The 72,089-nt window shown below is 42.4% G+C and overlaps 3 protein-coding genes and 2 long non-coding RNA genes across 6 annotated transcripts in view; 1 reads left to right on the plus strand and 4 right to left on the minus strand.

The window, feature by feature from the left end:
* The first annotated feature begins 20,367 nt into the window (after positions 1–20,367).
* LOC306923444 lies at positions 20,368–24,331 on the plus strand. The gene is made up of 5 exons (XR_013790068.1): positions 20,368–20,440; positions 21,393–21,530; positions 22,662–22,814; positions 23,452–23,571; positions 23,947–24,331. It is a non-coding gene; the product is annotated as an uncharacterized lncRNA (long non-coding RNA).
* Positions 24,332–26,749: 2,418 nt separating this feature from the next.
* On the minus strand, positions 26,750–36,849 carry LOC306923609. The gene is made up of 6 exons (XR_013790085.1): positions 36,393–36,849; positions 32,299–32,369; positions 29,561–29,695; positions 28,809–28,958; positions 28,001–28,120; positions 26,750–27,441 (listed from the first exon to the last, which is right to left on the minus strand). It is a non-coding gene; the product is annotated as an uncharacterized lncRNA (long non-coding RNA).
* Positions 36,850–39,183: 2,334 nt separating this feature from the next.
* mapda (N6-Methyl-AMP deaminase) lies at positions 39,184–54,422 on the minus strand. The gene is made up of 10 exons (XM_079501521.1): positions 54,283–54,422; positions 52,037–52,164; positions 51,187–51,247; positions 50,281–50,368; positions 49,835–49,916; positions 49,515–49,641; positions 47,083–47,163; positions 46,466–46,604; positions 45,754–45,854; positions 39,184–40,137 (listed from the first exon to the last, which is right to left on the minus strand). The coding sequence occupies exons 1-10, from the start codon at positions 54,325–54,327 to the stop codon at positions 39,943–39,945; spliced, it is 1,047 nt and encodes a 348-aa protein (XP_079357647.1). The 5' UTR covers positions 54,328–54,422; the 3' UTR covers positions 39,184–39,942.
* Positions 54,423–59,685: 5,263 nt separating this feature from the next.
* LOC306923881 (cysteine--tRNA ligase, mitochondrial-like) lies at positions 59,686–61,398 on the minus strand (the record flags this gene model as incomplete). The annotated part of the gene is made up of 1 exon (XM_079502225.1): positions 59,686–61,398. One exon carries the CDS (start codon positions 61,396–61,398, stop codon positions 59,686–59,688), a length of 1,713 nt encoding a protein of 570 aa, XP_079358351.1.
* A 1,309-nt stretch (positions 61,399–62,707) lies between these two features.
* LOC306923432 (tetraspanin-18B-like) overlaps positions 62,708–72,089 on the minus strand; it is a 71,622-nt gene continuing 62,240 nt past the window's right edge. For both annotated transcript variants that reach the window (XM_079501527.1, XM_079501528.1), the window contains exons 5-9: positions 70,214–70,288; positions 69,725–69,823; positions 69,397–69,546; positions 67,880–67,963; positions 62,708–65,667 (exon numbers count right to left, since the gene is read on the minus strand). In XM_079501527.1, coding sequence (XP_079357653.1) covers positions 65,620–65,667; positions 67,880–67,963; positions 69,397–69,546; positions 69,725–69,823; positions 70,214–70,288 — 456 coding nt within the window. In that variant the 3' untranslated portion in view covers positions 62,708–65,619. The remainder of the gene's footprint in view (positions 65,668–67,879; positions 67,964–69,396; positions 69,547–69,724; positions 69,824–70,213; positions 70,289–72,089) is intronic.

Raw genomic sequence — 72,089 nt, forward strand, 5'->3', positions numbered from 1 at the left:
TTTTAGCAGCGCCGAAATAATGGCTGCAGCTGTGTAGTTCATTTGTTGTCTCATCCCCCGTTACTGCAATGAATGTCACTGAGACAAATTCCTATCAACCTTGTTGACATGGCAATAAAATAAAAAATAATCTTGAAAAAATAAAAATAATCTTAATATAAAATAATCATAATTACTATGTAATATTACTATAAAAGGCAATATATTTATTGTATTGTACTTTGTTGTTCAGTTGAGTAACATTGCTAATCTCTCTTTGTCTCTCAGTCATTATCATTGGCCAACCTAATAATCATCTGAAGTTAAATGAATTGGAAAAGACACCAGGCCCAATGAACACATGCTACTGTAGCTCAAAACACAGCCTGCATGCGAGTGTGTGCGTGCGAGTGTGTCTGTGTGTGCGTGTGCGTGTGTGTGCAAATAACTGCAATGTTTTCCTTGACCGGGTGCATGTCGACTTTATAAGAATCTTTGTCCATTCAGCCGTTCAGTGAGTGTGCGCGCACACACACACACACACACACACACACACACACACACACACACACACACACACACACACACACACACACACACACACACACACACACACACACACACACACACACACACACACACACATACACACTCTCTCTCTCTCACTCTCTCTCTCTCTCTCTCTCTCTCTCTCTCTCTCTCTCTCTCTCTCTCTCTCTCTCTCTCACCTCCCAGCAGGAGGTAGAAGCATGCCTTTTAGCTAATATGCTTCCACTATGTCTCTCCATTTCTATCACTTGCTGTCTGACTGACTCTAGCTTTGTGTGTGTGTGTGTGTGTGTGTGTGTGTGTGTGTGTGTGTGTGTGTGTGTGTGTGTGTGTGTGTGTGTGTGTGTGTGTGTGTGTCCATTTGTCTTCCTTTTGCCTTTGCTGTCTATACCTCACATTTACATTTAAATGTTTGCACAGCCAAGATACTCCTTGGGCTAAATTCGGCCATAGCCCCACCCAAATGTGCTGACCTCATCACATTTGTGATGATGGCTATGGGCATTTTTAGGAGTGTTTTTTGTGAAAAACTAATGCTTGCAATGGATTCAGAATCTTGAAAACCCCCTAGTTCGACATGTCACATGCTACTTGAAGTATAACGAAATTTGGAATTCTTTGCCTTATAGCATATTGGTTTATAATGGTACCCCAACTTTCAGTAGCTGTCACAAAGTTTTCCAATGGAGTTGGGTTGGAACAATTTTTTCTGTGATAGTTTTTTTTTGCAGATTTGCCACAACTTAAGCTAACTTTACCTAACTACCTCATCAGAATCAGATTGATACCCCAGGTGAATGCCATTAGATACGTAATCCCTTGACACTTTCCTACTACCAAAGCAAAAGCAGTATACTCTTCTCCCAATTCACCTGAGAGAGAGACAGAGACAGAGAGAGAGAGAGAGAGAGAGAGAGAGAGAGAGAGAGAGAGAGAGAGAGAGAGAGAGAGAGAGAATTTCAATCTAACAAAGTGAAGGTCTGTCACAAGCAACAGGGGGTAAAAGTGACTCAACCCCTCTTCCTTGTTTCCTCTTTCTTTATGATTGATACGTTGATATGATACGTTACCAGTCGGCTACATTTAAGAGCCAAGCCTGATAGGCAAGCAGCGCAACACAGGCAGCACCCTATAGCCTTCAGACAGACCAGACCAGACCAGACCAGACCAGACCAGACAGACAGACAGACAGACAGACAGACAGACAGACAGACAGACAGACAGACAGACAGACAGACAGACAGACAGACAGACGTCTGTGGGACATGACACCTTGACCTGACTCTCCTGCTAATCGAAAACTAATTCTAACTCTCTCCATCACCCTCCTCTTCATCCGTCTCTCCCCACTTCGCAACATCACGGACATCATTAAACACGCACGCACGCACGCACGCACGCACGCACGCACGCACGCACGCACGCTCTAATTGGCTTCTTCCTCTCCCTCAATCTTTCATCTCCCTCAGCTTTTAGTGACATAAATATATATCCTGTCTCTCTCCACCTCTTTCTGTCTGTCCCGCTCTGTCTAACCCTGAGGTCCTTATTTTGGGGCATGTTATTGTCAAAAATATTTCAAAAAACAAAAATATAGCAAAAACAGCTGGTATTTTCACTATTCCTCTTACAATGAAGTATAGAGAGCTTAAGTCGACACATGTGCCCCTTCTCTCTCCATCACGGCCTCTCCCGAGGTGTTTGTGTGTCTTTCTCCTCTCTCTCTCTCTCCCCTTCCAGTCCTCCCCCTCCTTTCCACCCGCCCTGTCATCTCCAGTCTTCCTCCCTCCGTCTGTGGAGTGGACTGGACTCTCCATTAGTGAAGGTGTCCCCCTCAGGTCGATACTTAGCGGGGTATCGATTGGCAACGCCCACTTCTCTGCAAACATCCAATCAGAGACCTTATGACATCCAGCTGACCTCTGACCCTGCCTATTGCCACAGAGACGGGATGGTGGTCTCTGTGAAAGTACAGGGATGTGAGACTGAAAGAGATCATATTGAGCTAGAGAGAGTGTGTGTATTTGTGATTGCGTTTGTGAAAACAATGATGATGTAGCGTTTTATTGTCGATAAAAGTTCTTCATTTGCCCAGGGTGCAGTGAAAGGTTTTGCTTGACGCAAGACGGACATTAATTCATGCATTTATTTTCGGAGAGGCGATCTGTTGTGGTTGGAGGCAGGGAGGACGGATAAACGCTGTAGTCAGATCGCTGTCTACTAGTGAATAAACATGTGATCTGTTGTGGTTGGAGGCAGGGAGGACGGATAAACGCTGTAGTCAGATCGCTGTCTACTAGTGAACAAACATGTGAAGCAAACCAAACCATGGAGACATCACAGGGACAAAACGGCATCAACACAATCTAAACTAATGCAGAAATGCCCTCAGGCCGGCGATACAGAGCGTCAAAACTCACTAAAAGGGGCTCAGCTAGCTTTGTGCCCACCTCCATCCGACTCTTGAACTAGGCGTTGAACGCCTAGGCCATCACATGCGAACTTGAGCCGCGAGAGAGGCACCGCGAGCGAGCTAAAGCGAGTGAGTCGCCGTGCCGAACGTTGTGAAGTCTGCTTGAGCCAATTAACTCACCGCCGTCCGAGTTACAATGCAGACACAGAATCGTAAATCATGTCGTGGGGAGCGTGTTTTCCCCCAAAGTGCTATTAATGCCGTGCCTCCATCGAAACTGTTGCCATCATCAACACAGAATAACACCTATACTGGTATAGGTCAGTATCTCACCCCCATAGTACCACACCTACAGAATACCAATCAATAGTCCATTTACTATAGTGGAAGAAATGCAAATGCCACTCCTTTCCTTCCATCCATGCCAGGAGGCAGCGTTCAGGAGAATAGCTTTTTTCCGATGTCTCCTGAACTTGGAACGCACAATTTTGCGTTGAACAAATTTGTTTTTCGAAATCCATGTCGTTACACCGCATCTCCAGTAGATAAAGAGTGCTGGGGTTGTGCCCCGAAAATAGCTGATCTACAAGCTCTCACCGCGTCGCAGCGCGACGTGTTGTGAGCTTGTAGATCTGCTATTTTCGCTGTTTTTGTTCAAAAGTGCCCTCTTACGAGATTTCAGCCCCTGCCTCTCTAACACTCTCTGCACGTCCTTCAACAACCTCAGGGGGAGGATGTCAACCCGCTGTGTGGAGAGGAGCTCGCCTACCCCGCTGTCCCCCAATAATGTTAACATGATAGGAGCATTCAGAGACCAGCTGGTCAACACCTTCAGGCTGATACTAATTAGCTAATTAGCATCATTCACATGCTCCTTCTGGGGAAATAACCATATAATGAAATGCTTTACAGTTTACAACAAACATACAGTATAGTTGTCGTTGATAGAATTGGAGGATATATCCAGGAATTGATTTCCTTCACTTAGTGCCGGTGTGCTTGATTTGGTGAAATAGTTGCAAGATTAGCTGGACACACTCACACAGTAGACTAGGCCCCTGGCATGGAGGTATGGAGGTATAATAAGACCGACAAAATAGATGATGGGAGAGAGAGAGAGCGAGAGAGAGCGAGAGAGAGAGAGAGAGAGCGAGAGAGAGAGAGAGAGAGAGAGAGAGAGAGAGAGAGATAGCGAGAGAGAGAGAGGGAGACAGAGAGCGAGAGAGAGAGAGAGAGAGAGAGAGAGCGAGAGAGCGAGAGAGCAAGAGAGAGCGAGAGAGAGAGAGCGAGAGAGAGAGAGAGAGAGAGAGCGAGAGAGAGAGAGAGGGAGAGAGAGAGAGAGCGCGAGAGAGAGAGAGAGAGAGAGAGAGAGCGAGAGAGAGAGATGCAACAGGAGAGAGATTGTTTTGCTCTCCATGTGTCATTGTGTCCTTTTTCATCCCTCTGTCTGTCTCTGTCAGTAAATGGTCTTTGGTCCTAACAGCCTTTGTCAAAACACTCAGCGAATGAGGGATGGGGGGGGGGGGGGGGGGTCTAGAGTCTAATTACTGCTCCAACAAACAACCCTCCGTCTCCTCAGCCCTGTAATTACACTTGGCTCAATGCCAGCTGCTTGTCACGTCACCTGCCTCTTCTCTCCTCTCCGCTCATCTTTATGACCTGACCTTTTCGCACTGTAAAAAGTACCGAAACATTGACTTTCTCTTTTTTCCTCTCTTTTCCTCCAGAGAGACTCTCGTCAACAATCAAAATGTCCACATGAGGGCTGATATTATCTACACGACATGGTTCTCAAAGTAGGGTCCTTTAAATTTTACAAATATACATTTTCTCTTTATGGGGGTCTCTGGGACACACTATTTTCAAATAGAGGTCAAAATGCCAAATGCATGTCAATTTGGCTTGACTTGAAAATGTTAATAATTCATGCCAGCATTTTTCCCTGTTCAGCTCTTATTTTGAAGAGCCAAAAATCTAGACCGGATGTTACGATCTTATGTTGGGGTGTATGACGATGCAACCTCATTCCATGTTTAAAATGATGCATCGTCGGTTCTGGGCCGTGGAATAAACCTTGTTTTGACCAAAAATGCCATCTGGGACAAGGAATAGGAGATACAGGCGATTGAAAGAAACAGATAGAATTGGTGTTTATCGGCACGGCGAGCAAGATGGCGCGATCCAGTGTTATTGCTAGCAACCTGATGCTAACGTGAGTATCATTATGACTTGATCAATCAAAAGCACTATAAAAGACCAATTGCCGTAGAGCTATTGCCATTAATTGCTGTAGATCTACGCCAACGGTGGACTAAGTGTTAACAACACTAGTGAGAAAACTGACAAGACAAGACAAAACAGACACAGCCTAAATTAAACACACTGAGTCTACAACAGCACGCGTTCTGAACGTTGAGGGTAGTCTGCTTGGTGCACGCATACCTTTGACTGATAAAATAAATGAATAATACTGATGGCCACCTTACTTCAATTTTGAGTAGCAGCGGTGTGACGTGAGACAACGCATGCACTAGTTTAAAACACTTTTAAAAAAATACTCCTTTTTGAGTGAAGGACGCCACTATTAGTCCAGAAGTGAGAAATAGAGGAGGCTCGGTAGGCCTTCTGTATGTTGTAATCATAAACACATGGTCGGCATGCCGATAACAACCCACCGGCATGCCGCACAGTGTGGACACTCTGTCAGAGATCTAGAGGACTATTGCACACATAAAGTAAGTAAGTAGCCTTGCCGAGCCATGAGGCCCATAGGGCAGGAGCCCATCTCCTGTTTCTGTAGCGTGAGGCAGCTTGTACAATTACACCCCCTGGACATGATGCTATAGTATGTCGCAGGGACTTACCCCCAATCCAACCCTTTGATGCTGAGTGTCAAGCAGGGAGGCACTGGGTCCCATTTTTAGATGGGCCGAGGATTGAACCCCGACCTCCCAGTCTCAGGGCGGACACTCTAACCACAAGGCCACTGAGCTGATTTTTTTCTAAAGCCTGGAGTTATATTCAGAATACTGAAGTGTCATCAACTCAACAAGCCCTTAATAGCGTCGTCATTCTAAGGTTCAACATGTGGTGTTGTTATGGCCAGCACACGTTTACAGCACAGTACTGTACACCCAAAGGACCACAGATAACAGATACGTCGGACCGTCGTACACACATGACTTCTGTAAATAAAACATATATATACGGTACACTCAACTCAGTACACAAAAAATAATGCCCCCCTTCTATCTCCAATCATCTTACCAAGGGTTTACAGTATAGAAGGCCTATGGTCCCTCAGTGCTTGTTCAGACCATACATATACAGTAATTATACCAGCTTGGCTTTACAACTGTAATTACATTCAGGGAGCTAAGACAAGGTGACACACAAATATATACGGTAGGGTACATACATATGCACGCACACTCGTCACGGCAACATCATGGGACTTTCTGAAACCAGTCAGAGTGTAACTAACTGTAAGAGGTAAGCCTATACGGTCATAATTATTACATGATCGACTAATCGCAATTATTTGAGCTAATAGCAATTATTTTAGCAGAAGTGTCATAATTGCTTCCATGTTGGAATGCATTTTCAAAACTTTTCCCCAAATAGTGGAAATAGTAGATCTACAAGCTTACAACGCGTCAAGATGCGAAGCGCTGTGGGCTTGTCTATCGGCTGTTTTTGAGTGGTGCCTCCGCTCAATTACGCAGCTATGTGTGTCCCTATATATGTATACATGTATGTATGTATACGTGTCCTAACCTTGTGTCTGTCCGAGCACGAAAAGCTGCAACGCGGTAACTCATTTCTCGACCATTTCGGACGCGGGACGGCTCGCCGGAACCGTGACGGCCCCCTGGGCGTGTTCCTGGGGGTCTGGATGTTCCGGGGAGCCCCCGGAGACCCCCACACGTAACTCTGTCATTTCTCAAAGATTTAGAAGTACAGTACAGAGCACAGTACAATCCAATCCAACTTTATTTATAGAGCACATTTAAAACAACAAAGTTGACCAAAGTGCTGTACAATCAGGCAAAGCAGTAATAAAACACAATACAATACAGTACTAAAAACATATACAATAAAATCAAACACTCAGGAGTACACATTAATCACGGTTTAAAAGCCAGGGAATAGAAATGAGTTTTAAGATGTGTTTTAAAAACAGGTAGTGTTGGAGCCAGCCTGACACGGCTAGGAAGCTGGTTCCACAGTTTAGGAGCAATGACTGAAAAGGCTCGGTGCCCTCTTCTCTCACACCTTGCCTTAGGGATGACAAGGAGCATTTGATTAGCTGACCTCAGTGATCTAGATGGAACATATATAGGGTTTTAGGAGATCGGAAACATAAACTACATGGCGCTGATCCATTTAAAAACAAACAATACAATCTTAAAATGGATTCTAAAACGTACTGGGAGCCAGTGGAGTGCAGCTAAAACGGGAGTTATATGTTCATATTTTCGGGTTCCCGTTAAAAGTCGCGCGGCAGCATTCTGAACAAGTTGAAGGCGGGAGAGGGAGGCTTGGGTGATGCCGGCATAGAGGGCATTACAATAATCAAAAGCGTGTATCACTCGCTCTAGGTCCTTAAAAGATAAAACTGAACAGACAGTGACTATAACAATAAATGTAGTTGCACCGCTCAGTTCACACTGGTGTGATTCTTAAAACTATTTTGAGTGTTGAAAATCATTAAATATGTCAATAATTTCTATGACACACACACACACACACACACACACACACACACACACACACACACACACACACACACACACACACACACACACACACACACACACACACACACACACACACACACACACACACACACACACACTAAAACCTTAACACAGATCGAATGCATAGCCTGTGTTAAGCAGTGCAGACCTGCAGTATGGAGTAATTATAGTCAGATAACAGTTCCATCTATATCAGAACATTAATTATAGAGCCAGTCAGTCCACACACACACGCACGCACACATGCACGCAAACACACACACGTGGCACACACACTTTACAGACAGACGCACACACACACACACACACACACACACACACACACACACACACACACACACACACACACACACACACACACACACACACACACACACACAGGTCTATCTACAGCATTAATTACATAGTGAGTTGAGAAATTGGACAAGGTGACATTTCAACACACCTCTTATGACATCACCCGAATCTGTGAGTGTGTGTGTGTGTGTGTGTGTGAGTGTGTGTGTGCGTGTGTGTTGAAGTATCTTCTTTGACAGTCAGAGGCGTCACACACACACACCTTTTACCTGGGCTTGCTGTCAGCCATACATGTGAAACTAAAATATACCTCTAGCAACGGAACACATGCGGTCTCTCAGACAAGTAATTTACCAAAGACATCTGTCTCTGACATATACTCAGAAAGAAAAGCTGTAATTATAACAGCCCTGTCACAAAGTACTCATGTCAAGAGTTTAACCACAAAGACCAAAGTTCACAAAGGTTTCGACTATGAAGCTTGTGGGGACATTTGTGTTATTTGTGCACGTTGTGGTATACTGTTAAAAGTACAATACATCAGTTTTGTAAAGTGTATTCAACTTAACTGTGTAGAGTCAAGTATAAAGTTATAAAATATGAAAGTATCTTGATACAAATCGCATACAAAAACAAATTGCAAAACATTATGCTGAAGCAAAGTTCACCCTCTTCATAAGAATTCTGTGAGATTGAGAGAATTGAGATGCCCATATGAGAGGGTAATATTGTAAAGAATCTGGCCCAAAGAGAAATGCAGTATACACTCAATACTATGACACCCAATGGACTGAATGATGACTATAGGCGCTTAAACTGCTTTTTGGGTTAAGACTTTGATACCTTTGATGTTTGCTGGATGTCTAATTTATTTCTTCAAATTGCCTGTAAACTAATTATTCAAATCAGTGTTTGTTTTCACATACAAGTGATTGGACCTTGGTGATTGACCTGGGATATCAGCTGTAGCCTACTGTAGGTGAACTCTGACCCTTTGTATGAAATGAGTTGAATTTACTGAATGCTCTGATGAAAGCTAGCCGAAACGAAATAAAAAAGTGGAAATGTGAGTACTGTGTCCTCCATTTCTTAGAATTTTTAGATGCGCTACCTTTTTGGGATTTTTTTCACACACACACACACACACACACACACACACACACACACACACACACACACACACACACACACACACACACACACACACACACACACACACACACACACACACACACACACACACACACACACACACACACACACACACACACACACACACACACAATAATAATAATAATAATGTATCTAAAGTATGAAATAGAGATGAATAACAAACAGATCATTATGATATGCAGACAGACATTTTCGGTCAAATAGTTTTCATTTCAGAATAATAATAAACTTAGACTGCCCTCTACTGGTGCTCTGAAAACACTACAGCACATTGACACATCACACTTACACAAATAACACTATTGATCTAGTGCGTCTGTGCATAATTATTACAGCAAGTTCAAATATATTTTGTGTGGTCATAGAGTCATCTGTCATACAGTATACAGTCCGTAGCTTCCTTGGTGGCTCCTATGCCACCAAAATGTGGAACGCTTTACCAACAGTCATTAAGACATGCAAATCTCTTGACTCCTTCAAAACTGCTCTCAAAGGGCACCTACGGACGGCTGTAATTCGAAACTGGCCCCCGTAAAATCTGAATCCCCCACCCACCCCCTTTTCCCCCTCACTGTATATGTTTATTTTCCCTTTTTACCTCCTATATGATGATTTCCTGTTTTGACTATAGTTGTGTACGTCTCTTAATGTTTTGATGAATTGAAAATGGTGGGCCCTATTGTAAACAAGTGTAATGCTTTTTCTGGTGTCGTCCACTCACAGTTAACAGTTTATTGTATTGAGTTGTACTTGAAATGTACTGTATAATTCTGCAAACTGTTAATAAATCAATCAATAAATCAATCCTGAAAAAGAACATGTAAAGGACTTAATTGCAACATTGCTTTTTGTTGTGATTTATTTTCTTTCATTGTTATGGTGGATGGTAGCAAAACTAGGCACTATAGTCACAGAAAGGGAAGCGTATATTTAATGCTGTGTAATATTAGTAGTTTAAATAAATAAAAACATTTCCATATTCTCATCTATTACGATGACTGATTGCTGATAGGAATGCATTTGTATTTGTCTTTCAGATGTTGATGCTGACACAAGAATTTATTTTCAATATAGGTAAGTATGGGCTATAGCCTAAACTTGAGGAAGACACGGCCAAACGGAACACTAACAACATCTAACATCTGGCAGGGACAACACAATTAAGGAACTGACGGTTTATACAGGTGAACACAACTGGTAATCAGCACAGGGATAGGCTAGGCCTAGGGGACTTAGGCCCAGGCCACACTACTCTGGATCTTTTGCAAAACGGATATTTTCGTCCACCGTTTTAGAAACAATCCCTGGCCATATTCCCAGAGGGTAACAGGTCATCTCGCCCCTTTGCCAACTCGCCCCCGCGAAAAGTGAAGACGGCTCGCCCCAAGCCGTGGATATAGCTCGCCCCCAAAGCGTGGATATCTCGCCCCACAGCGTGGATATCTCGCCCCAAAGCACGGATATCTCGCCCCATGTTTATTTCATGTTTATTTTACCTTATTTCTCATATTAGAACATTTAGAATCAATGTTGTTTGTCAAAGGAGAACATTTAGAACCAGTTTGTTGTTGTTGTTGGTCAAATGAAAATGATGCATGGATAATGAATGGCTCACCCCCCTCCATTGTTCTGGAAATTCCATTCTGGAAAGGTGTTCCATTCCTCCATTGTTACTGAAATTAGTTGTTGTTGTACTATTCTGTTATGTCTGCCTACAAGTACAGTAGGCCTACTTGAAATTCCATTCTGGAAAGGTGTTCCATTCCTCAATTACTGAAATGAGTTGTTGTTGTTGTTGTACTATTGTTGTACTATTCTATGTCTGCCTAAAAGTACAGTACTTGTTAGAGTTAAAGATTTAGCTGGAGACCTGGAGTCTGTGAAATCTTTCACAGACTTATAGCGCCACCAACAGGTGTATTTTTGAAAATGACTCAAATCCTGAAGGCAGCGTGCAATTGACATGGAATCTCTTCTAGATAGTTCCAGTGATCATGGACTGCACCAACACAGAGTAAATAAGGAGGTTGAGCGTGTACATTCTAAAGTACTCAGATGATACAACTTTAATTTCTCTCTGCCCTTATGTTTCTATGCATGTCACTGTATTTTATGTATTTGTCCTGTGTTATGTCAAATGTGTATACACATGTGTACAAGGCCGCTGTGTGTGTGTGTGTGTGTGTGTGTGTGTGTGTGTGTGTGTGTGTGTGTGTGTGTGTAGTACCGATTTCCTGTAACTCTGCTATGTCTGCCTAAAAGTACAGTAGGCTACTTGAAATTCCATTCTGGAAATTCCAAGTGGAACATTTAAAAATAGTTTGCTCTATCGACATCGTTGTGCGCTTGTAGCTATTTGAACTATTTTAAAATGTTTTTCAATAAGGGGTAAGGTAAGATACGGCCCCATGAGTCTGTGCTTTTATCTTGTAAGATAAAACTCTGAAAGTCACCTTTAAGTTATCTTGAGCAGATCTTCTAGTGTATACTGTATATGATGAAGGCATTATTTGGTTGGATCTAATATTGTGTGTGTTTTCAGTGCAACTGTCAGACACTGTGGTGTATGACATGAAGAACTGTTTGCCAGCTGATCAGTGCGTTAATGACACAGTGTAGGCTACTTTGGAAACAAACTCTTTTATGAGAACACCATGTGTTGTCCCACCAACCTCTGCAATGTTAACTACTGTATAGTGTATACAGATGGTAAGTACACATGTAAGTATACGTACATATACCACCTGTGGTGTCTGATTAGCCAATGTGCAGTGTGAAGGAGAATATGTTTGTTGTTAATTCTTCATACTTGATGGGATATTTTAAACATATCTACTGAAATTTAACATTATACAGATTCCAGCAAGCTTTGTTTTTTGTTGTCCTCCATCCATCATTTTTTTTAATCTGCAACACAGAATGTTTTGTAAACAAAATATTACATTTTAATTTCCTGTCTTGAACAAACTAAATTATGTCTTTAAAATAAAATCATAGCCATTCCAGGGAAATTCTGAGTCCTAAATAAAAACGTGTTTTCCCATTTAGACAGTATGGCAACATTGTCTGCCTTTCATTGTTTTCAAGACCTGTAGGTCTACACATTCTCACTGGTGCCTGATGCAGAGAGAAGACAGACATTTTTAAATAATGATATAAAAATGTAAACCTTTACAGATAATCACAGCAACTTGGTTGGGAATGGTAGGACGTGCTACACGTGCACAAATCCACAGAACTGCAGTGACACGCAGACGTCTTTATCGTGTGTGGCGATCAGGACCGCTGCATCTCAGGTAATGAGAAGCCATGTGGCTTCAGAAGACATATATGCAGGGACGTGCACACAGACATCAAAGGGGGCTTCAGCCCTTCTCCTTTACCCGTCTGTAAAACTACTGCCCTCTCCAGACCATGAATGCAGCATTTACTATGGTGAAAGAAATGTAAATGCCACTCCTTTGCATGCTGTGCTGGAAGGCATGCAGCAGGAGAATTCCTTTTTTTCCCCTGAAGTCTCCTGAACTTGAACACAGCATTTTGCGTTGAAATAATGTGTTTAGAAATCCAATGTCGTACACCACATCTCCACTGGCTAAAGAGTGCTGGGTTGCGCCCGAAAATAGCTGATGTACAAATTTCACATTCCTCAGCTGAAAAAGTTGTTTGTATTTGTATTCTTGTGAAAGTATTACACGTGCAGACAGTAATATGTGTTTTTGTGTTCACAGTGGTGGAACATAAGGTCCAAAATGAGACCAGGATCGGCTGTGCCACAAAGAGCATGTGTCAAAACTATTGCTCTCTATACTATCGATCCTACAGTCACCGCTGTTAACCTTACAAGTCTTACAAGCCTCCTGCTTCTGGTTGCGTCAGTGCTGTTAGCCTCCTGTTCCTGGTAGCACCAGACAGTTAACCTCCAGATCTTGGTAGCTGCACCAGGGCATGTTGTTTAAAGCAGGGGTTTTCTAAGTTTTTCAGTCCAAGCAGAACCCCTTAAAACCCATTCACTGCCAGATATATTTCTCGCTGCGTTTGTGCACTGCCAGGCTTTTTCGTTTTATATATTACGTTTTCAAGACATGTTGACACGTGTTTAGTCTTTTTATTATTATTATTATTATTTACTGAATGCAGCATGTACGAAAAAGGACTTCAGCCATACACTTACTTACACCTTTAAACCTGTGATGAGATAATATAGCTGCCTGTGATTAGAAAGAGACAAAAGGCAACCAACACGGGTTGTAGCACTGGGCACCACGAAGGGTTAATCTGGGCATGCATATCACATAATAGCAAAATGCTGAAAGCACAGCCAATGACAGCGAAAAACAAAAACAAAACACGCACACACGCATGCACACAGGTTATGTAACAAATGTTAATAGGGGGAGAAGTGCTTTATGGCTATGGGGAGTGAGGGGAGGGGGAAGAACCTTGAGGCCTTTTAGGCGAAGTGCCGCGCATGATTCAATACTATGTCCGTTGGACGTCCGTCCTTGGTAACGCCCCGCCTGCCTCTGATTGGTCAGAGCTCGTTGTTGTCAATGCCAAAAATAGTCAAAGAAGGCGGTGCCCTGTGACAGCGCTGCCGGCAGCGCTGCTTTCTAAAAACACGCTTTGAGAGTGTACAATGAAACCAAATGGACCCATAATTGAACACATACGCTGTATTGATTTGATTTGGGTGTTCTAATAAATAAAGTGTTTGTGTTAATTATCGTGTGTCCGTCTCCATATTTATTTATGCCCTCGTCGGGTGCTATTACAGTGATGGTCTACAGCAGGGGTGGGCAACTGGCGGCCCGGGGGCCACATGCGGCCCCCACCTTCACTTAATGCGGCCCTCAGGTTAATGTCAGAATACTGATATAATATTGGTTTCAGCTGTTTACAATTCCACAACATGCAAACATGACCCGCTTTAATTACTGCAGTCTAAATTAGTAGCTCAATGCTCAACACACGTATAATTAAAGGCATTTGAAATTACATAAAAATGTTAATTTTCAGGATTCCAATTCAAAAACAGCCCTAGGGAGTGAGTGTGGAAATATAGTGGCCCTCTCCATCGTCAAAGTTGCCCACCCCTGGTCTACAGTTTTCATCATCAGTATTATCAGGAATTCAACAAAAATACTTAACACTTAAAGAAATAACATCAGGGGCTGTGCAACAACAATATACCATACTAATTATAGTAAACTAATAGGCCTACTACTAGGATAAAAAGCCTTTTTACAGTACAATAATGTTTCAAGTTTATTTTGATCAAACATCTGCTAGTGCGCTTGTCCATAGCCCGTTTCGTGGATACCGCCATCTTAAATCTAGCGCAAAGCTGTCTGGGATGCGAAGACGTGGTTACCACACTGCTCCGGGCAGCGCACCCCCCGCGCCTCCGCCTCCCAGTTCTTCTGCCCCTTTTTCCATACGGATGATACGGTTGTAACAGTATGGAAACCAGGGCCCAATCCCAATTGCCTCCCTCAAGCCCTGAGCCCTGAACCCTCATTGACTTTAGTGACGTCAGCTGTATAAGTGCTTGAGGGTGAGAGGCTGCAAGGGCTCCAAATTGTTGTGAAAGGAATGGGACAGCACTTTGAAGATGAGTCCGCCATTCATGACACTTTGCATCACTTTATAAAACCTGTCCTTATTCACAGCCAGTGCCTTCATGCATGACATGTCTATCATGTCTATTTATGTCGTTTTATTATTAGTTTCATAAATACACTTTCCTGTGTGATAGGGGTTGTAATATTCATATATAATAATCATCATAAATTGCATTTCCATATTATTTTACTTTGCTCATTAGTCATTTCTCATCATGTTTCCCTTATTATTATTATTGTTATTAAATATATAGCCTATCCTTCCATTCCGTCTCCCTTTGAGAACAGTGAGAAAGCACTATTGTGTTTGTTGACATTCTAACCGCGGTACATAACTAATTTGCATACTTAAATGATTAACGTTCGGAGGATCCCCCTCATTCCCCTGGTAACGCTATGAACTGTGGGTAATTTCTTTGCCAAAGTCAGCTAAAGTCAGCATCGATGCTGACTATGGAAAAGGGCACATAAAGGGGCGGGGCTGAGCCCTCACTGACTTACCGATTTCAAATGGGACATCCCTCAAGCCCTCGCAGACTTCACATGAACGCGCAGCTAAGTCAGTGAGGGCTCATTGAGTCAGCAAGGGAGTGGATTGGGATTGGGCCCAGGTATTCCGGTGCGCTTTATACTTCCTGGTCCCTTTCAAGGAAGCTTTGAGAAGGAAAGGAAATTGTCACGTGACTGGGCTGCGCCATGACACTTTCATGGATGCTTTCATGGGAGCCAAACTACACCCGGAAGTTGCAGAATGCACTGGAGTCAATGAGAGCTCAGTGACCAGCTCATGAACAAACACTAGTTCTGAATGACTGAGACCTTTTATAAAGTAATCGCTTCTGGAAAATAACAGAAGACATGTAACACATTATTGTCTGCTGTGTTGCTTTTCGATGTGTAAACTGTAATTTTATAGAGGTATGGTATCTAAAGAGCACAATTAAAAGCACCTTTCTGAACGTACCAAGTATTGCGAGACTTCCCACCGTTTCCTGTCTGTCAGTCAAATATCGCGATACCTCCGAGCCAGAAACAATACCTGCTGTTTAGATCCTCCAATAAATGTGCAAATCGAAAAGTGATTAGAAAACAACCTATATGTCTTCTTTTATATAACTGAACCGATTATATGACAAAGGTCTCAATTGTTCATAAATAATGTTTGTTATGAGCTGGTCCAGCCGGCTCTATTCACTGCCATGTACTCATTGGAGTTTTGGCTCCCATGAAAGTGTCATGGCGCAGCCCAGTCACGTGACCATTTCCTTTCCTTCTCAAAGCTTCCTTGCTCCCTTTTTTTTATCCCAGACGCGAATACCTGGTTACCGCACTGCTCCGGGCAGCGCACCCCTCGCACCTCCACCTCACAGTTATTCTGTGAGGTGTGTGTAGTGTCAACACACACGCAGAGATGACATATCAGAATCACACACCAGCTGCTGGCGAAACAGTCTACGGATATACACACTGTTGACTTTGTCATCATGACTCATATAAACGCATTCAAATACATACAAATAAGAGGCAGGATGTGGGGTGTTGCCAAGGGCAGGTCTCTGCAAGTGCCACGACTCAATGTTAGATTAGATTATTAGTAGCATATTTGATGTGAACTAAGGGAATCAACAGGACTAAGGGACACAGTTCTAGCCTGCCTACTTACCAGCGGTGTGTTGATGTGAGTGTTGATAGCTTTGCTATCTTTCTATGTACACAAAGGTAGCAAAGATTATTCATGAACAGTTATTCATGTACGGATTCTTATTAATTGTTTTGTATTTTTGAATGGCTTAAAAGATTACAAAAAGAAGATCTTTTCGCCTCCCTGCCAAAAAAAGTAGAGTAGTGAGTAGTTTTAAGTAAATAGTCTGTATAATAAGACTTCTAAATGAGTATGTTAGGAGTATGTTAAAATGTGTGTACTAGGGGTTTCTGACTCATGTTATTGAAAGGTGGGAGGTGAATAGGCGGGTAATACATTTTGGAGAAGGTTTAACATTTTGAAGTGTTTATAATAACAAAGTTTGAGGGCATGCCCAAGAAATAATCAATCAGGATAAGGATAAGAGAGGGGGGGTGAAAGATGGGGGTATTTGAGGACACCGGAGGTTGTAGCAGGAAAGGACCTTTTCTTTTATTCTAGCAGTGTCCTCCTGGGAGAGCAGTTTTTTCCCCCCTTAGACTTGATTTTAGTCATCTTTTTCTCTATTTGTTGCTATACGTATAGTTTCTTCCCACTCTGGATATTCCTGTAACCTCTATTTTTCTACCATTTTGTTTTTTCTTTTAATCATTTTTCTGTAAACCGTATATTTGCTGATCTTCTGGAGAAATAAACTTTCCGTTCATCTATTCCGGTGAGTAACATGATGATAACTGCATAAAATATAAGAGTAACTGCATACTGATGATAATGATAACATGATAACCCCCATTGTAATAATATACACATTGTCTCATTATTATTACCTCGCCCCTTGACGTCTGGCAGAGACTTGGATTACCTCAGATATTGACGTAATATAGGATTAATATTACGTCATGGCGTGACTTTAAAGGAGCATTCAGTGATTTGGGTGATTTGGAAAACCACCCAGTCCGCCCCGGTAACAAAATGTGCACATGCACGCTCTACAGTGGGGGGAAGTGCAACAGGCCAACAGCATGTGCACCAAGGCCCGCCCCCACTCGATCATGATTGGAGGAAGGCCCCTCTCATCCTGATTGGATGAAGGCTTTGCCACCCAAAGCCCAAACTGAAACTAGGGTTTTTTGACCCCAGGGGCTCACTGGGGACAGGGAGGAACTCCTTATATGGTCAGCACACTCTATAGTAGGGAGAATTATCCAGAAAAAAATAAGTAATATTTGAATTAAGTCAAATCACTGAATATACCTTTAATGTAAAAAGGTCACGCTCTGACGTTTTTTATTTTTCTGTCTAAAATAATCTGAAGCTATATTATTATTCATGTCATGTTAGAGCAGGTCTGAAATAAATGTCAGAGCTGATCGACATATAAATATGAAATAAATGCTTAAACATGTCACTATGTCTAATGTTATAACCATAAGGGTTAACCAATGCTAACAGCTTCCCTGCTAAAGTATGCAAATTCCGCTAAAATCCACCTTTTTGTACACAATCGTTTTGGAAGATAATGTTGTTAAATGCTTGTAGATCAGCTATTTTCGCTTATTTTGGGCTTGTTTTCATATACCGGGCGGGTTGCTTATTTCTCTCGCAGAAACTGGCAACGCCGCAACGATAGCCGTTAGCTACATTTAGCTAATATATTGATATCAATCCTGTAACTAAAACAAGTACATTATCGCACTATATTACATATCGATTTGATCTGCGTTATTATGACCTTAATTTTCATGGCAGGTACATTCCAAAGCAACTAATAATAACCACATTATGGTGACATAATGTTACAATGTTTACACTAAATTCGTTCGAGTCTTCTTCTTCTGCTATTGGAAATAGGAAGCCATTTCCGCATTTTCCACCAGTGCCCCCAGCTGGAACATTAGCATGAATTAGCTTTAGGCGGACCAAAATAAACACACTTTTTACAAACTATCAGTGTTAATACGTCTTTATCTGCTATTTCTGTTAGCCAGTTAGTAAAAGACTAGTATTATCTTCCAAAACGATTGTGTACAAAAAGGGATTTTAGCGGAATTTGCATACTTTAGCAGGGAAGCTGTATGTGTAGTTAGCATCGGTTAACCCAATGGTTATAACATTAGACATAGTGACATGTTTAAGCATTTATTTCATATTTATATGTCGATATCAGCTCTGACATTTATTTCAGACCTGCTCTAACATGACATGAATAATAATATAGCTTCAGATAAGATTATTTTAGACAGAAAAATAAAAAACGTCAGAGCGTGACCTTTTTACATTAAAGTCACGCCATGACGTATTATTTTTCCGATATACGTCAATAGGTGAGGTAATTCATGTTCCTGCCAAAAGTCACGTGTTGAGGTAAAATGATGAGAATGTGTTGCCACAACATACCTGGATCTTCCGCTGTAACGGTGGAGGGGAACCCCGACAATGCAACTCATCTCAAATTCACTGCACCATAACAGACAGAAGGAGTGACCAACCGAACTTGAACCTACAACAGGGGGACAGTTTTTTTCCTGTTATACTCAGCCCGTCAACAATTATCAATAATATATCAGTATTCCTGTGGGCCACATTAAGTGGGTTGCCCATGAATGATGTAGCCTATATGGTCACTCAGTTCCATTTGGACTGCATGAGCAACAGAATGGAATTGTTTATATTCTTCTCCCCATATTGTCTCCATTAGACCCTCATGGCACACCCTGAATACTTTATTCAGACTCAGAAAGGTAAACAGCACAAGGTACAGTCAGACATAATATCAGGCTAATATATCACAAAAAAGTCAATGCAATAAATGGGGCCGCTGCCTGAGCAGAGACCAAGTGATGTGCAGAGTCTTCACTACTAGTCAGATGTCAAGAAAAGGCGGTGTATGGCGACCATCGGGGCAAACTTATTTAGTCGCCGAGAGGCTAAAGCGGGGGAAATGTTAGCCCCATTATGTGCCCTCTCCCTACGCTCATTCTGTAGCTCCGAGATGAGGTCACACACAGGGCCCCTCCCACCCCGTTCAGAAACGGCGCATGTTTCCACAATTCCACGATTCTTACCTTTTCTAAACAATGAATCAAAAACGTGAAGTGGTGTGAAGGGTTTACACTAATTCAACGTCAACAACTGCAAAGAAACTCCAACTTTAAACGGTTACGAGCGTTACAGCGGTTGGTTTAGTCAGCCGCTTCTATGTTTATCAAGGGATTTGTGCGTGTGCGCGTGCATGTTGAGTGAACTGAAGTCAGTTGGAAATTTTCGACCAGGGGAGGCGCCGGGGAGGCGCTAAAGCTTTTCAACTTCCTTGAAAAACATGCTAAACAACCGCTAGACGCTCGTGTAACCGTTTAAAGTTGGATTTTCTTTTTGCCGTTGTTGACGTTGAATTAGTGTAAACCCTTCACGCCACTTCACGTTTTTGATTAATTGTTTAGAAAAGGTAAGAATCGTGGAATTGTGGAAACATGCGCCGTTTCTGAACGGGGTGGGAGGGGCCCTGTGTGTGACCTCATCTCGGAGCTACAGAATGAGCGTAGGGAGAGGGCACCTATGGGGCTAGGGAAATGTTTACCTGTCAAACTCGCTGCTTGTAATGAAATCACTTCTCCAAGATCCATGTGTTTCAGCGTTTTGTTCATTTATTAAAGTTTGAAAACAATTCATTTAGCAGCATCAGCATAAAGTGCATAGTGCGACGTGCAAATGACCTATAGGTAGCATAGCGTTGTATTTGCGTTCATAAAGCCTTCCATTCATGAAACCCGCCGGTGAACAGCTGACTTTACTACCTGAACCCCAACACCACGTGACCTGATAGTGAATGACGTGATCATTAAAACCATAGCAACCCGTCGAGCTGTCTATAGGCTGTCTGTCACCAACAGGCGGTTTAATATTAACATCTGTAACTCTACCCGCTCTTTCAGTTCAGAACTCTCAGTCCAGAACATCATGCATTTGGTCATTCTGATCATTGGGGTCATGCTATTCCCACAAGGTAATTCACACACACACGCGCATGTGGTGTGTGTGTGTGTGTGTGTGTGTGTGTGTGTGTGTGTGTGTGTGTGTGTGTGTGTGTGTGTGTGTGTTTATTACAATACATATGCGTAACATAACTTAAGGATAATAGATGTTTTTCTTTTCTTATTTTTTTTTAAAGAGAAGAAAACGCAAAATGACAAACTCTTGACAGATTTTGTCGCACAATAAAATTGTTTAAGGGTTATGTCAAAAGGAGAAGCGGACTGTCGTCTAGAAGTGTTTCATGCCCATCGGTCTGAGGCCTCATTCACATAAAGAACATGAACATGTTCTGTGCTCTGCCTGTGTTTGATGGCCGCCTTAATGCTTTTTCAATGGGAGTCACATGGTTTGACCAAACATTTGTGTTTGATGGAGGGGAGGTGGGACAGAACACAGCCATCAAACAAAAATGTTTGGTCAAACCATGTGACTCCCATTGGAAAAGCATTGTGGCGGCCATTAAAAGACAAAAAACGACCAAACATTTGTTTGATGGCGTTTGATACGTTTGATAAGAACATATGTTCTTATCAAACACGCCCATGATGACCACACCTCTAGGCGCAAATACCTGTGTCTGCAAAAAACATAGCGGGTGACGCGGGACGAAAATACCATTAAGGGACAGAGAAAGCTCCTATATTCGTAATTTTCGGGCAGTGGCTGAATTGCAGGCCAAAAGGCTGCGACAAAATTGGAGCCCCTATACACTCCAAGGAGCACACTTTTTTTTCCAGCTGTAAACCGTGTGATATTTTCTGCCTGTTGCCTTACAGCCGATGCCCTGAATAAACCGTGTGATGTTTTCTGCCTGTTGCCTTACAGCCGATGCCCTGAATAAACCGTGTGATGTTTTCTGCCTGTTGCCTTACAGCCGATGCCCTGAATAAACCGTGTGATGTTTTTTGCCTGTTGCCTTACAGCCGATGCCCTGAATTGTTATGCATGTGGGGACGGAACACCTACAAAACGCTGCGCCGCTGGTGAACTAGGAAAAGAAATAGTCTGTCCTGGATCTGATAACCACTGCGCCGCATTCGTTACCGCCACAACTACCCTAAGTAAGTGAGATATGTAGAATAGACTAAGGGCTATATCTTGCACCACCCCTTAACCCTTATCCCTAAACTAATTCGCCATTTTTTACTATTTTAAAAAACCTTTTACAATAGTTAAAATAGCCGATCTACAAGCTCACAATGTCTCGATGTAGATCGGCTAGGTGAACTATTTTAAAATGTTTTTCAAAATAGTAAAAAATGGCTGGATAAGGTTGGCACAAGATGGAGCCCTAAGGGCCATATCTTGCACGCCGCCTTAACCCTTATCCCTAAACGTATTACCTTTTTTTATAACATTTTAAAATAGTTTTATCTATCGACATGTTGTGCGCTTGTAGATCGGCTATTTGAACTATTTTAAAATGTTTTTCAATAAGGGGTAAGGTAAGGGCCCCATGGGCTCCATTTTCGTTCGATCATTTTCGATTCATGGGGAAAGGGTGTTCCCCCACTAAAGTTGGTATTTTGGTTACCTGTCTAAATCCCTAAAACACCTCCGTTACCCCTTACATTATGCATAGGTGTGGTTTGGGAATTTGGGGCGTTACAATAATTAAACCAATCACCGTGCCACATGCCATTGCCTTTAATAGATCCCTTATCCGTTGCTCGTTATGTCCAGTTCTATATTGCTTGGAAAATTACAAAGAGATCCAATAGAATAGGAGAATAAGGAGAGATGAAGCAGTCTGTACTCCGCGGTCATCTCCATTGCATCCAGGCGCGCTACCAAACTAATTTGGCTGCTGGCATACGGCTTATGGGTGCTTTTAAACTCCACTATCGCCTTCCCAAATGTGTGTGACCAAAATAGCAATTATGGGGAAAGCGTGCCAACACGCCCATGACCACACCTCTAGGCGCAAATACCAGTGTCTGGTATAGATGTAGATAGCTGGTGACGCTGGACCAAAATACCATTAAGGGACAGAGCAAGCTCCTATACTCGTAATTACGGCTTAACAGCGGCTTACTTGCGGGCTGCGTCGTGGGTAATGGCGGCGACAAAAACAGAGCCCATGCCTTTTCTCTTGTATAAACTCTGAAAGTCACCTTTAAGTTATCTTGAGCAGATCTTCTAGTACTGTATGATGAAGGCCTTATTTGGTTGGATATTGTATGTGTTTTCAGCGCAACCGAACCATGCTGTCACTAAGATATACAACATGAAGAATTGTTTGCCAGCTGATCAGTGCGTTAATGGCACAGTGTACTTTGGAAACCAATTATTTTATGAGAACAGCATGTGTTGTTCCACCGACCTCTGCAATGTTAACTATACAAGTAAGTATAGTTAAGTATAAGTAAGTACACGTGTAAGTATACGTATACCACCTGTGGTGTCTTATTAGCCAATGTGCAGTGTGAAGGAGAATATGTCTTGTCTTGGTTTGTTTATTCTTCATACTTGATGGGAAAATGTAAACATACCTACTGAAATTTAAACAAGAAATGACAGTCATGTTATACAGCTTCCAGCAAGCTTCTTTTTTTTGTCCCCCATCCGTGTGTGTGTGTGTGTGTGTGTGTGTGTGTGTGTGTGTGTGTGTGTGTGTGTGTGTGTGTGTGTGTGTGTGTGTGTGTGTGTGTGTGTGTGTGTGTGTGTGTGTGTGTGTGTGTGTGTGTGTGTGTGTGTGTGTGTATTTGTATATAAAGCTGATCTACAAGGTCACAATTGTGTGGTCACAGCTAGTGTATAGGTTTAAATGTGGCCTATAGTCGTTGGTTCCGGCCACCTGATGACCTACAGTTCTTTTCCGTTGCTTCTTGTCATTGATCAAAATCATTGAATCAAACGTAAGAAATGAAATGCATTGGTTGCGTCATGTGGTTGGTCGGCAAGTTGTAAATGTTTATGTTGTACTGGGTGTTTGATTATGATTTTTTTAAAATAATGATATCAAAATGTAAACCTTTACAGATAATCCCATCAACTTGGTTGGGAATGGTAGGACGTGCTACACGTGCACAAATCCACAGAACTGCAGTGACACGCAGAAGTCTTTATTGTGTGTAACGGATCAGGACCGCTGCATCTCAGGTAATGAGAAGCCACGTGGCTTCAGAAGACTGCCTCTCCCGTTTACCCAAATATGATATATCATATTTCACATTCCTCAGCTGAAAAGTCGTTTGTAGGCCTGGGCCGTGGCTCAGCGGTCCAGGCACCTTGGCCGGTAGTCCGAGCCTGGCAGTGTGGGTTAAACGGCCTTTACTGCATGTCACTCCCCCATCTCTCTCCCCCATTTCCTGTCGTCTGTCCCTCTATAAAAAATATAAAATAAAAAGGTGAAAGCCGCAAAAAAAACATATAGGCTATATATATATATATATATAAAAAAAAAAGTTGTTTGTATTTTTATTCTTGTGAAAGTATTACACGCGCAGACAGTAATATGTGTTTTTGTGTTCACAGTGGTGGAACATAAGGGAGTCCAAAAAGAGACCAGGATCGGCTGTGCCACAAAGAGCATGTGTGGAGACGTGCAGCTCCTCCTGAGCATGATGATGAATATTAGCCTTTCTGAAAATTCTACTATAAGCTGCTGTAAAGATGACTTGTGCAACGGTGTCAAAACTATTGCTCCTACTATTGCTCCTACTATTGATCCTACTATTGATCCTACAGGCACCGCTGTTAACCTTACAAGTCTTACAAGCCTCCTGCTTCTGGTTGCGTCAGTGCTGTTAGCCTCCTGTTCCTGGTAGCACCAGACAGTTAACCTCCAGATCTTGGTAGCTGCACCAGGGCATGTTGTTTAAAGCAGAGGTTTTGAGAGTTTTTCAGTCCAAGGAGAACCCCTTAAAGGACAACTTTAGTTATTTTCAACCAAGTTTCATATTTTAGGTTGTTTTTCATTTGTTGCTTTCTTTCGTTTTAGCCATTTTAGCTATTTTTTACAGGGGGCGGGGGCATTCGAACATGGGGTTAAATATATATTTTTAGGGGGGCACGGTGGCACAGTTGGTGGTCGCCTCACAGCTAGAAGGTCCTGGGTTCGATTCCCGCTGGGGCGTGCTAGCGGCGTGTTCTCTCCTCCGTGTCATCAGTACCCATACCCGAGGCAGGGTTGGCGAATGGGCCTTTCTGTGTGGAGTTTGCATGTTCTCCCCGTGTCCCTATAGGCTAGGGTAGGTACCCTCACAAAAAACATGCAGTAATCCTGGTCTCTAAACTGCCTCCCCCTGGCCAGCCGGGGCGCCTGATGGAGGAACTGGTTGGAATAACGTGTTCCATCTCCGCGCTACGTCCAACCAGGGAAACTTCCCCCTGTCAGGTGAAAAGAAGCAGCTTGGACTCCTCATGCATAGAAGGAAGCATGAGGTCAGTCCGCTGCCCCCCCAGGTTGGCGGAGGGTGTGTAGAGCCCAGGATCACATTAGATAATTGACACAGGGGTGAAAAATGGGTTACAAAATTGTGGGATAAAAAAATATTAACAAAAGAAATAATTTTAATATTTTATTATAAGTTTTATAGCATTTTTTTATTTATTATTTACTATAGTCCTACTAGACCCCAGAAAATTACATCTGGCCACAAAAGATAAAATGATCTACTGAATGTGAAGGGGGGTACTATAGGGCTGCAATATTGTGTTATAGACTCAATATGTCAGTTTGTCACCTCCCCTTCATATTCAGTATAGAGACACACAGGGACTACAAATTTCACGCCCCCAAATGAGACAGCGTCCCCACTTCTGGTCCGTTGGCACGGATACTGCAGGCCAGCCCATAGAAGTCCATTGAAATTCAACTGTAGTTAGCCTACTTTTAAAATAATATGAAATGAACTGAAGACTATATTGATTTGAATAAAAAAAGGTTTCCAAATGTATGAAGTGTCTTTGTCAACATATATTGTTGTTTTCTCAATAGAGGATGTATTTCACATTTAATTTACCACTTGAATGAGTTACCCATAATGTTAACGGAGCAGAGGGGAGACGGCAGACAGAGAACCTGTCGCTTTTAAGGGACGTCGCATGCCTTTACGAGGCTACGAGCGCCGACTTTGAAGAGTGAAATTATCAATATAGCCTACATCCCGATCCTGACTGACTTTGTTATTCATGTCTATATTTTAAATGTCACGGGCTCACTATATATGTTCTACCTACCACGGAGCTCCGACGGTGTGTTTTACCGCTGTCAACTTGTTGTATAATTAACTTTGCTGAATAGTTGCATGGGAAAATAACCCAGCTAAATGGAGGAGTGACATCCTGACATTTTCAACTACCTAGTGAATTCTCCAGATGAGTAGGCCTATTAATAATAGTCTTGCAAGATGCTGTTTAGATCATTTTCAACAAATACATAGCATATAAAACGAAATACAACAAACATATCTGGGTATTGAAAACCTCAAGGGATGCAACCGTGACGTATATACCGTGCGACCACTTTGACTTGAGATTTACAATGCTAGCACTTTTCACAAACTGATGGAGTATATTATAGTACATTGTAGGATGTATATTGAGATGGCAGGTAAGGACATTGAAAAGGACAAATCAAACATATGGGACACTTTATTAGAACACAAAAAAAATCGCTATAGCCTCAGTAATGAACCAGTGAAATTAGGGTATTTCATGATGCCTCTCATAGGGATTGCATTGGCAGCTGCAGTACACAGTTGAAACGGACCAGAAGTGGGGCCGCTGTCTCATTTGGGGGCGTAACATTTGTAGTCCCCGTGTGTCTCTATAGATCCTGTTAGTAGCCTGCCTCTGATTGGTCAGAGCTCGTTGTTGTCAATGTCAAAAATAGTCAAAGAAGGCGGCGCCCTGTGACCGCGCTGCCGGCAGAGCTGCTTTCTAAAAACACGCTTTGAGAGTGTACAATGAAACCAAATGGACCCATAATTGAACACATACGCTGTATTGATTTGATTTGGGTGTTCTAATAAATAAAGTGTTAATTATCGTGTGTTCATCTCCATATGTATTTATGCCCTCGTCGGGTGCTATTACAGTGGTCTGTATCAGTAATACAACAAAAATACTTACACTTAACAAAGAAATAACATTAGGGGCTGTGCAACAACAATAATGCCATATTCAAACTATACTAATTATACTAAACTAACTTCTATTAGCTAAATGTTATTAGCTTATACTAAAAAGGATAAAGATGAAGGGAAGAGGCCTTTGCAGTACAATAATACTTCAAGTTTATTTTGATCAAACATCTGCTAGTGTGCTTGCCTATGGATATACACACTGTTGACTCTGTCAATCAAGACTCATAACACATTCAAATAAATTACATTAATCAGAGGCAGGCGAGGTGTTAATCCAGTACGTGCCATTAAATCTGCTGCAATCTGTACAACATCCGGGTGCAGCCCCATTACCCTTGGCTCGGCTTATGTGCTTTCACATCATTCTCTGAACTGAAAGAGCGGGTAGAGTTACAGCTGCGGTAAGTAGGCAGGCTAGAACTGTGTCCCCTTTACTTAAGTTATTCCTGTTTATTCCCTTAGTTCACATCAAATGTGATGCGACTAATCTAAACATTGGGTCGTGGCACTTGCAGAGACCCGCCCTTGTTAACGATCGGGCTAGGCGCGGAGTACTTTGTTTGAACCTATCCCATATCTGAATGTGCTTACATTTTGATAACTAAATCAATAACTGTCTGGTTCTACCAGGAACAGGAGGCTAACAGCACTGATGCAACCAGAAGCAGGAGGCTTGTAAGACTTGTAAGGTTAACAGCGGTGCCTGTAGAAGCAATAGTTTTGACACCGTTGCACAAGTCATCTTCACAGCAGCTTATAGTAGAATTTTCAGACAGGCTAATATTCATCAGCATGCTCAGGAGGAGCTGCACGTCTCCACACATGCTCTTTGTGGCACAGCCGATCCTGGTCTCGTTTTGGACTCCCTTATGTTCCACCACTGTGAACACAAAAACACATATTACTGTCTGCGTGTCTAATACTTTCACAAGAATAAAAATACAAACGACTTTTTCAGCTGAGGAATGTGAAATTTGATATATCATATTTGCAGGGACGTGCAGAGAGTGTTAGAGGGGCAGGGGCTGAAATCCCGCAAGAGGACAAAAATAGTGAAAATAGCAGATCTACCAGCTCATCACAACGCATCGCGCTGCGAAGCGTTGAGAGCTTGTACATCAGCTATTTTCGGGGCGCAACCCAGCACTCTTTAGCTAGTGGAGATGTGGTGTACGACATTGGATTTCTAAACAAATGAGTTCAACGCAAAATGCTGTGTTCAAGTTCAGGAGACTTCAGGGGGAAAAAAGCAATTCTCCTGAATGCTGCATGCCTTCCGGCACAGCATGGAAAGGAGTGGCATTTACATTTCTTTCACCATAGTAAATGCTGCATTCGTGGTCTGGAAAGGGCAGTAGTTTCACAGACGGGTAAAAGGGAAGGGGCTGAAGGGGTAAATGGGAGATGCAGTCTTCTGAAGCCACGTGGCTTCTCATTACCTGAGATGCAGCGGTCCTGATCCCCCACACACGATAAAGAAGTCTGCGTGTCGCTGCAGTTCTGTGGATTTGTACACGTGTAGCACGTCCTACCATTCCCAACTAAGCTGTCGTGATTATCTGTAAAAGGTTTACATTTTATATCATTATTTAAAAAAATATATCATAATCAAACACCCTGTACAACATAACAACTTAAACATTTACAACTTGCCGACCAACCACATGACACAACCTGCTACACAAACCTTCCACCAACGTTTGATTCAATGATTTACATGTGACAAGAAGCAACAAACAAGAACTGTACGTCATCAGGTGGCCGGAACCAACGACAACGAAATATATACATATATATATAGTTGTATAGGCAGACTGCAGAGAGAAGGGTTTGATCCCCCAGATCACAAAGTGGACAATGATCAGGCGCCAGTGAGAATGTGTAGGCCTACAAGTAATAGTACATAGATATATAATATAAAAGTTAGACATGGAAGATAGGGACAACACTTGGCACACAGCAGTGACGTAAGGTACGTTTGTGTCTTTCTTTCTGTCTTGAAAACAATGAAAGGCAGACAATGTTGCCATACTGTCTGAATGGGAAAACATTTGTATTTAGGACTCAGAATTTCCCTGGAATGGCTATGATTTTATTTTAAAGACATATTTTAGTTTGTTCAAGACAGGAAATTAAAATTTAATATTTTGTTTAGTCTACATAACATTTTATGTTGCAGATAAAAAAATATGATCGGATGGAGGACAAAAAAAATTGTATAAATTAAAACAACGTGTAGGTACTTACCACCTGCATAGTTAACATTGCAGAGGTCGGTGGGACAACACATGGTGTTCTCATAGAAGTGTTGGTTTCCAAAGTACACTGTGCCATTAACGCACTGATCAGCTGGCAAACAGTTCTTCATGCCATACACCACAGCTTTGTGCTGTTGCACTGAAAACACACACAATATTAGATCCAACCAAATAATGCCTTCATCATACAGTATACACTAGAAGATCTGCTCAAGATAACTTATAGGTGACTTTCAGAGTTTTATGTTACAAGAGAAAAGGCACAGACTCATGTCATGGGGCCCTATCTTACCTTATTGAAAAACATTTAAAATAGTTCAAAACAATCTACAAGCGCACAACGTGTCGATAGAGCACATTTTAAAATGTTTTAAACAATCAGACCCGTCTGAAGTGAGTGGTGCTGTACTGTACTGTACTGTACTGTACTGTACTGTACTGTACTGTACTGTACTGTACTGTACTGTACTGTACTGTACTGTACTGTACTGTACTGTACTGTACTGTACTGTACTGTACTGTACTGTACTGTACTGTACTGACCCTCTTCCCTGGCCTGTGTGTGTCTGTGGTGCAACAGTGACACACTTGGTGGTGAACAAACGCTATAACGCTATTTCCGTGCTTAGACACAGCCAGGCACCCAGCCACACACATAGCTGTCTATAGGAGTTGGTTGCACCACTCAAAAAGGGATAAGGGTTAAGGTGGCATGCAAGATATTCTACATCTCTCACTTACTTCTAGTTGTGACGGTTACCAATGCGGCGCAGTGGTTATCAGATCCAGGACAGATTATTTATTTTCCTAGTTCATCAGCGGCGCAGCGTTCTCTAGGTGTTCCGTCCCCACATGCATAACATTTCAGGGCATCGGCTGTAAGGCAACAGGCAGAAAACATCACACGGTTTATTCAGGGCATCGGCTGTAAGGCAACAGGCAGAAAACATCACACGGTTTATTCAGGGCATCGGCTGTAAGGCAACAGGCAGAAAACATCACACGGTTTACAGCTGGAATAAAAAGTGTGCTCCTTGGAGCGTAGGTCTCCGCCAGGCCGGGTTGCCTACTCGGGGCCTGCTAACTTTGGAAGGAAGTTATATAGCCAAGGAAAAGAATATGAAAATGCTGAGATATAGGTTATCACACGACTTCAGAGATAATGTGCAGATTTGTGTTACGGACAGGTGTTGTATATATGCTGATTTGCAAAATGACGGAAACTATATTTGTCTGTTGAAAAAAGGTTGCACAATAAAATTGTTTAAGGGTTATATATATGTCAAAAGGAGAAGTGGGCTGTTGTAGCACCACCATGAGGCCAATCAGGTCAGGTGCTGTCTGGAAGTGTTTCATGCCCATTGGTCTAACAGTGCCAGAGGTTAGCTGTCCACATAATTTCCTTTTTTATAATGTAATGATTTATTCCAAACAAAATAAAACATAAATGAAAAGACAAAGGAAATAAAGGAATTTTTTGATTTAAAATAAAAAATAAGAAATATCTATTATCCTTAAGTTATGTTTGAAAAAGGAGTAGGAAGAAGTTTATTCAAAAACGTATCGGGTCCTACCCCTTCTTTGTGTATCAGTCTGCAAATATTTACTTTCCGCCACAGTGTTTACATATACTCACATTAAAAGAGAGGACAAAATGAAAGACAACGACAAAACAAGCAGTCAAGCACACAAGACAGTGTATAGTATACACAGTGCGTGCGTGTGTGTGCGTGCGTGCGTGTGCGTGCGTGCGTGCGTGCGTGCGTGTCTATATGGACATCACATGTCCATATAGACATCACATACTGTACTGTATAAATCATCAACAATCTGCTTCTCACACTGTCACTCCCATGCAAAAATCTGAGCCATGTGATTTACTGTTCTGAATCATGTAGAGGCGCAGTTTAAATCAGCTACGCAGTTGAAGACCAGGTCGACTGAAGACAACTTTATTTCTTTCGTTGCAACGGATGAACCATGATAACCAAACAGCGTGCTTATCATAATGCATAACGTTTCACATACAGTCGTTTCATTTTATAGATGCACAGAAAGGTCAATATGCGTCACACATGCGTCACACAGAAAGACAAATGGGCATAAATATCTGTCATCGTCCATACATTCAGTACATATCACAGCCTTGACTGTTCGTCCACCTTCCTGAATTTAGCAGAGAAGCATCCTATAATGGTTTTACGACTGGGGGAAGTGTGGACGGACAGTCTCCTCCGAACCTTATTTGGTCCCCTCGGCCGGGTCCAGCCCTATCTGGGTCTCTCGAACAGGTTTTAAGTGTAAGCTCTGCACATATTTAGGATAACCTGCAATGATTCTTGCATCCTGGCTAGACAAGATAAGCTGGGTGTGGCATTAACCAAAGGTCAGTGCAATACAAGGTGTCTGTGGGGCCTATGTGGCTGTCCCCCTGCTAGAGTTAAGTATAGACACAGCCTGACTGACCCCTTGACCTCTCATGCAGCTGTGTCCTCTCTTCGTAATAGTTAATATGATGCAATATGGACATGCATAAGTACTGATGGATTATACCATTCCTATATTAATATCTCATTACAACTATGGATATATTTGGACTATAACTAAAAGCACTCTGTGGTTACATGGAGATAATATTCAGCATAGAAGGCACACATTGGTTACATATATGTTGCAGAAAATAAAGGATAAAACACTCGGCCTCCACAATCATGATCGTATGTATATAGGTCAAACAATTATAACATTGAACACGTGTCATCTTATTAGTTGTCTCCGCCAGACAGGACAGCTGAAGGCTGTAGACTATGTTTCATGCCCATTGGTCTAACAGTGCCAGAGGTTAGCTGTCCACATGTATTCATTTCCCTTTTATAATTTAATTATAAATGCCCATTTGTCTTTCTGTGTGACGCATGTGTGACGCATATTGACCTTTCTGTGCATCTATAAAATGAAACGACTGTATGTGAAACGTTATGCATTATGATAAGCACGCTGTTTGGTTATCATGGTTCATCCGTTGCAACGAAAGAAATAAAGTTGTCTTCAGTCGACCTGGTCTTCAACTGCGTAGCTGATTTAAACTGCGCCTCTACATGATTCAGAACAGTAAATCACATGGCTCAGATTTTTGCATGGGAGTGACAGTGTGAGAAGCAGATTGTTGATGATTTATACAGTACAGTATGTGATGTCTATGTGGAGTTAAAACTGTAGGTTTAAACCTATTACCTATATAAAATATGACCAACCCACAGACTGAAGTGGCGCGCGCGCGCGCGCGCGCACGCACGCCGCCGCCGCCGCCGCCGCCACACACACACACACACACACACACACACACACACACACACACACACACACACACACACACACACACACACACACACACACACACACACACACACACACACACACACACACACACACACACACACACACACACACACACACACACACACACACACATGACTTACCTTGTGGCAATAGCATGACCCCAATGATCAGAATGGCCAAATGCATAATGTTCTGGACTGAGAGTTCTGAACTGAAAGAGCGGGTAGAGTTACAGCTGTTAATACAAGTGTATTAAACCACCTTTTCTTGATATCTGACTAGTAGTGAAGACACCGCACATCACTTTGTCTCTGCTCAGGCAGCGGCCCCATTTATAGGCAGTCTATTGGCTCTTTACATTTCTGACTAATAAAGCATGCAGGGCGTGACAGGACGTGATGGAGTATATAAACTGATTAATGAATAATGATTATGTTGCTGATGCAGTCCAAAGTCCAAAACGGAAGAACTGAGTGATCATATTCCACGAAATAATCAATCAAATACATAGCCATTAACCACATATGCAGGCATATGAGTATACCCAAATACATTAACCCATTTTGGACTGAGGCCGATTCTAAAAATGCCTTGAAAACCTGACCTGAAGTTTTATGGAAAAAACTTCAAATATTTATATACCAGCATCAAATATTTGTAATTTTTGAATACTGTACATACTGTACAGGACCCTAAGAGGGGTTCCCGTCCAGAATAGTTTAAAAAATAAGTTTTGAAATGACAGAAATCTAAAAACTATTCATTACTCTTGATGTTAGCAGGGGTCATATTTCAGATATATATCATATATTGACAGTGGTGGAAAGTCACTAAGTACTTTTACTTAAGTACTGTACTTAAGTACAATTTTGAGGTATTTGTACTTTACTTTAGTATTTCCAATTTCCAATACTTTTACTTCTACTCCACTACATCTCAGAGCCAAAATGTGTACTTTTACTTTACTGAAAACTTGAGTTACTAGTTACTTTGGCGATTTAAATTTAGATTAGAAAACATACATTAAAGGGATAGTTCAGATTTTTTTAACTTAAGTTGTATGAAATACTTGCCATTAATATAGTGGTTGCAACTGTATTAATTGATTGCCCGAGTCCTGTGGTGGGAGTTCTGCTCTGGTTTTGGTGAAATATCAAGTAGTTCCGGTCATTTTGTGGGGGGCACTGGGGGCCACGCAGTAAAAGTAAATTAATCCACAAAACTAACGTCATTTGTATTGTTGACCTATTTCTAAAATATTAGTGCAACTTCCGTTCTTTTTTTACCCCTCTATCACACAGAACTATGTTTTTTGTGTCCATATCACTACGCCCAAAAAATTGTTCCATGTGATAGAGGGGTCAAAGTTGAACGAGAGTCGCACTAGTATTTTAGAAATAGGTCAACAATACAAATTACGTTCGTTTTGTGGATTCATTTACTTTTACTGTGTGGCCCCAGTGCCCCCCACAAAATGACCGGAACTACTTAATATTGACCAAAACCAGAGCAGAACTCCCACCATGGGACTCGGGCAATCAATTAATACAGTTGCAACCACTATATTAATGGCAAGTATTTCATACAACTTAAGTTCAAAAAATCTGAACTATCCCTTTAACCACTTGAACCCTATACCTTTCGGCCATTTGAAAATAGCTCTATTTTCAAATGGCTCTATAGATCTACAAGCTCACAATGCCTCGCAACGCAACGCATTGTGAGCTTGTAGATCGGCTATTTTCAAAAGATTTTGTACACAGTTTGAACTTGTGAACTTGTGCAACACTTTTACTTTTCGTACTTTAAGTACATTTTGATGCCGATACTTTTGTACTTTTTAAATTTCAGTACAATTTCAATTCCGTACTTTTACTTGTAACGAACAGAACGACAGTTCTAAATTGCAGTATTGGTACTTTTACTTAAGTAAAACAATTGAGTACTTTTCCACCACTGTATATTGACCGATATTGGTACCTTTCTATGACTCACTGAAGCGGGTATGGGAGGAGGATATCAGGGTGGAATTTGATGCAGAGGATTGGACCTCCATGTACCTCTATAAATATCCATGAACTAAACTCCACAGAACCTATTACACACCTCTCCACCTTCATAACATGTTTCCCGACTCCTCAGAACTTCGCTTCAAGTGTCATACAGAAGTATAGGTGCTACTATGCATGTCTTCTGATGAGCTTTGATTGAATTCAGCCATGCTGGAAGAATTAAGGTCCACTTTGACCCTCCTGCAGGGCGTTTAACTTTACAGCCATCCTAATATTTATTATACCGTGATAGCAGTCTGGCTCTGGACCCTGACTCCACCCGTTTATTAGACATGCTGATACTATTCTATTATTGTTGTACGGCGACCTTGAGTGCCCTGAAAGGCTCCTTATAAATAAAATGTATTATTATTATTATTAAAAAAAAACTATAAAAAGTATTAATTAAAAAAAGAAACAAAAAGCACCATTTCAATTCGAATCTAAACATAATCTGCACAATTTACCATAGGGCCTACATTCTGACTATTGTGGTCAAGCTTTGCACCAAAATAAACATCTGTTATGTCACTATGTGTAGCCTACAGCTGTGTAGCCTACAGCTTCTATACATTGTTATTTAAATACATAAAACTGTAAGTAGGCAGGCTAGAACGGTGTCCCTTTTGCTTATTCCTGTTTATTCCCTTCGTTCACATCAAATGTGCTACGAGTCTATGGCTAATCTAAAAAATTGGGGCGCGGCACTTTTGTACACACACATTTGTATGCATGTGTTACATAATGCCACCTGTGTTAGCACGTGCACGCATGGGTTTTTTGTTCTGGATTCTTTCCTGTGATCATCAAATGTGATGTGCAGGGCAAGATTAACCCTTTGTGGTGCCCAGTGCTATAACGCGTTAAAAACAAACAGTATTTTGAGCTATGTTACAATGTTGTAATCAATGTCAATTATTTTACATTCCTTTTCTATGTGAAAGCACAAGCAGGGCACACTGCATGGTGACATCATTGCTGTGACACTCGTGGGGTTCAGTGTGGGCTAAGTAACTCACTGTAGTTGTAGTCTACTAACTGTAGTTAGACAGTCACTGTGTGTGTGTGTCTGTGAAAAGCTCATCTCTGGCACCGCTGGACAGAGCAGCATGAAACTGTTTTTGCCCCAGTAGGCAGCATGGTGGCGCTATAACGGGCCGCTTCAGAGTTCAACTCTTGAACTGTAGGTTTTTACAATCAAATTGTAGGCTATTCCTCTGGATTCCTTGGCTCATGATACAACTCCCCATAAACAGTATGCCAAGGGTTTTCAATCTTTGTATACCAAGTACCACCACAGAAAGTATCTGGCTCACCACAATAACTGATGTTAAAATACAGGAGCGTAGACCTGCCCCATGTATCCTATGCAGCTAAGGGCAGCTTAATTCAAAATTAAAATAATAAATGTAATTTATTCTATAATGTAATTTTATGGCCTTGATTTTATTAACAAAGTCATGTGTCCTTGATATAGCTAGGGTGTTTTATAGACGGGGGTTCAGGAAGTGTTCAATATATTCAGCTGTTTTTGGTACGTTTCACTACCACAGTCAATAGGTCTCCCTGCTGGAATCTAATACGGTACAGTCCATCTTTATGTATTTTTGGTGATAGAAAATCCATGCACGTGGAGTGTCCTGTCCGATTATTTAGTTTGTTTGTAGTTTATGTACTTTTTTTCTTTAAATTTGTATATTATTTATTTAGCTTCTGTGGATTATATATTGGTTGTCCTAGTTGTCTATAGTGGTTTGGGTTGCTAAGTTGTCTTTCTCCCTCAATTAAGTATTGATGTCTGTCCATTATAATTATTGCGCTACCTTTGTCTGCAGATTTAATGACTATCATTTTTAGCTAGTGCCCTCAGGGCTCTTACCTGTTCTTTGGTTAGGTTGTCAATTTCTTTAATGTGTCCTGATAGATTCTTTAATGTGTCCTGATAGATTCCCAACTGTGTCCGTGTCCTCCAGGATTATTTGTTTTAGACTTTGCGCTTACTGTAAATTCCTGAATGGAAACACCTCAACATTCGGGTGGCTGCGGGTTACAAATCACCCGTTGATTCCTTTGAGGTTAGGGTTAGGTATAGGGTTTCGGATACTGTGTCATGATCATGATCAGACCATGTCAGCCCTGGCCACTCCCACTTTCCATTCCACACTGCAGTCCCATGTACTCACCTGTCTCCAACTCCCTCGTCATCCCACCTGTGAACTATTCTACAATCAACCTTCCCCCTATAAGACTGGACTCATAGCAAGCATGCATTGTCAGTTCATAGTTTGTTTCCGATGCATGGTCCGTTCCTGTGTTGACTTCTTGTCATTCCGTCGTTTTCCTGATTCCTGTGTTGTGAAGTATGAGATGTATTCCTGATTCCTGCGTTCTGCTCCAGTGTATGATCTTTGCCTTGATTTCCGGAGTCCAACTTCAGTGTAAGATTTTTGCCTCATTCTTCATTAAATACTTTGAATCTAAGCTTTTTGCCTGTGACTCTGCATATTGGGTTCAACTCTCGCCGCATCACAACATTAGGTCAGTTCATAATGTTGTGATGCGGCGAGAGTTGAACCCAATATGGAATCAGGAAAACGACGGAATGACAAGAAGTCAACACAGGAACGGACCATGCATCGGAAACAAACTATGAACTGACAATGCATGCTTGCTATGAGTCCAGTCTTATAGGGGGAAGGTTGATTGTAGAATAGTTCACAGGTGGGATGACGAGGGAGTTGGAGACAGGTGAGTACATGGGACTGCAGTGTGGAATGGAAAGTGGGAGTGGCCAGGGCTGACATGGTCTGTGGAGACAGATCATGACATACTGTTAGTAATGGTCAGACTAACGGGAGGTTGGACCAATGTCACGCTACCCCAAAATCGAATAAGTCTTACTTTTTCGCAAAAGCACTTTTGTGCTGGAAGGGCGGTAATTTGGGGCTATATCAAAAAAATCACACCCGTGTGAAGTGAGGGGTGCTAATATTAAAGTCTAACTCATGTTGATTAGGTGATGTAATGGTGCTATAAAACAAACGGTGCCAACACAAACATTAAACGCCATTAACAATACAGAGACCATGACGTAATGAATTACATTATGACGTACATTTTCCGTTCATTGTCAATGGCGTTTACAAAACAAACATTGAACTAAAGACAAACATTAAACCTTTGTATAGGAGGGGCTAGCGTCCCTCAAAAATGAAATGCGCAAATTGGGTATGGAAACACTTTAGAATTAGAAAGCACTGAACTCACATTATATCACTTTTGCACAGTTGGGTAAAAAAAACATGCGATAAGGAGCCAGTGTAGTGAACGTAAGGTGGGTGTGATGTGGACACATTTACGCACTCTCATTCAGGATCCTAGCAGTGCTGTTTGAATGTATTGAAGCCTCTGCACTGTCTGCAGGCTATAGAGCGTCGCAGTCCCGCCCCCTCGAGAGACCCGGAAAAGAAATCGCCGTTCATTTTCCTCATAGACTTTTCAGAAAGTATTTATTTAAAGACGTTTACGCCGCGGACAAAGCCAACTCGAGTCGTGACAAATCATGACAACAAACACAATTTTTGGGGCCGAAAAAAGAATTAGAAAGAAGAAAAAAACGGCAGGTTACAACACTTTTTTTGTTGTTTTTCTTCTTTGTAATTATTTGTTTGGTCCAAAATATTGTTTGTGTTGTCATGAGTTGTCACGACTCGAGTTGGCTTTGTCCGCGGCGTAACCGTCTTTAAATAAATACTTTCTGAAATGTCTATGAGGAAAATGAACGGCGATTTCTTTTCCGGGTCTCTCGAGGGGGCGGGACTGCGACGCTCTATAGCTCTCCCGATGAGTAGTAGATCATGGAAGGTCGATCAGTGAATATATTTCCAAGTCAAGTGCTCTCCCTCCAAAGCACCTCAGAATGGAAGAACCAAATGTAAATGTAAATTCACCGGACAGTCATCGCGTCCAATCACACATTGAGCCGTTAAGTCGGAGGGGTCCCTCGTCCCTGTATCTATATTTTATAATTGTACTTGGAAATGAAACCAGCCCCTGTCAACACACGCCTATTTAACAGACAGCCTGATTGAAAGACCCTCTGGACAGCCTCTGGACAGCTAGAGGACTTGTAGCCCAATTGCCAACCAGACAGTACTGTGTTTATTATTTTTGTATAGCCTAAAAGAATGTCAAGTCAAGCTTCCTATTTTCGAAATGGCTTCATGGAAACGCACCTACTGTAGCTGGTATAGCATCGCCTTTTGTCTCTTTCTAATCACAATCCGCATTGTTATTTCATCACAGGTTTAAAGATGTAAGTAAGTGGCTGAAGTTATTTTACATACATGCTCCATTCATTTGTAAAAACATCGGAGTCACAGTACCACAGCAAACGGAACGTGACGTCATCGCAAAATCAGATCCTGAATTTTTTTGAGGGGTGCTCTTTTCAAAGGGTGATAACGCAAGGTCCAAATTGAATTTCTAAAACGGTTAGTCCCAATACTTGATTCTGATTGGCTGGTTACCGTTGTAAAATCCATGATAATCCACACCTTCAATCACTTTATATCATTCCCAGCTGATCCCACAGCTCTGTAGCTGAACTGGGGAAGGGGAGCACTTGATTGCCTTACACACGCTGGCGTGTAAGCACCACCCGCACTCATGACTGTGAATGTGGCTCCAGGCGGCCCCATAAAGACATCAAGCGCTATTCTCCCGTCACATAGCCTACATGCCGAGCAAAACAAGGAAGTGATGTGGCTCGCTCTGGTGGGCGCAAAGCGTAGCTACTTTTGTGAATTTAATAGTTTTATTAGGTTAATATTGCTATATGTTTTTAACCGTTTTAGAAAAGCAATAAGCCACGCGAGGTCCCAGCTTACCGTGGATTTAATAATGGCTGAGAGGGTAGAAGACCATCCACTATCTGCTATCGTCTACCTACGCCTCTCAGCCATTATACAATCCACAGTAACCTGAGACCTCTTGTGGCTTATTGCTTTAATTTATTTTCTGTGTGAACACAGCACACACGTGTACGTGTCGACGACCAGGGGAGAAAAAAACCCCCCAAAACACATGTCTTGAAAAGGTAAGATATCATGAAAAAGCCTGGCAGTGGCTAAACAGAACAAGAAATAAAACTGGCAGTGAATGAGTTAATTATATAGTTATTGAAATGTATGTATTTGGGCATGGCAAATCCAACGGTGCCAATACAAATTCAGTATGTCCTCTAGTTTTCAAGATGGTGGCCATTGTCATAATTATTGTCATAATTCGATGAGAAATAAAGTTTCAACCAGATGTAGAGTATTCTAAGGTCCAATCAGTCATAGTATACACACCAACTAGTAGTTTAGTTAGTAGTAGTAGTATTGTAGTTATAACCACACTTGAATTGACAGGATGTGCCACGCATGAAAGCAGAGCCACGGGTAATGGGGCTGCAATTACCCGGATGTTGTACAGATCGCAGCAGACTTATTGGCACTGGAATGGATTTATGTCGAGTACTTTGTTTGAACCTAGTTGTATCCCATACCTGAATGTGCTTACAGTAGATCATATTCTGTACAAATAGGTGGTAAAAGGATAGCCCCTCGGCCTAAACCGTCACACAACATGTCCACTTCTGACTGCACTGATCGTTGTGCAGCTCTATGACTGGATAATATCTTTTCTGTCTTTTTTGCCAGTCTGAATTGAACCTCAATATATTGGCTTTCATTCCCGTAACGCCTGGCGTTGTAGTTGTGTCCACGTCTGCTTCAGCTGCTGTTTGAGGCCTTCTGGGGCGAAGGTGCAGTCGATGGCCTGCTGGGACAGCCTCCACATGGCCTCGGGAGCCAGACCAAACGTTGACGCTGCCAGCTGATACTCCTGAGATAGTTCTGTGCAGAACACCCCCTTATCATCAGTCTGTCGACAGAGAGATCAACTCAAGTCAGCCCCAACAATGTTAATTTAAATGACTTGGCCTGGAAATATTATATACACTACTGTACATCACACGGTCTTGGTGAGAACAGTTCACCAAACAGTGAGGGCGTCGCCTCTCAACTCGCACTGAACACTCGCTACTAGGCTTAGTAGGCTAGCAGGTTAGGCTAGCAGGTTAGGCTAGCAGTTTGCATGGGACATCAGCAGCGATCTTTATCATTCCAATACATAAGCATAAACAAACTACTGCACATGAACAATGTTGCTACAACTAAGATATTTGACGGGAAATAAATATTTAATATACACAGATGTACTAACGAGTAAGACGCTCTGAGGGCGAGAAGCGACCTCGCCCTAAAGGGTGAGGGCGAGAAGAGACCTCACCCTAAAAGGTGAGGTCGCGCTGAAACAGAGTTTCTTAATACGGCACAGTTGAGAAGCAGTTAAAACTATTAATCTGGTGTCAGTGAGGTCAGATGTAGAGTTGCTGGCCAGCTCCATATCTATAGTATGTCGAACCATATATGGCTATCCAGGGTTTGATGAGGTCATTGTCGTGATCTTCATATATGGAGATCCAGGTGATGATAGTCAGCTCCACATAATGGAGATCCATGTGTTGTACCAACTTGGTTCATTTGCAAGTGTGACTCGTGTTGCGGCAACCACACTGGTTATCATGAGACTATAACAATAGAGTGTATGCACATGCATGATTTTCCCATCAGGACACGCCCCCCCTCATCTAGACTGAGTGGCAAAACATTGAGCAGCATGGAGTGTTGGAGTTTGGAAGCGCTCGTTGGAAATCACTCAACCGCCCTGCATACCACCTGTTTCTAAATGTCACATAATGCAGGAGGCAGCAAAATGTTGTGTTATTGAAAACAAGCACTTCCAAACTCTGACACTTAGAAAAATAATTAAATGCAGGGCATTTCTTGACAGAAAGTAGCTCTTAACGTTTCTATGGTGGATTTTTATGAAACAAAAACTTTGCAGATAGAGGATATTTCAAGCTTTTCGTACAGCTGCAATGTTGGTGAGTTTAACATTGTTTAATGCAATCAGACGGGACTTTTCTGTTTGGAGGAATGGGCTGTCAAGGCCAGAAAGTAGTTTTTTGCCACTCAGTGGGTGTTCCCGCATAACTTCCAGGTACGATGTCACGTGCATACCCTCTATATGGCCATATATTGAAACCCACCTATAGAACAAACGGGGGTAATTATCTTTCTACTGCACTGCCATGCAGACATGACATTAAAATGGGTTTAGGACATGTGCTATAGAAGTGTGAGAGAAGTGGACTGTGACCACTTTTTCTGTCAACACAAGAACTCTTTGCTAAAAATAGCCGCTCTACAATCTCACTGCAGTGCATCGCAACGGGGCAGATAACATGCAATTTACAGGTGAATCGTTCACTTGCGGATACAAGCACCAAAATTGGCACACATACTCCTTAGGGATGGCTCTTTTGATAAAACCACTGTGCCAAATAAAATTTCAAGATGGCGGCCATTTTTCAAGATGGCCACCATTGAATATACAGTAATATTGCATTTCGCAATAAAATCCCATAGACTTGTCCTATTTGAATGATCTTGGTGTCAAATCATACATTTTTCACTATGTAGAATCCAAATTTGGACCCATGGAATTACTCATTGGCTTCCTTGTACCATATATCAGTCCCGGAATCCTAATATTCTGCTAAATTAGAGGTTTGTGTTATGTCTGACTCTGGTAAAATGGATGATAGTGTATATCTTAATATTGTTATAGGTTTAGTGTGTGTGTGTGTGTGTGTGGGGGGGGGGGGGGGGGGGGGGGGGGGGGTAATGTAGTAGCTCAACAGAGTGGATCTCAACGTACAGCCAGGGCACACTGGTGGCACCGCTCCTGTGAAACTCAGCATGGGGTTCAGTATCAGCTGAGTAATTTGTTTGGTGTAGCTTGCTAAATAATGACTTCATTGTCCCAAATGTTGTCTAATAGCTAGTGTAGATTACATGTAGTTTACCATGCATGATGTTTAGTTAGACAGCCACACCTGAATTGACAGGGTATGCCAGCACGGGAGAGCCGAGCCAATGGTAAGTTGGCTATACATGACTTATTCATGGCCTTACTAAGATGGTGTACAGAACGCACAGGACTTAAATGATACTGGATGAACGATCGGGCTAGGTGTAGATTAGTGATGCACCGAATATATTTTCGGCCTATTCGGTTTCGGCCCGAATAGGCAGAAAATATATCACTGAATAGTGTATGCAATTAATGCATTCAAAAGAGCTGAGTAAATGTAAATGTTTTATGTATGTTATAATAGTGATTATTATTTAAGTTAAGTTTTGCCATAACCATTCCTTTTGCCATAAATCAGGTAGGTTTAAGGTACGACCATGACAGCAATGGTAGGAAAAAAGATATATAATATTAATCATATTTGTATATTCGGTATTCGGTTTTCGGCCAACTGTTTCCTATATTCGGTATTCGGTTTCGGCCAAGAATTTCCCTTTCGCAAGTGTTGTCTTTGCAAAGAGAAGAATAGTAAAGAGCTCTCATCACATGCAAGACCATCACAACATGATGGCTACACTATGATTGCAACTAATATTCCCCTCTTTCACACAATGAATGAGATGCATTTTAATAAAATGTATCCAGACAGACTTGATGATGGTGGTGGCATTGAAGAAAATCTGAGGAGGAACAAGGCGCAATATCACAAAAGTTGTCGCATTACGAAACTGGAGAGTGAGAATCACAAAACGAAAAGCACTGGAATGCAGCTGGGTGTTGATGCATCTGCTGTCAACTCCACAAGACTGAAGGAAAAACTCATGCTGTCAGAAATACCTGAGTTGGATGCTCACAAGCAGGGAAGGGATGTTCTTTTGGCTTTCCAGAAAGATGTAGGCTTTGTCTTGTCAGAAGCCTCTGACTCTTATAGTGAAGCTATTGTCCTTAGCAAAGCAGCTAACATCTTACAAAGACATATATGCTGGACCACAAGTCCTGGACCACAAGTCCCTCCAAATCATTTCTTACAGCAGTTTCAGTCTTGTGGAGTTGACAGCAGGTGCATCAACAGTAACACCCAGCTGTTCCAGGCACTGGGCGTACAGGTGAACGATATGTCTGCAAGTCGGAGGACTGAAGGACCCTCACCAGATCTGGTGGTCTCCACTAGATATGTGACTAGCTCTGAGAATTCCTGTAGGTGGGCAGCTGGGCATCCTCTTCGGTTGAATGTTCCTTTCCTTTTCCATTCTCTTTGTGGCTCTGCGGTACGACCTCTCTCTATTGTACAGGTCTGCCAAGCATGCAGCGTGGTATTGGAGCTCCTGTGCAATAACATCTCCACCACTGAGTCTTGCAACTCTCTTATTGAGATTCATCATCATAGCTTTCTTGTGAGTTCAGAGTATGCGACATCTTTGTCACATCTGAAACATGTTTGGCTTTTAATGCTGGTTCTACTCCACTTGGTCTGGCATTCCACTGGCTGAGCACTCTGCTTTTCGTTTTGTGGTTCTCACTCTCTCCGTGTTGTTGAACATAATGCGACAACCTTTGTGATATTGCGCCTTGTTCCTCCTCAGAGTTTATTCAATGCCACCAAGGGAATATTAGTTGTTGTTGTGATTGTCTTGCATGTGGTGATGAGAGCTCATACTATTCTTCTCTTTGCAAAGACAACACTCAGTCAGTGTTGAATTTAGGCGGTCCTGTGTCTATATTAGACATCTTGGTGAATGGTAATCAAGGTATCACAGTATGATCATTATCTGTATTCAGTGAAGAGTGATTATCCTTTTACCGCCATCATGCACAATAAGGTATGGGATACGACTAGGTTCGACAATAACATCTACACCTAGCCCGATCGTTCATCCAGTATCATTTAAGTCCCGTGCGATCTGTACACCATGTTGGTAAGACCATGAATAAGGTCACATTCTCACCTAATACTTCGGTAACCTCGATGCGAATGGGAGGAGAATTGGGACTTCTTGCATATTTAATTTACTGCGGTTTGCCTTCACACTGTCATCCGCAGCAATTGGAAACGCAGCAGGGGGGACCTTTATCAATGTGTTCCATTCATAAACTAGCCTACACAGTGAAATCTATGGTGATACAATTATACTCATAACGTGCATGTGTCGTGCCGTCTGGGACTGGACCCCCCCCCCCCCTCTCTCTCTCTCTCTCGCTCTCCGCACGCAGCCACGCACTGTTAACAGACAGCAGCGCAAAATGTTTATCGAGATGTAAGTCCCTACTCCCCACACAGTGACAGCACTCCATGTTTACCGCACGCACAGACAGACAGACAGAATATTCTCTAGGCTATAATACACTGCAGTGTTTTTATGTGTTTCCTTAAGCAATTGATTAATGTACTCGTCCTCATTTCGATCAGGGCTTCAGTCTGCTCATTCGACCACGTCTATCCACAGTAACGGGACATCTTTGCGCTGCGTAAAATATGCCTTCTCCGTCTCCAACTGTGTTCAGCTCCTCACCCGCCACATTGTTTGCTTAATTTCCTTTATTTACTGCGGATTGCATTCACACCTGCACAGAATCGTAATCTAGTGCGATTGGAAGCGAAGCGAAACCCCCGTTTTTGCTCGGAGTAGAACGCGGTTCTTTGATACGCATTAGATTTCGAATGAGCTTTCACACCTGCCAAACGAAGTGCACTTTCTGACAATGCGCAGCAGGATTCGTTTTAATCGCAGCAAAGCTCTCTGGTGTGAATGTCACCTAAGTCATGTATAGCCCCCTTACCATTGGCTCGGCTCTCCCGTGCTGGTAACATGTCAATTCAGGCGCGTTTGTCTAACTGAACATCATACATGGTACACTTCATGTAATCTAGCTAAAAGATGCAGGGCTTATTAGACAACATCTGTGACCCCCCCCCCCCCCCCCCCCCCCACACACACACACACACACACACACATTAAACCTCTAACAATATTAAGATATACACTACCATCCATTTTACCTGAGTCAGACATAACACAAACCTCTAATTTAGCAGAATATTAGGATTTTGGGACTGATATATGGTACAAGGAAGCCAATGAGTAAGTCCATGGGTCCAAATTTGGATTCTACATAGTGAAAAATGTATGATTTGACACCAAGATCATTCAAATAGGACAAGTCTATGGGATTTTATTGCGAAATGCAATATTACTGTATATTCAATGGCGGCCATCTTGAAAAATGGCCGCCATATTGAAGTTTTATTTGGCACAATGGTTTTATCAAAAGAGCCATCCCTAAGGAGTATGTGTACCAATTTTGGTGCTTGTATCCGCAAGTGAACGATTATTTCCACTATCTGCCCCGCTTCAGTGAGCTTGTAGATCTGCTACTTTTGGCTAATGTTCCCCCCAGAATATGTCTTCCCTGTGCATTTCTTGTTTCTGCCTGAAAGCCTTTGTCAAAAGGCCCCATCGAAATACACCACTACACTACACACTAAAATAAAAAGTTGTTGTGTAATGATTACCGGTATGGTAGTCCTTTTTTTTGTCTGCCCTAACATGAAACACTTACACAAATGACCACTGGGTGTCCCCGTTGGTACCAGTACTGGAAGTGGTGTTTGGAGTAACACGGCACAGTTTGTCCCTTCACATTGGATGTCAGGCACAGTTCTGCAAAAAATAACATTAACAGATTCGGGTCAGATCACATGGTATAAAGCAAAATAGTATCTCATGATTGAACCACATTTTACACACTGTATATAAGATGCCGATGTTTAGGATTCGTTCTAAAAATATTAGGTTGTCTGCGTTTGTTTGCGTTTGTCTTGTACTGGTCTGTAGTGTCTGTATGTTGTTTGTTTTTTGTTTTGTTTTTTTCTTTATTTTTAAAACTCCCAAAAAATCCCATTATACTCATGAGTTTTACGAGTTACAGTATATTTATATATAAATATCAATTTTGTTTTTGTCTTTACTGTTTTTTTCGCTTTGATCTCGCCGCAAAGCGGGTGCCTATGAATGAATGAATGAATGTATGGTTCCAAACATTGCTCCTATGGCTGGAACTATCCCATTGAGATAGAATGAGCACTTCCGCATTCCATTGTTACAATGGGAGTCAACGCTAGTGTCGCCACTTACTAGATTACTCTGACGAAGACATGATGACTTGTATGGAATCCAAAATGACTGAAATCAGTCGTGGCGACTGAGAACTTGAATCCATGAAAACATAATGGAAACATGCCAACGTGTGTGTGTGTTTTTTTTTGTCTCACCAAGTGGGATGCTGTTCTTCACCACCTTGTCAACGAGGCTTTGTGACCCACCCACTTCGGGATGCAAAAAGGTGCCGTGACCGATCCTATGTGGAGGAAGGTTAAGTAGCAATTCTGACTCCTCGCACTGGGATGGGACCTGAAAACATCAGTTACAATGACAATTAACCCATTCTGGACACGCCGGGAACCCCCTTTTGGTGTTTCAAGGATTATGTTATGCTGTAGCTACTAGCTATTGAAAAATAGCAGATCTACAAGCTCATAGCGCTTGTAGATCTGCTATTTTTGAAAAATCGTGAGAATGTGGCGCAAAAATTTGAATATATATTCTTTCAGAGCAAACGTTTTTTAACTCAAATATTCGCTTCCGGGGGGGTCCCTGGAACAGATGGGGTTTGGCAGCCAATTACATATAATTTTTGGGGTCCTTGACATAAAATTGTTTGAGAACAACTGATATAGAAACATCGTTTTTTCTGAAAACTGTCAGGATTTAGAAGACATTTCTTTTTAGAATCGTCCTCAGGTCTAAATGGGATAAATAATAATGATTCTAGTGATGTTCTGTATGCTAGTAGAAACATATCCTACCATAACACAAGTTCATACTGTACCTCTGACAGATGCAGGGCGAGCTTCATTCCACTGTTCTTGGCTCTCTCCAGGGCAGGAAGCAGGTCTCTGCCATGACCCACCTTTTAGAAGGACAGCTATCAGTCACTTTTACAGTGCAGAGAACCGGCTCAACAACGGCTCCACATAGGCTACCTGTATCCTGTTCCGGTTCAGTTTCCTATATGCACTGGTGGCCTTAACAGGGTTTCATTCGTTTCAATTGAAACGGGCCTCCACCCGCCAGAGGGCATTGGTGATGCAAAAAAGCGCTCCCTAAAACCCCGTCACCTACGCTCAGCGAGAGGCCCCCCTCTCTCGTCCCGTCTCTCTCGCTCACTTGGTTCCTTGCCTCTTTCCCATGCTGTTAAGTTACAACTTACACCTATTTTTTTCTGTTAATAACCTGGGTAAAATGTGCAGCATTGGGAGGCAAAGGGAAGGCACTTTATTGTAAAGGGGCGACAAGATGCAGGAGTGGTGGCGTTGCTGCGTAATTGTCGAGACTCGTGAGTGATGCCTGCCCTGCACGCAGATTTAAACTGTCAAAACTATTTGTATCAATACAAGTTCAAATATGCCACCGACACTTTCAAACGAGAGGGAGATGCACAAGCAAGACGTTAATCTTAAAGGTGGACGGACCGTGGACACATGTACATTAACGTTATGTTACTACTTGAACTGAAAGCTCTGAGGAAACTGTACAATGATCATTCATCAATCATCACAAAAACCTGTATTATAGCCTCTTACTCTAACTGTACAGCTGAACAACGTTATAATGGATACAGCATTGTCATATTTAAAAGCGCATCAACATTATACACATCTTATTAGGCTACTCCTCAGCTCAAAGCTTGTATCAACAGAATAATTATGTCATAGACATAGACAAAACAAACGTACGCTGCTTCTCCAAAAGACACAATATCTCCTCTCCCACACCGACGTCATGTGAACATTTATCTTCAGCTGTACAGACTCTATTTGACGCTTTTGACCCGCTTTATGAGACATCTCCACGGTCCACCAAGCTTTCTGTTCCGACAATTAAGCTCTTTGTTCAACAACATCACCTTCTGTTCCGACATACGGTGATGTGTTTTGGTGTGTTCATGGACTTGCAGCCTGCCAGTTGTAACCTAATTCAGTTGCATCGTAGTTTCAAGACTAAGTAAAATAAACGGGAACCCCTTTTGGTGTATTAACTAAGCATTATGTTATACTTTAGCTATTGAAAAATAGCAGATCTACAAGCTCATAGCGCACCACCGAGTGGCGCGCTACGAGCTTCTGGTCTATAGGTCTGCTATTTTTGAAAAATCGTGAAAATGTGGCACAAATCTGACGTTGGGGCGGCAGTTTTTGTACTAGCACCTAAATAAAAGGCTTGAATTGTCCATGCTGCTCCAGCGTCTTCTCCTTCTTCTGTTGTCTCTGTCCCTGTGATGCACCGGACTAGCCGTTCCAAGCTTGAGGCGCATTGGTAGATAGATTCCCTTTGTTTTTAATCAAGCTGCTTTTGTGTTTTCTTCTACTTGGCTGCACGTGCCGTATGCTGTTCATGCTTTGAGGTCCGATAATACATGACAGCATGATAATGCTTGCAGGCCAAAAAAAAATTATGAACGGGGCCTCCCGAACCCTAAGGCTGCCCCTGCCTATACGTACTGTAGCTTAATTCCATTGGCTTGTTAGAAGATTTGAACCGGAAGCGCATATGAAGGTGTCAATGACACTGTGCCATAATAAGTGTTTCCGGTTCAAACAAACAAAACTATGGGGAAATTAACTGGAACAGGAGACGTGTATTGCAACTTTCTGGGAAACCCAGGACTACAGTTACGCACAGAGCCTAGTCACACACTAGCTAGACAACAAGAGGTGGGGGTGAGGTCCATTACTGAACAAAAACTACCAATGATTACTATCATTTTGTAACAAAGATTACTAGAGTACCTTTAATTAAAGTCTAATGTATGGAAGCCAATTAGTTGGTAAATGAGCCCAGTGTGTGTGTGTGAGTGAATGTTGATCTACACTCAGATTCAGTTAGTTTGTTTTTACAATTTTTATGTTTAGTTTTAGTATAGCAGGATTAAGATTTTTAGTTTCAAAGATGGCCGCAGCACCAGGAGGGGGTGGAGGTGAGCGGGTGGGGTTGACATATGGGCTGCGTTCACACATTCAAGACACCTGTCTTGTGTCTGTGATTAATGGCCGCTCCAATGCATTTCCAATGGAAGCCCATATGGTTTGACCAAACATTTTGTTTGATGGGGGGGGGAGGGCAGAACACCAACCATCACAGCTGTGTTCAGACACAAGTCAGGTGTCACGTCAGACACAAGGCAATTGTCTTGAATGCAGATTATTGTTTACTATTTTGAAAATGAATAAAGGTGAGCTCTGGTGTGTGTGTGTGACTGACCGTTGGGTCTCCACTCAGGTCCAGTCCAACCACCAGACCATCCGTGGCCAGCATCATGTCCTCCGCCAGCTTCACCGTCTCCATGGCGACGTCAGTCCCGTTCCTGCGGTCCACGGCCACCAGAAACCTGCAGAATGAAAACATACCGTCATGGCATTGCTTGTGTTTGCTGTCGAACATTGTTACTGTTGACTACCTTTATGTGTTTTTTTTATATATCAAATTTGTCAAATTTGTGTTTCAATAAGTGTTCTATAAATAACTATTGTTATACTATATACTATATGGTTATTTGTCAAGTACTGTATGTGAATTCTTACCTGACATCAATATCTACTTCCTCGTTTTTACACTGCCGGATGGCTTCAATAACCGTCTCGACATATCTCCTCTTTGTCAAACCTGACAATGACAAAACAAAATTGTAGATGAAAATGTCTCAATTACGTTATACACTAGCGTACACACACTACTACACAGTGAAAAGCAACACAGCAGTACCGACAAATTCGACAATACATGTCGTCTTTTATTTTCCTGGATGACGTTCTATTGTAGTTTTGGACCAGTCGAACCAAACAAAGTTCACCTGCTCTGGTGTATCATCCATTACTACTAGGCTTTACAGTGAAATTGGTGACCTGCCAAAAAAGAATGTGACCATCTTGTGGACTTCACAATAAATAATGTGGCTTGTAATTGTTCCCTAATAAAAATATGTACTGTATAACAGAAATTTGAGTATGGGACGTGGCTAATGCCTTGCCTGTATTGGTCTCTTCTCGCGGCGTACTTCGCAGTTCCAAGTATTTGACTCCATCTGCTGCAAACTCCTTGATCACGTCTTTGGCTACCTGGAGTGAAAAAAAGACAAGAGATACAGGGGTTTACTGGTGTTACATAGTAGTTCTGATTTGTGAATATTCTGAATATATATACTGTATGTCCCGTCCTGGCTAAGTAGGGATTCAGTCTTGATGAAGCGGTAGAAATCTGGTTAGAACCAGTGTTGTTTTTGGCAGCACATTTTGATTGTAGTTTTAGTCTCTTGAATAGTTTTCATTTAGTTTTAGTCACATTTGTGTCACCTGGAATGTTTTAGTGTTAGTCTAGTTTTAGTCGACTACTGTACATATCATAACATTTTAGTCGACTAAATCTACAGTTGATTCAGTCAAACAAAATTTATTTTGGCGGGCCTTGATGCCATCGTAATGAGGGTTTTTTTCACTTGTAGATCGGTTATTTTTCAGCATGCAACTAATTGTAAAATGACTTATACTGGATCTCTTGTCCACTAGTCACTTCCTAACATTTTAGTCTAGTTTTTATTTGTTTGTACATTTAGTTTTCGTCAGTGGAAAAAGGTAGTCGACGAACATTCTTCGTCTTAGTTTTAGTCGACTGGTTAGAAGTTAACTTAGAACAAGGCTCAAATACCAGGTAGGATATAAAGACATTCACTTCCAGCCTCACCTCAGGTGGTGGTTGCTCAGGTGGTTATAATGAACGCTCGGAGAGCTGCGGTTAGTTTTTGATACATATTAAAACATTCTTCGCATTGGACCAGCTGTAATTAATTATGCCATGATGGACCTAGCCTGGATCCAGCCCCCATGGACCAGTAGAGGTCCGTGGACCACAGGTTGAGAAACAGTGGGTTCATTCTTACCATTAATATGTCCTCCTCCGAGTCCACTAACTGATGGATGACTTTGAACACCTGGAAGCATCTACGCACGCATGCACGTGCACACACACACACACACACACACACAAGGTGAAGTAACATTCAAATTAAATAAAGTTCTATGTAGAGTAGAGCAGTGGTTCTCAAAGTGGGGTCTGGGGACCCTCAAAGGTCCTTGGGGGGGTTTCCAGGGGGTTTCCAGGGGGTTCCCAGCTAAATTAGTTCAGATAGCATTAAAATCATTATAACCACGTACTTGTCTTTGACTACAAGCTCACAATGTGTTGTGATGCAACATGATGTGAGCTTGTAGATCAGCTTTTTTGAAACAACATTCTGTATATTTTTGAAAACCTATATGGGGGTCCCTGGCACAACATATTTTCAGATGGGGGTCACAATCAAATACTCTTTTTTCTCCTTTGTTTATTAAAAACTTTGAGAACCACTCATTTTTGCAAACTGTGTAAACAAACAATATCTGTACTATTAATTCTCAGTGTAGAGGAAGTGATTTTTTTCCCATGCCTTTTTTCAAAATATTTCTAAACTGGTTCATCAATTAGGTCCGTAATTAAAGATTGAATGTGAATTGCTCCGTCTGAATGTGTTGTTATTGAGTGCAGTGCTAAGTTGTGCAAAAACCTAAACAATCAAACAAAATGTGAGCAATAATAAAATATAAGCCCCACTGGTCCAGGGTTCTGTGTCTGAATAATGGATGGATAATAAAATATATGGATGGAATAATGGATGGATAATAAAAATATATGGATGGAATAATTGATGTATCAAAAAAGATATGGATGGAAGAATAAAATGTAAGGCCCACTGGTCCAGGGTTCTCCGCCCACTGTGGATGGCCGTCATGCTGGGTTCAATGTTCAGGTCAGGTTTCCTGCAGATCAGCTTCTCCATGGTCTGAACACTGACCGACCCATTCAGATGAGCATGAAGTTCCTGAAAGACACACAATGGTGGAAACTACACCAAGTACTAGATAATGAAACACAATGGTGGAAGCTACACTAAGTACTAGAATAACTAGATAATAAAACACAATGGTGGAAGCTACACTAAGTACTAGAATAACTAGATAATAAAACACAATGGTGGAAGTTACACTAAGTACTAGAATAACTAGATAATAAAACACAATGGTGGAAGCTACACTAAGTACTAGAATAACTAGATAATGAAACACAATGGTGGAAGTTACACTAAGTACTAGATAATGAAACACAATGGTGGAAGTTACACTAAGTACTAGGTCATGTTCCTGAATGAAACACATAACACTAGAGTGGTGGAAACTACACTAGTAGCCTAGACATGTTCCTGAGTGACATACAATGGTGCCATTGGTGCGGTGGAAGCTACATACTGTACGTAGTACGATACGTACTATATGTACTATACTGTACGTATACTATAGTACGTAAGTACTATACCCATATAACATGTTTTTCCTTCAGGATCAGATTACGATAGCTGCAACTTGCGTATCAGGCCGATACAGAGTTATCTAGAAACCAGTAAGACGCCTGACAGTGCGTTTTAACAGCGGGCGAGCAGCGGCCGACACATCGCCCGGTATCGCCCAAAAAGATGAATTATTTTTATATTTTCGGACGACGTTCCTCCGCCCACTTTTCGACTATTCGCCTGCTATCGCCAGTAGTCGCATTAGACAAATAATGCACTTCCGGAAAATTCGTCAGGCTGTCGCCCGCTGTTAAAACGTACTGTGAGTGTGAGGGCAAGAAACAACCTCGAGGTCGCATGCACGCATCCGCCTCGCTGACGGCAGACTGCTGGTGCTTTGGCATGGGGGGTCAGATCAACATGGAATGAATTCTATACTGGCCATGTAAGGAGCATGTCTTGAGTGCACAGGGTTTATCAACATATGGAATGTCAGAACAGGTCAGCTCCATACAGTATATGGAAATCTAAGGGTGGTAGCGGGGACATATTCTTGTGTACAGGGTTTGATGAGGGCCCAGGTAGGGCCGGGCCTTAATTTTCGGGCCTGTTGAGAACTGTTGAGAACCCTGTTGAGTTATTAGTGCGGCTGCACTAATAACTTTGGGGCAGGCCCGTCTAGAGTTTGAATGGACAGGTATAAGTCAAAAGGGAGACATCGAAGAGGAATGATGGATGGGGAAGGATCGACCTATAGAATGTCAGAACAGGTTCTGACATAATATCCATATACAGTATGGAGATCTAAAAGGGTTTGAGGTCAGATGAGTTGCTGGCCAATATTGATGACATCAGGGATCTTCATATATGGGCTTAACTGCGACAGCAGGTCGCAATAACCATCCCTGAAGATGTCACGTGATGTCACAATGAACTGGGCACCTGGAGCCTTGCCTGGGGTGACCAGGGGGCTGATGTCATGTGATGACACGATAGGGCTTATTTCCTGTACTCAATACATATCATAGGGAATCTGTGCTTTATAGATACTTTTTTATTTGATTTAGATAGCAGTAATAATAAATGCCGATAGGTTTATAGATTATTGTTATTATTATTATTATTATTATAGGTAAAGCTATCCATGATGACCACATAAAAGGGGGAAAAAATAAAATAAAAACAGCCCCACCTTTCCCAGCTGCAATAGGCTTGAAATATTCATTATGCATAAGCCGTACTTTTGGTACTATTATATTGAATAATGTAGGGCTTGTTGATTGTAGATCTGCTCTGTTCGTCTAGCGCCAGGCTGAGCCAGCCTTCATCTGCCTAATCTGTGTCACTGATGTGATGAAATATAAATGAATATAAATGATTGAAATGAAATGAAATGAAATCTATATTTACCCAGGGTATCTGGGCTAAGCTCAAGAACTTGTTTCCAGCCAGGCCCTGCTCATAGAACACATTTCATCGTAGTGGTTGATGCCTTGTTCAAGGGCATTTCAGCGGTGGTAATTTTAACGTGTCGGACGGCTGGTTCGAACTGGGAACCTTCCGGTATCTAGACCGCGCCGCTATCCGTTCGGCCACCGCTGATTAAATCTATTTAAATCTTTCTTCAGTTTAATCATTGTATTGTAGACTTACCACCTTCGGCAACTGCCTATAAAATGCATCAGCCTCACAATCCATGACAATTTCGTTTGTTTCTAAATTCTAGCGGTGTGCTAAAGTGCTTCTTTTAACAACACCATCTGCTCTTGTTTTCAGTGCACATTTCAGCGTTGCACTACTTGTGTGACAAAGACATGGTTCCCCGACTCCCCGCAACAATAGATTATATTAATAATAGTTCCGGCTCCTGAAGTTGAGTTGACCAGAGGCGTCGGCTCTTATAAAATGAACAGTGTTGCCTGTTACTACTAGTAATATACTACTGTAATATTATTACTTTACCCAGTAATGAGTAAAGTAACGTATTACGCTGCCAAAACACTGAAAACAGTAATATTATACCATATGATATTACTTTGTAAAATAAATAAATAGAACATATTATTTAAAAGGTCAAGAGAGATTGCTGCTTTATTTCATAGCCTTTTTGGCTGATTGGTGGCTCTTCTTCTTCGTCTTCTTCTTATTATCCAAAATTGGATTCAGTTCTAAAAGAAGCTAGCTGACTAAACAAATGTGCTGTTGTAGGATCCCTTTGTGTGTGTGTGTGTGTGTGTGTGTGTGTGTGTGTGTGTGTGTGTGTGTGTGTGTGTGTGTGTGTGTGTGTGTGTGTGTGTGTGTGTGTGTGTAGGGGTGGGGTGGGGGGGGAAGGGGGAAGTAATATGTAATATTATATAATATGTAATGTATTGCTCTTACCAAGTAATGTTGTAATTACTGTAGGTAAATGTTTTTTTAAGGGGTAATATGTAATATTAACATATTACTCTCTTGAGTAATTGCCCAACACTTAAAATGAACAACAAATTAGAATATTTCATGATTTACATTGTTAAAACACATCATATGTATGCTAACCATTTTACTTGGCAACTTGGTAACGTAGGCCTGGCTACAAATATGTAGGCGTAGCCTATACTTACAATTGTACGTTTTGTAATGAGATGTATTGCAGATGTTTATTCATCCATGCAAATATCTAACAGATTCGAGCTAATTAATAGGGCTAGACCCAATGTATTACAACTGGGTACTGAATCATTGTAGACTAGAGACCCTTAGCAAGAATATTCATATTCGACACACGTCATATTCTCATTCCTATACCACTGGCTTGAATGAGATTTAATTCATTCATTCATTGTCATTCGTGTTGGTTGTCCGTATAGTAGCACATGAAAGGAACACGTTATTCCAACCAGTTCCTTTCCCCTCCATCAGGCGCCCCCGGCTGGCCAGGGGGAGGCAGTAGAGACTTAGGATTACTCCATGTTGTTTTTGTGGAGGCTACACACCCTAAAGTCAAAGTCATACGATTTGTCACACACGTTACTGCAGTGAAATTTGTTCTCCGCATTTGACCCATCTCTTGGAGAAGTGCGCCGCAGCCAAGGAGCGGTGAGCTGCAGCCGTGCCGCGCTCAGGAATCATTTAATTAGTAGATTTGACCCCAAACCAACCCTTTGATGCTGAGTGCCAAGCAGGGAGGCATTGGGTCCCATTTTTACAGTCTTTGGTATGGGATCGAACCCCGACCTCCCAGTTTCAGGGCGGACACTCTAAACACAAGGCCACTGTCTGGTGGGTCTGGAGGGTAGAACCTGCAAACTATACACACAGAAAGTACCACACCTATGGGCACTGATGATGCGGAAGGAGAAAACACACCCCCTGCACCCACCGCAGGAATCAAACCTCCAGGAGGGGCGAACTCCACTTGCGACCGCGACGGGTCGCTTCGACGGCTGTCTGAGTCGTCGCAACGAGTGCCCATCGTCGCGGGTGCCTGACTCGTCCCGACGGGTCGCCACAGGTGCCCATCGTCTCGACGGGGGCCTGTTTTTGTCGGCGTTTCTGAGTCGTCGCGACGATTGCCCATCGTCTCGACGGGGGCCTGTTTTGTCGCGACGATTGCCCATCGTCTCGACGGGGGCCTGTTTTTGTCGGCGTTTCACCCGTGCGTCGGAGAACGGGCGCTCGTGCTCGCATCTGCCTCTCTCCCTCCTTCCCTCCATCCTATGTGTGTGCTCCCCCCCCCCCCCCCCACCCGACCGCCTCCCCCTGTGGGGTAGGGGGTCGGGTGGGGGTCCCTGCGGACCTTTGGGGGGGGGGGGGGGGTCCGGGTCCCCTTGGGAATCCCTTTACGCATGCCTTCATTTGTCCCCGTGAATTGCTTCCATTATTTTAATCCAATAACCATATGTTGCATCACATTTTATCGATTGATATAACTTCAATAACCTCCGGAAATAAGGATTTTTTTTTATTCGATTTGAACGTTTAATGGCCTATTGAAAAGACAAGTGTTTTTTTCCTTTTACGCACGAGAGAGAGAGAGAGAGAGAGAGAGAGAGAGAGAGGGGGGGGGGAGAGAGAGAAAGAGAGAGCGCACGCACGCAGACGGAATGTGTTCACGCTCGTCCTTCTGGGGGGTCCCCGGGAGACCCCCCCAACGCAATAGATAACACAGAAATCACACTATACAATGCATTTACATTCAGCCGATCTACGAGCTCATATCTGCTTCTTTGCGAAAGCCGCGCATTGCGACGTATTCTGTCTGTAGCTGGTACCTTTCTCCCTCCACATTCTATGTAGGCCTATAGTCCCTAAAAGCATTCACTGAAGATTTTTCTAAGGGTTTTCTAAATCTCACCTGCACAACCCAATATTATGCTGTTGTTACAAATTTAATGCAGTAAACATGAACGTGCTGTCACAGATCATCTGTGACATCGGCTGAATGTAAATGCACACGCAAAATGGGGGTCCCCAATATGGTAGCCTACATCTACTTTTGTCAATTGTTTAAAGCTTACAAAAGAAACAAAAAGGATTTGTTTGAATGTATTGACTTTTGAGGACTGCATACGCCTCTGTAACTGTAATAAACAACATTAACAATATAATCAGAATCCAGTCTTTATACTTTATTAATACAATGGTTTTAAAATTGCAGTCATTTTAAAATTGCATTAATTTCATTATGTTGATGGTATTTATTTAAAATGATTTAAGGACGTTTGGTGGTTCATTCGTTTTGTATAAAATAACAGAAACCTTTGAGGACAAAAAATTTATTGTATTACAGCTGCTTCGATATAAAGGACATTGTAAAGCGACTACGTGAGAAATAAACTTTAAAGTCGCTGAGAGGCGATGGGATGGGCTATGTTGTCAGACGCGCTCCGCTCCACAAACAAAAGGAATTCGCTGGGTCCAAAACAATGCGTTTAAGGGGTTTTATTAAAGAAATGTGAATAACTCAAAGAGTGCTCAAACAAAAAGTAAAGCAACAACAGCGATCAACATAAATAAAAGAAAGCAAAAATAAAGCGGTCAACAAAAGGTATGGCGTTCCATACCCCCCCTCTCTCTCACTGTGTGTGCCAAACAGGTGACGTTTATGAATTAATCAGGCCCCGTCAATCAAGCGCATTCATTTCATTGACCAAAGATATAATCAACATAACCACACATTGCAACAATCCCATTCATGGCTCCTATACAGACATAATTTCCTTAAAGCAGTAAATTGAATGAAAGAATGAATGAATGAATGAATGCATTAATGAATGGATGAGTAATTTATTTCGGTGCTGAATAGTTCAATGGAAAACTTAAACATGTCTGTCTGTCAGCGTGCGCTGACAGACAGACAGACAGACAGACAGACAGACAGACAGACAGACAGACAGAATACGTCGCAATGCGTGGCTTTCGCAAAGAAGCAGATATGAGCTCGTAGATCGGCTGAATGTAAATGCATTGTATAGTGTGATTTCTGTGTTATCTATTGCGTTGGGGGGGTCTCCCGGGGACCCCCCAGAAGGACGAGCGTGAACAAATTCCGTCTGCGTGCGTGCGCTCTCTCTTTCTCTCTCCCCCCCCCCCCCTCTCTCTCTCTCTCTCTCTCTCTCTCTCTCTCGTGCGTAAAAGGAAAAAAACACTTGTCTTTTCAATAGGCCATTAAACGTTCAAATCGAATCAAAAAAAATCCTTATTTCCGGAGGTTATTGAAGTTATATCAATCGATAAAATGTGATGCAACATATGGTTATTGGATTAAAATAATGGAAGCAATTCACGGGGACAAATGAAGGCATGCGTAAAGGGATTCCCAAGGGGACCCGGACCCCCCCCCCCCCCCCCCAAAGGTCCGCAGGGACCCCCACCCGACCCCCTACCCCACAGGGGGAGGCGGTCGGGTGGGGGGGGGGGGGGGAAGCACACACATAGGATGGAGGGAAGGAGGGAGAGAGGCAGATGCGAGCACGAGCGCCCGTTCTCCGACGCACAGGTGAAACGCCGACAAAAACAGGCCCCCGTCGAGACGATGGGCAATCGTCGCGACAAAACAGGCCCCCGTCGAGACGATGGGCAATCGTCGCGACGACTCAGAAACGCCGACAAAAACAGGCCCCCGTCGAGACGATGGGCACCTGTGGCGACCCGTCGGGACGAGTCAGGCACCCGCGACGATGGGCACTCGTTGCGACGACTCAGACAGCCGTCGAAGCGACCCGTCGCGGTCGCAAGTGGAGCTCGCTGTCTCTCCAAACTACACTGTATAATAGCCTATATGTTGATATTGATATTGTATACAAAATATATACATATATATATATACATATACATATATATACATATACATATATATATATGAGACAAAAAAGGGACTCCTGCACATCCAAAAAGTCTAGTTAGCAGGCATAGACATCAAAAAGAGAAAAAAGAGAAAAACCTTCCAAGTGCAGTCCCTTCCTTGGAAGGTTTTTCTCTTTTTGATATATATATATATATATATATATATATATATATACATATATATATATATATATATATATATACATATATATATTTCTGGGGGGACAGTTTTGCCGTAGCTCATCTGCAGCCGTTTTGGCTCTCTGTTGCTAGCCTGGCATGACTAATATATCACTGCATGCCGTCCCATAGATATTAGTCTGGAATCTGTGTGTGGAACCTGCATTTCCATGGGGCTGATTTAATCCTTGCATTGTGTTAGTAACCTGCTAACACTTTTGGTGTCAAATTTGTGCACAAAATCGGTATCGGCAGATATTCAAAATCAAATCGGATCGGGAGCAAAAATATGTGATTGTGACATCCCCAACTATGGTGATAAAATTGACCTGTATAGGCCTATACATTTATATCAGATATAAAGATATTGTGCACTAGTTTTTATAAAATAGACATTTTAGGTCTGCTACAGAATTTGTGGTGGCCTGCCTTCAAAGCAGGACACTGGGAGATATTATTCGAGGGACTGATGCAACTCCCACAGAATCTGAGGAACAGCGGTGGGATCCATAATAACAAGTAGAATCCTAGATGGAGAAAAAAAAAGGTCTACCTTGTGTTTTTGTCTGTGGTGGTCTGCTGTCTTGTCTGTGATATTTCCCAAGTAGAGTTGGGTCCTCTGTCCTGTATAATAATGCTCAGAGGTGCCAGGTCCTTCCTCAGTGTATCACATGCTTTAAGAAGGGGAATCCTATCTGGGTATAAGGGTTGGGGTCCGGTGCTTCCAGTAGAACTGACCTCCTGGGGGGTCAGGGCGAAGGCTCGCACGTGGCCCCGGAAACGGGCTAGCTGCTCCACCACATTGTTCAGAGTGGTTCCAGAGGAATCCACGACGATGCCCTCCTTTCTGTTCAGCAGATCGATTCCGAGCTGCTCAAAGAGTTCTTGGATGTAGGAGATAATGGCCCCAAACACAGCCGGGCTTCTTCGCACCGGCGGTCCCTCAAGCTTTGTAACGGGTCGAAGTTGGAAGTTGCCGCGGTAAACCAGATTCATAACGGCATTAATGGCACTCGGTGTATCAAAATCATCTGCCAAGGCTGCTAGAACACTCGTTTTGGTTGCAGCCAACCCCTCCCACATAAGTTCCTCTTGTATTGGCGGACAGTGTAACACAGCCCTCATGTAGGCCTGGGCACTGTGGATGAAGTTGACCACAGTCTCCAGGGAGCATTGTGCCTCATTCATGCTGGCATCACTGTAGTCTATGGCTGATCTGTATTTTCTCATGAGGCAAAACATCCGGAATTCATTGGCAGTATAGGACTCAAGGAAATCCTTTATAGTAATATAGTTCTTTAAGGATTTTGACATTTTCTCAGCACTGCCTTTTAAATGCAGGTGTCCGGAGTGCAGGAAGTAATTCCCCCACCGCCCACACTGATGGTAGGCCTCGCTCTGGGCGATCTCGTTCTCATGGTGGGGGAAGGCCAGGTCGATGCCTCCTGAATGGATGTCCAGCTGGCTCCCAAACACAGAACTAGCGATGGTGGAGCATTCAATGTGCCAGCCGGGTCGCCCTTTGCCCCAGGGAGACTCCCAGTGGGGTTCCTGTGGTTTGGAGCTCTTCCACAGAGCAAAGTCCCGCACGTCACGTTTATCTGTGTCACTTGGTTTATCTGTGTCACCTGGCTCACGCCGTGGTTCAATGGCACTCACAAATGTACCATAACGATCTCCAATAGACTGGATGTCAAAATACACATCCCCATTTTTAACGACATAAGCATGTCCATTTTTTATGATGCGCTCAATAAATGCCACAATCTGAGGAATGTTCTCAGTGACTCTCAGGTACACTGCAGGAGGAAGCACATTTAATGACAACATATCCTTTTTGAACTCCTCCTCATACATCCGCGCAAGGGTTGTTGGTGATATATTTTCCTCAGAACTTCGGTTGATGATCTTATCATCTATATCAGTGATGGCCATGGCATGGACCACAGTGATTCCAAACAACCTGGACAATATCCTCTGCAGGATGTCAAATCTGACATAAGAGCTTGCATGACCGAGATGTGCGTGGTCATAAACAGTGGGTCCACAGCTGTACCAGGTAGCTACTCCTTCCCGTGCCAGTATGAGTGGTTCTTTCTGCTTGGTGAGGCTGTTGTAGGTCTTCAGACCTGTGTTGAATCCAGTGGGTGGACTCCATTGTTTACACGCAGCACCTGTGCATTCTGTTCTGCAAAGGACTCTGACTGAAAACTGATAGACTGTTTGCAATATACACACTGATAATCTGCCTATGGGCCACATTGTTTTTTGGCGTTAACCGTCTATCTTGTAGTCTATCTTCGAACGCGACAATTCCACTTCTTGACATCGATATAAAAGTGCTCTAATACTGAAAGATGATGTTTATTCAAGTAGCAACCTTACTTACAGACATTCTGATTGGTTAAAACAACTAGCGTTGTAGCTAGCTGAGGGGACTGCCCATAACTCTGACATCCTATTACTCTGACTATGTGGCTTTCACGGGCAGTTAGGGTTAGGAATGCGCGAGTCGGACCATGACATCACACACACACATGTCACTATGACCATACATGGAGTGTGTCTAACCTCAATAGGTCGCCATGACATCAGGCACAAACAAATCAGTTCTGCGTATTATGTAGACTTGGATAATCACCATATGGAGATCTTGCAGATCTAGAATATTCACCAAATATGGAGTTTAGGTTGCTATTTGTGATTCTACCAACAGTGCAGGCCTACTTCCAATGATCCAAGTTGGAAACAAATGTCCCACCCAGTTATTATGTCTGTGTCCCTTTTATGCCCATATTATAGATTTATTTGTCAGGCATGCCCAAATATGGACTCTATGCAGATGTCAGAACAGCATTGTGATGTCAGAACAGCTAGGCCAGCTCCATATATGGATATCTAGGGGTGATCAGGTGTGATCGATTGGAAAATGTGGGCCCTGTCCAGAGCCTGGGCAGAGGCTTTTGTATCCCACCGACTCAAGGCTGTGTTCATAAATAACGAATGAATACTTTTGAAATCCCCCCCCCCAACACAGTACACCCAGTGTCTCTAGTCCCTTAATTTCAGGAGATCTGACCACCCATTACATTTCACACGGACGGGGCATGGGGACGTCCACACCGACTGTACAAGTCCGTACTGTACTGTACTACTCCGTACTGTACTGTGCTGTTCCGTATTGTACTGTACTACTCCGTGCTGTACTGTACTACTCCGTACTGTACTGTACTACTCCGTACTGTACTGTAGTACTCCAGTCTGTACTGTACTGTACTCCGTACTGTACTGTACTCCATACTGTACAGTACTGTACTACTCCGTATTCCTACTGTACTACTCCGTACTGTACTGTACTCCTCCCTGGCCTGTGTGTGTGTGTGTGTGTGTGTGTGTGTGTGTGTGTGTGTGTGTGTGTGTGTGTGTCACTGCTCAACAGTGCCATCCAGTGGTATTAGCGAGGTGTTTCAGCTGTCCGCTCGGACAGACAGACACACATACATGATACAGACACAATGTTGCATAATGAAGAAAACAAATAAAAGTGCAATAAAAGACAAGAGAATATGTATTTAGATTTAATGCCATTTTATGTCCTTTAACTTTTCAATAATCTACTACAAAGTCAAACACAAACATTCCACCTGCTAACAACCACAGAGTCACATGTTGTGTACATGACGGATGAACCACAATAAACCACAGCAATAGAAAAAAGAAAATTCAATTTCACACATACACACGCGCGCACACACTTTTCACACTAGAATGTTATGTACAACACACACACACACACACACACACACACACACACACACACACACACACACACACACACACACACACACACACACACACACACACACACACACACACACACACACACACACACACACACACACACACACACACACACACACACACACACACACACACAGCGTTTATAATACAGCATTAAAGAAAGGTGGGCGGGGGGTATGATGTCAGTATGGGACGGGGGGGACAGCCAAAGTTTCACCAAAAAAACACTTTTTTCATACAGTTCAAAGCAATAATACATTTAAGTTTTATTATGTTACATTTATAATAATATAATAAAACGTTTGTTTTATTATATTTTATGCATGATAACACAATAAATCATTTTTCAGTATAAATATTCTTCATCCAAAAGTCAGTGCAGTGCCTTCTGTCCAGGCGTCAGGCGGTCCTCATGCTGCCACCCTTTTATACCCTCTACACCTGGTCCGATTCACACGCTTTATGTTGCGTTCACACTGCCAGCTACAAAGCTACAGGCTACCATTCATCTTCAATGGAAGCCAGCGACATGAAGATACAAAGCTACAGGCTACCATTCTTTTTCAATGGAAGCCAGCGACATGAAGATACAAAGCTAAAGGCTACCATTCATTTTCAATGGAAGCCAGCAACATGAAGATAAAGCTACAGGCTACCATTCTTTTTCAATGGAAGCCAGCGACATGAAGATACAAAGCTAAAGGCTACCATTCATTTTCAATGGAAGCCAGCAACATGAAGATAAAGCTACAGGCTACCATTATTTTTCAATGGAAGCCAGCGACATGAAGATACAAAGCTACAATCCAAGTTGAGCTGGCTCCAACTGCTGCTACTAAACCACCAAGTGTTAGTTTTAACCCATTCGACTTACCATCACACAAGCCAATTCTGTATTCTTTTCAACCCCAAGGCTTGATATCTTCCTTTATATTTCTGTCGCTGATCTGACTCTGATGCATGCTTGACTACCAACAGGCGTTTTGTTCAAGACTTCAACAGTGACAGATAGGCTGCGCTTTCTAGCTTTGTATATGTTTGTAGCTGCCAGTGTGAATGCGGCTTTAATTTACACCATTTACATCTGGCCTAAAACTAAAACTGGTCCGGTTTAGACCTCACCTGGTCCAGCTTTGATCTGCTTCCACGTTTAATTCTTTCCGACTACCAGAGAATGTTGCTTATTAGATCAGTGATTTTTTTTCTTCTCGACCCCAATCTACACTGTAAAATCCTCAGTGTTTAATTTACAGAGCCTTTTTAAGGATCTATGTGGACCCCAGGTTGCAAACCAGCACCTGACCAAACAAACATCCACTGTCTCTAGCTATCACAAAGAATTCATAGAACCATCGTTACGTTCATAACTACTCCATGTAGGGTCCGTGTCCAGCGGGGAGTTATTTTTTCTTTCCCGGCTGAAAACGCCATGGCGCTCGTCTGAAAACGCCAAGGCGCTCGTCTGAACACGCCAAGGCGCTCGTCTGAACACGCCAAGGCGCTCGTCTGAACACGCCAAGGCGCTCGTCTGAACACGCCAAGGCGCTCGTCTGAACACGCCAAGGCGCTCGTCTGAAAACACCAAGGCGCTCGTCTGAAAACACCAAGACGCTCGTCTGAAAACGCCAAGGTGCTCGTCTGAAAACGCCACTGGGTTGAAAATATTTCAGCTCTCAGCAAGCATAATTTTTTTTAAAAGAAACTCTTAGTGGACACATTCCCTTAGTCTCTGGAGCCAAACTGTTTAGTCAAACAGTTCCAAATGCGTCCGTCATGCAGTCGTTACATGTTGTACGTTACAGTCGTTACATGGCCATTTAATAGCACTGAAAATGCTAAGAAACGGCGCGCTTGTCTCATCTCTCCCCCTTTTCCGCTTAGTCTTTGCAGTCGGCTAAGTTTGTCCCAAATTAGTCAAAGCCCATATTCGTAGCTAGATGCTTAGCATAAATGGAAATTCCAAGATATATTTTGAAATATATCATCTTGAATTAAAATGGTGAACAGATGACAGCGTCTGTCCATTCTGGACTTTCAGAAGGTGTAGTTACAGACGCTATGCAGCAGGGGGTGTAGTAACACACTATGAGGGAATAAGTTGTCTGGCTGGAGAGACTAGTTTCATAGAATATTTAAAAAAAATCATAGAATTGTAGTTACATTTGTAACTCACTCCATTTGGCACAATTTTTTCATTTTACATCAACTCACACCATCTCTTATGCCTAATTTACTGCTACATTCACTAATGTAGCACGGCAGGCATAGCTTGCCAACAATATGTGATCTACAAGCTCACCTGGAAACTAAAAACAAAACATGCAAAATTAAAACATACGAATAAAAAAACTGATAGCTTGTAGATCAGTTCTTGTCAAGAAGCAATGCACATGTTCAACTCAAAGTGTGTGTTTGTTTTTAAAAACACGTTCAACTTCAAAGTGCGTGTTTATGTTTTTAAAAACACGTTCAACTTCAAAGTGTGTGTTGATGGGTTTTTTTGTCTTTGCACTTCAGAAGTCCCGCTGTGAAGTACAGTTTGTATTGTTTTTTCTTGTTGATTTTTCACCGTTCAGCTGATATAAAAAGAGAGCAAGTAATTTACAAGTGTTTTCTTCTTTAGTTTTTTTTTGCTCCTGAATTCCCTTAAAAAAGTAAAGAAAAGAAAAGCCCAAATGGCTCCTACTGGATGCCTCTGAACAGACACATGGCGAAGACCATGGCGAACAGCTGTGGAGAGAGACCATGAATGTGTTATTATTACAACAGCTGTGGAGAGAGAGACCATGAATGTGTTATTATTAGGCATGTAACGATATATCGTATATCGATATATATCGATATTTATCCCGACGATATGAATCGATTCATTGAAATAAAACAATATTTTATTAGTGTGTGATGTTAGTGTGTGATGTGAAATGTGAGCTTTAGTCATATTCCATCATATTCAAGTGCTTTTGGAGAGAAATGATAGTCACTTTCAGTAGTAGAGCACTGTAGAGGGGAGCTGTGTGTGTCTGTGACTGTGCCCAGGTGATGATGGTCGTTGATGCTCATCAAGGAAGGCAATTATGTTTCTGCACTGTCAAAAGTAATGCTACTTCTTTTGCAATGTAGTTAAATAAAAAATCTCAGGGGGGAAGATAAATTATATAAAATTGAAAAAACGGTAATTTCTCTTTAAAATATATATTTTATATATCGTGAAAAATCGTATCGTGAACCTCATATCGTGATACGAATCGTATCGTGAGTTGAGTGAATCGTTACATGCCTAGTTATTATTATAACAGCTGTGGAGAGATAAGACCATGAATGTGTTATTGTATCAAACATAATAGAATCTGATTTATCCTTATCGTTACTGTGCGGCAGAAACCTCTTATGTCCGTATTTTAACTGTTTTTAATGCCCTACTTGATCACACAGCATCAGGGACAAATTAGCCATTGGGCCAGTGGGGCCGTGGCCCAGGGGCCCTTGGCTCTCAGGGGCCCTTCAGGGAAATTGGACTGCACGGTACTGGGTTTGACGACCTGAAAAGGGCTCCTGGGGCCCTTCATTTGTCATTGATTTTGTCAAATTTAGGTCAAAACGATGATAAAAACACGGAAAAACACAAAAATGCACACGCGCCCTATGGGGTCCCTGCAACAATTACCGGCCCAGGGGCCCTCGTGTGGGTTAATCCGTCCCTGCACAGCATCATACAAAAGCAAGTAAGCTTGCGAAGCAATGCATTCTGAGCTTGTAGATCTGCTACTTTTGATATTGTTTTTATTTGAAGTAACATTTTTGGACATAGAGGTTTCCACCCGACAAAGACGATATGATACGTTTATCACAGAGGAGGCACCAGTATTGATATAAAAAGTGTAATGCATTCCATCTTTTAGCAGTCTAAAGCAAGGGTTCCCAAGCCTTTCAGACCCCCGCTAATACACTTTGAACTGGGGACACATTACCCTGACATGTACTGTAGCCTACATGGAATTGTAGGAATTTGGTATGTCCTGATCACGTTCTTTTGCTCCCGTTCCAATTTTCCAATTCGGATTTTTCCAGATGCGACTTTCATTGAACACTTATGCCATATCACAATAGTACAATATCCAAAAGACAGACACAGACAATGTCCAGTCTAATATCATGATATATATGGATATAATATTGATACTAGGGATATGCCGATCAGGGTTTCTTTTCTCCCGATCCGAATCCGATCATTTGAAAATGACGTTATCACCCCCGATTTCCGATCACATGATCGGATCCGGACAACCGTAATTGTAGGCATTACAGCTACAAACTACAAGCTTGTAGTTCGGCTATTTTCACAATGTTAGCATCTTTCTTACGTAATATTTGACAATTTGGTATTAAAAAGGTCTTAAAAGCCATTCAATTGTAACTTTAGAAAAGTGCAGATAGCCAGTATGCATTTATACTGTATGTTGGTTGGTTTGTTTACTGTTGAGTGAGAAAACAATGTTGCACATTATGCTAATCATCTGGGGACCCCGGGAAATAATTTGGTGACCCCCACACCCCCCCCCCCCCCACCCCTTTCTAATGGAAAATGGTTCAACCAAAGATATTATTCTCTATTTTCTTACACTTTCACCTGTCTAAACACACTGAAAAGTGTCCTGTAACACCAACTCTCACCACTAGATGGAGATATTGTACAACCCAAAAAAAGTGCAACCCCCTTACTTATGCTCGTGCTACTTGATGATGAGATAAGAAGTAGACATGTTTTAACATGTTCACATACCTCTAACATACAGTAGATGTATATATAGATCTAACAAACCATTTGGATGGGTTTGCGTACCTCAATAGGTTCCAACACCGCAATGTTTTGAGTTAAAATATATATGTTTAACACATTAATGTACCCATTAGATCTGTAGGACATGTGGATGGGCTTACGCACCTCTATAGTCAGCACCACGATGGCCAGAGCTCCGGCCACGTAGATGTAGAGCTCAAAGTAATCCACCACCGCAGAGTAGCAACCCTGTGGGAACAATATTTAATTATTTTATTTAGTTATTTATGTGTGTGTGTGTGTGTGTGTGTGTGTGTGTGTGTGTGTGTGTGTGTGTGTGTGTGTGTGTGTGTGTGTGTGTGTGTGTGTGTGTGATATATATATATATACACACACATACATACATATATATATATGTACACATATATATATGTCCTTTGGGGGTGCATACTTAGTTTAGACTAGTCATTGGTTAGACATGGGTTAAGGTTAGGTTTAGGTGTGCTGCCCCGTGGGAGGTTAGGGTTAGGGTGAGGGTTTGAGATAGGTTGTAGTTGTAGGACTAATGACTGGTCTAACCAATGACTAGTAAACCAACAGCCCAAAGGACAGGGCAACACAAGATAACAACATAGATAGAGGGGGAAACAAATAAAACAGGTTCCTACAATAACAAACAGAAAAAAAACTACAGAAAAAACACTACAGAAAAAAGGAAAGTCAGAAACGACCACAAAAAAAGGAGGAAGTATGTTTTTATCCACACAATAGAAACAACTGTGAAGACATCTTTCCCAGGTCAGGTGGAACTGGTTTGTTCTGCCCTTCATTTAACCCTCGCTTCACCAGACTTTCCACTGCGGAGGAAAGCCTGCTAGCCATGTGATCCGGTTTAGAAAACAAACAACAACAACAACATTGTGGTTCCGGTGGTGTCTTCCAGTTGGCGTTGCAGTTTTAGTTCCCCAGCATAATGCAAATCAATTAGTTTATTCTCGCTGGTCACACTACGAGTAGTAAAGAAACAAAATGATTGTATACATTTTAAACCAATTTTAAACTAGGTTCCAGTCCTCGGTTCCGGCCACCAGATGACGTAAAGCTCCGACCGAATGGTATTGGTCCCATGCTAGCCCTTCATAGAGAAGCATACCCGTCCATATGCTGTTATAGTATTTCATTTAGACATTGGGGTGGCGGTGGCTCAGGGGTAGAGTGGCCGGATGGGAAAGGCATGGGTTCCCAGTTAAAACCCAGGCTCTCCCGTGTTGAAGTGTCCTTGAGCAAGATGCTGAAACCTTAATTGCTCCCGATGTGCAGGTTGGTGCCTTGCATGGTCATCGATGCATGAATGTGTGTATGAATGGGTGAATGTAATGCACAATCTATGTAAAGCACCTTATGCTGGAAGACAGTTATATTTTATTGAGGACAGACAGACAGACAGACAGACAGACAGTTGTTTAAGAAAGCTGAATAGAAACGCCAGGTGTAACACACACACCACACAGACCCACACACCCACACCCACACACACACACCCACGACAGCTGAACGTGGAGATGCACTAATCAGCCATGGAGTCAGCCAGAGTCCCCCGCACGTCAAACTGAGAGTGTCACCCAACTGTCACCTTACTGTCTGCTGCACTCATTATGGCAGGGGGGGGGGTTACACCTTACCTTGAACATCATATTTCCTGATAAGCACTGGTTGGCCAGCTCTCCGTTGGCACGGTGACAGCAGGCCGCGGGGAGGAGCTCGTTGTGGTTGAGGTGTCTGAAGAGACTGTCCTTAAAGTCCTCAGGACTGTTGACTCCACAGCAGTCAAACTGAGGAGAGGAGAGGAAAGAGGAGAGATAGAGGAGAGGATAAATATTATTGTGTGTGTGTGTGTGTGTGTGTGTGTGTGTGTGTGTGTGTGTGTGTGTGTGTGTGTGTGTGTGTGTGTGTGTGTGTGTGTGTGTGTGTGCGCATGGGTGTGTAGATCTACAGTATAGAACATCTTACGGTTGTCATGACAGCGTTCCAGGTGGATGTAAACACGTCAGATTCGTTGTATCCTTGATAATGTCTCTTCAGCTCCTTAGTGAAGTACTGCCTGGTCAGCTGTCAACCAATCACACGTTAGATTAGAATACTCCCAGGTTATTATCAACCAATCACACGTTAGATTAGAATTCTCCCAGGTTGTTATCAACCAATCGCATATTAGATTAAAATGAATCCCTGGTCAACTGTCAACCAATCACAGATTAGATTGTTAGACATTTTGATTAGAGAATGCAGCCAGCCAATGAGTTAAGATTAGTATCTCTTGTCAGCTACAATCAACCAATGACAGTTCAGATTAGTATCTCTTGTCAACTGCAATCAACCAATAACATTTTAATTTTTTTATTGTTGTTTTTTCCACATATAACAACACTCCCCTTTCTTTATGTGGTCACGAGGAGCCGATTGGTCAAGCTGGGTCAGAGGAGGTGTGGTCAGACTTACGTGTTCCCGGAAGAGGAAGGCGAGGATTGCCGCGGCGAGTTCAGCCAAGAAGATGAACAGGATGAGCATAAAGAACTACAAGAGAGAGAGACCAAAATGAACATACAAACTACAAAAGATAGAGAACATGAAAAAAAATATATACAAGAGAGAACAACATGAGCATAAACAACTACATGAGAGAGAGTAGCTGAAGTGTGCAAATCCATAAATCACTGATTATCACCCATCATTAAATAACACAAGAGTTCATAATGTCATAATGTTCATAATGTCAACAGTAGGGCGACTGTGGCTCAAGAGGTAGAGACCTGCTCTACCTCTTGAGCCACAGTCGCCCTACTGTTGACATTATGAACATTATGACATTATGAACTCTTGTGTTATTTAACGTCCAATGATCCATGGGTCGGCGGTTCGAATCCCGGCTCCTCCTGTCTACATGTCGAAGTGTCCTTGGGCAAGACACTGAACCCCAAATTGCTCCCGATGTGCTGGTTGGTGCCTTGCATGGCTTCCGCCGCAATCGGTGTATGAATGTGTGTGTGAATGGGTGAATGTAATGCACAATCTATGTAAAGCGCCTTGGATAAAGGCGCTATATAAATGCACCATTTACCATTTATGTGTAGTTTCACATTTTACTAGTAACGGCGTTGCTGTGTTTCAGCCGTAAAGCCGTAAAGAGTAAAATGTGAAGCTACACATACTGTTGACATTATGAAGATGGATTTTCGAGCGATGGAAATAAGCGAATTAGCACTAAAACCCAGCGCCCCATTGAGGGCTTATGGTGGGGTAGGGGAATTTTTTCACAAAATAACTGGACCACTTTTATGAGGACTAAACAACTGCAACTAAAGGTGATAAAGCCTTCTAGCACGACGTTCTCCTTTAAAGTGCCCTGGACGCAGCACCATAAATAAAAAAATAAAAAAATGCTGGGCTTTGGGAGCGCGATGCTCGGGCGCTGGGAAGAAGAGCGCACCATGCAGCGGATCTTTACCATAGAACAGGGGTCTTCAACAGGGGGTCCGCACAGATACTGCAGGGGGGGCCGCCAAATCTTTGTGTGATAGGGACTTTATTTTTCTTAATTTTACATAACCACTTGAACCCTAGCATCCCTTTTCTTAGGGTTAGCCAAAAATAGCCAATCTACAAGCTCTCAACGCGTGTTGTGAGCTTGTAGATAGGCAAAGAGGCTTGGTGTACAGGGGGGGAAAAAGAGTAAGACTAAGTACCAAGCCAAAAGGGGGGTGGTTGGGGGGGGGGGGGGGGGGGGGTGTTCCCTGCTTCATCTCTCTTTCAGCTGCTGTAGAAATACATGGCAGAGACTCAAAAAGGCATTCACAGTGGACACAGGCCCTGATTTATTAATTGTTTTGGTGCGATTATTCTCACGCCAGACATCTTCAACAGTGTTTGTGCCAAGTTTGGTGCCCCCCTGGGAGCCCCTGGGTTTGCAACATGGCCCCCGGGTGTGACTCTTGCCATGGCATGACCGGGTTTGCAACATGGCCCCCTGGTGTGAGTCTTGCCATGGCATGACCGGGTTTGCAACATGGCCCCCTGGTGTGAGTCTTGCCATGGCATGACCGGGTTTGCAACATGGCCCCCTGGTGTGAGTCTTGCCATGGCATGACCGGGTTTGCAACATGGCCCCCTGGTGTGAGTCTTGCCATGGCATGACCCCCGAACAGTGTTTGTGTGTCAGGGTTTGGTGCTGAGCTCCAGTCAGTAACGGTGTGAGCCTCGCGAGTCCTGCAACGTTACATATTTATATTTGTATAACTTCCACTGTCCAGGAATCTATAGGATATTATTCCATTCTATGTCAGCCGTTTCAAAACTATTATATATTAATTAATTGTAT

The sequence above is a fragment of the Electrona antarctica genome (genome assembly GCF_951216825.1).
Source record: "Electrona antarctica genome assembly, chromosome: 5".
NCBI lineage: Eukaryota > Metazoa > Chordata > Actinopteri > Myctophiformes > Myctophidae > Electrona > Electrona antarctica.

Excerpts from the sequence above, each read along its gene's own strand:
- mapda (XM_079501521.1), bottom strand. The coding sequence starts at position 54,327 with ATGGATTGTGAGGCTGATGCATTTTATAGGCAGTTGCCGAAGGTG. Across the intron at positions 47,164-49,514 it reads ACCTGAGTGGAGACCCAACG|GTGGGTCATGGCAGAGACCT; the intron begins GTCAGTCACACA and ends TCCTTCTAAAAG. Across the intron at positions 46,605-47,082 it reads TCGCCCTGCATCTGTCAGAG|GTCCCATCCCAGTGCGAGGA; the intron begins GTACAGTATGAA and ends TGATGTTTTCAG.